At 45.0% G+C, this 71,106-nt stretch overlaps 2 protein-coding genes across 5 annotated transcripts in view; both read right to left on the bottom strand.

The window, feature by feature from the left end:
* Positions 1–4,340, bottom strand: part of LOC136558232 (inverted formin-2-like) — a 10,793-nt gene extending 6,453 nt beyond the window's left edge. Inside the window, exons 1-5 of the mRNA XM_066552555.1 lie at positions 4,295–4,340; positions 2,795–2,937; positions 2,259–2,320; positions 776–878; positions 46–131 (exon numbers count right to left, since the gene is read on the bottom strand). Of these exons, the coding sequence (XP_066408652.1) occupies positions 46–131; positions 776–878; positions 2,259–2,320; positions 2,795–2,937; positions 4,295–4,340 (440 nt within the window). The remainder of the gene's footprint in view (positions 1–45; positions 132–775; positions 879–2,258; positions 2,321–2,794; positions 2,938–4,294) is intronic.
* Positions 4,341–13,021: 8,681 nt separating this feature from the next.
* On the bottom strand, positions 13,022–55,568 carry INF2 (inverted formin 2). Of its 4 annotated transcripts, none has more exons than XM_066551730.1 (23): positions 55,455–55,568; positions 36,946–37,354; positions 35,492–35,607; positions 34,796–34,955; positions 33,981–34,014; positions 32,803–32,944; positions 32,560–32,701; positions 31,190–32,080; positions 29,843–29,988; positions 29,696–29,757; positions 28,964–29,066; positions 28,795–28,880; positions 28,170–28,270; positions 26,778–26,848; positions 26,557–26,664; positions 25,618–25,688; positions 24,875–24,995; positions 24,149–24,313; positions 23,361–23,463; positions 22,370–22,528; positions 20,655–21,368; positions 19,120–19,176; positions 13,022–16,010 (listed from the first exon to the last, which is right to left on the bottom strand). In XM_066551730.1, the coding sequence occupies exons 2-22, from the start codon at positions 37,337–37,339 to the stop codon at positions 19,121–19,123; spliced, it is 3,945 nt and encodes a 1,314-aa protein (XP_066407827.1). In that variant the 5' UTR covers positions 37,340–37,354; positions 55,455–55,568; the 3' UTR covers positions 13,022–16,010; position 19,120. The 4 variants fall into 4 exon arrangements, with proteins under 4 accessions (XP_066407827.1, XP_066407828.1, XP_066407829.1 ...); XM_066551731.1 differs by lacking the exon at positions 55,455–55,568 and adding an exon at positions 37,488–37,517; XM_066551732.1 differs by lacking the exon at positions 19,120–19,176.
* Positions 55,569–71,106: the final 15,538 nt, after the last annotated feature.

The following is a 71,106-nucleotide window of genomic DNA, read 5'->3' as shown; positions in this document are numbered from 1 at the left end:
GTAAGAGCCACACTCATGGAAAGAGATAAGGAAGATTTTGCTTACCTGGGAACTTCCAAAAGATGGAGATAAAACTGATCTGCATTTGCCAGCTGTGATTTTTCTTTTTTGCAAGATTTCAGGCTATTTATCTAAGAGAGAATAAAAGAGCAAAATAACCACACAATTTAATTTAACAGGGAAAATAACCACACAAAAATTTCTGGTGCCATTCTCTTCTTACAGGCATGAAACTTGCTTTTCTAAACTTGCTGTGTGCACAGGCAATGGGAATGAAGCAGATGAACAATAAATTCTACATATGAACTGGTTTGCAAGGGCAAACATGTAGGTTTTGTTTTGACTGGAAGGTACAGCATCTCCTAGGTTGAATTCCTGACCTGTAGGCAGAGATTCAGGAAGCTATAGTGCACAGGCACCCAGAAACCCTTTAAAAAGAGGGTCCTTTCCCTTCCTCCTTTTAAAACTTGCTCTGAAAGGCTCTCTGTTCACCTAAGTCTACAAATCCTACCGTGCTTCATCCACTTAATTAACATAATAGGATAGAGAGCAGCACTTTGTCTACACCTGTGTTGAGTCTCCCAACATGTTCTTGCTCAACCTTTGTGTGAAGAGGCCAGGATGCTGGGATGGACTTCCCACCACTCTGCCTTGGAATTTCATTGACCTAGATGCTGCAGAAGGATGTGGGATCCAGTCATAGCTTCTTGCTTTAGCACTGCAAGTATTTCAAGCTGAGCACTGAACTGCACCAGAATGACATGTTAATAGATACCTCCTGGTCTTCAGGGAGCAGTTTAAGTAGCTGTCTCAGTATCTCAGCATCCAGCTTGGATCTATCCCCTTTCTGAATCATGGCAGCAATCTCTTCATTGGAGCTGCGAGAAGGAGAGAAATGATGTGGAGCACTGGGGGAGTAACATGGTAAAAAAGACCTCAATCTCTCTGCTGGCACTCCAGGAGCAACTGAAGTAAATCATACTATACTTGCCTGCCATTATAATTTGGATCTTAGTCCTCAAAAGCACCGTGGAGATATGAAAATGTTTTTCTTTTAAGCCTAAAGTGCTATTCCTTATAATTTAGGTGTGCTTTTTGGCCTTTGTTCATATTTACACAACAAACCCCAAAGCTCTGCTTTTACTGTGGGTATCCACTGTCACTGAGAAGGTATTTACACTTGAATTCCTCCACCATTTGCAGCAAAGGCAAAGATAAAACCAATGGCTCACAGAAGGTTTTAACTCAAATCCTTGCCTGAAACTTTGGCAGGCAACAAGTGTTTGAAGTGCTTCCAGATTGCTGAGGTTTGGGCTCTGGAGAGCTGGGCTCCCTCAGCCACCAGTGCTAACAGAGGCAGCACCCAGCTCCAGAGCAGCCTCATCCCTCACAAGGACAGTGGGACTCAGCTCTTTGATCCCAGCTGCTCCCAGGAGAGCTCAACCACTGCCCAGGGAATCATACAGGAAGAGGAAATAGCATCTGCATTAGGCTATGTACCATTCTCCCCCACTGAGAAGCAGTTTGTCATGGAAAAAGAATAATAATAATTAAAAACATCCCTCTGACTGATTCTGATTTATTCTTAATGAAAAGGGATTTCTTAGCTGAGTTTCTTCTTGAAACCCTTTTAACATGGGCCATGACACAAGGGCAGAGAGAGAGCAGAACATCCATCATCATCCTCCCATAGTTTCAGGGAATCTAAGAGTAAAGATATTTTCCCAAAAACTAGTACAAATTCCTTTCCTCCCCCAGCCCTCCATGAGGGCTGTGACTTGGTAATTTTCCATTTGTTTAGTTATTCAAACAGCTTCCTATTTATAGAAAAACTGCACATAAAAACTGTGTATGATTTTGACTATGAATCCCTGGAAAAGCCTCTTTAAAAGCAATTAAGTGACTTGAAACTCCCATTCAACAATCTTCACTAACAGTTCCTGCCAAAATTTGATATTTATGACAATAATACTAAAGAAAAACATGTTTCTATATAACTGTACTGTTATTTATGAAAATTGTCTCTTTAGGAACCTGTAGTCCATTCTAGATTTAATACCAGCTTGAAAAATGATATTAATTGTCTGAAAAGAGACTGCCACCTATCATTATTAAAAAAAAAAGAGAAAAAAGTTGACTTCTTGTTAAAGGAAGATAGTACTTGCAAAGTATTTTTGCTAAATTAATTTCATTTAATATCTGAATAAACACATAGACACATCAAATCTGTAATTCAGATGTTATTCTCCAAATCTTACCACTTAAATTGCTTCAGAAATATACTCAGAAGGAGGCTTTTCTTTGGACCTATGAATGTGATCTGTAAAAAGGAAAAAATCAGTCAGCTAGAAATACATTTACTTTGGATTTAACAGGTTTTCTATAGGTTTTGTTTGTTTGTTGGTTGAGCTTTATTCTTTTTTGGTAATAATATAATCAATAACCTTCATTGATCAAATCCCAAAGACAACAATACAGGCTATTAGATATGTTTTAGAAAGAGGCAAAGGCATAAAGAAGGAAATTGATTTGCTTATTCCAGTTCATAAGAATTAATATTGAAATTCCCATGTCCTCCCTGCCTCAGATGAAGACCTATCCCTCGGCAGAGTTACTTCAACTTGTTTCATTCTAAACCTCCCCTGTGGTTTTTTTTTTAAGGCAGCCTCAGGCAGTGGATCTCAAAATATTTCAAACTTTCTTGTTATAAATGATTGACAACGACAAAGAATGAATAAGCTTTTCACTTCCAACAACTTTGCTATTTTCTACAAAAAGTGGGCTGTCCCAGTACCTCTTTTGTTTTCTTTATTTTTGGCCCTGTTTTCTCTGTAGGGATTCTTGATGGGACAGAGAAAAGGAGCTCCAAGCTTGCATAGTCAGGTTCCACAAGCTCCTTGCTGCTGCTTGGCATCACAGCCCATATGGAGTGGCTTTCTGGAAGAGAATAAAAGTTCAAGATGGACCACAGAGGTTGAGGAGCAGTTTCAAGGTAGTGTGATTTGTAAAAGGGAAAACACTTTTGAGGATGAATGAAATATGATGCTCATTAGCCCTGGAAAAATGTGAATTGTTTAAGAGCGACAGCTCCCACAGAAGGCATCCCAAAGGTTTGAAGCCTAATTAAACCTGGAAGATTACTGCCACATTCAATTCACTGAGCTGAAGGCAGCAGATGAACTTAATGGGCTGCTCCAAACTGACCAGCTAAACATTGATTGTGGTACCAAAACAGGGGATGCTGCATCCAATTAAGTAAACATCTCTTTTTGCAAGAGATAAAAGACTCCCAAGCCCAACATTATTACCAGAATCATTGGGACCTATCCAAAAACCAAACAGAACTTCCAAACATGATTTTGTACAACATGGGAACCTTTAAGACAGGATCTCACCTCCTTTTGGTTTAGGAGAGATTGCAACAGTAACACTGAATGCATTGGGGATGAATCTCAGTTTGTGTCTCTGCACAAGGAAAGTGGTCCATGGCTCAGGTTTTTTTATATCTGTGTTTATATATTTCATCATAGCAGCAAGTTCTTGCCCCTTATGACTCCCTGTCCTGGAGATAAGCAAGGAAGAACTGAGATCTGTGTTGTGTGAACTGAGTATTAAAAACTGCAGCAAAACTGGAGATGTGTTTCCAGCCTCTTTGCTGGAAGTCAAACAAGACCTTTGAGCCCCTTTGGCACACACTAATCACAGACTCAGGGTTATTTTGTGTGTGTGTGAAACACCACACAAATCACATCCCTGTAATGAAGTTGGGGGCTACTCTGAGGGTACACATTCTCCAGCCCAACTGACAAGAGTTTTCAGCCTCAGATCTTGGCTGATGCACCTTTTGGCTGTGCAAGAACATAAAAAGCAAAGTAAAACCATCAGCTGAGAGTTCACTCACTGGTGGTGCACCAGCAATTCATTAAGAAGAACCACAGAACATGACCATTCAAAGGATCTTTCCACTCCACACACTCAGAGCATTTTGCAAACCTTAATCAGTGCAGGCTCACAACATCCCATCAACAAATAACAGAGATTGAGAGGTTAAGAGAAGGTAACTTCAGCAGCCACAGAACCTCAGCCCAGAGCTTCTCCCAAACTACCATTTCCTCCACCAATTAGCAGAGAACTGCCTTTCCAAATTCATTTTGTGATTATGATTGAGAGCAAGTAATGGAACCACATGTGTGACCTGACTTGTGAGTGAAGGTTAATTCCCGCAACATCAGTGCTTTCCTCTAGCTGCAAAGTGCATGAACCCATCAGCCCAGTGCTACAAACAAGCACGTACGTCTCACCACGTCACAGGGCAGCTTCTGCCAGTGAAGCTCCTTCATCCTCAGTGTTGGTGTCTTCCTAGCCTGGGGCTGCTCCCCACAGCCACAGGGAGGATGGCTGCACCCAGGATTGCTGCATGGCTGAGGAGATGGGAGTGATGGGGCATTTATGCCAGGTGTGGAAACAGAGGGAAGGGGCACCTTGCACCCAGGAGGTAGGGGTGGAGGTGGGGGCAGCTGTGGTAGCAGAGCTGGCATGACAGACTGTTCTTGGGAAGAAGAGGAAATGTCTTTCTCGGAAGGTGATGTGCTCCCTGGACAATGCTCTGACTTCCTAGAAAGGCTCAGGTCTGCACTGGGCTTCTTCTCCTCCAAGTCCATGTTAACTTGAGTGCATTTGTTCACCTTTGGAACAGATCTTCTAGGCACTGTTTTGGGGTGATTTGAACCATGCATGCTTGATAGCAGGCTCTCCATGGTTTGCCCTGGTCCCATTTTCCTGCTCTACAAGACAACAAGGAGGTGCATGGGTTAGCAAAGTTCCTCATGACTGCTCTCCACTTGTAATTCTTACAGAGACACAGAAATAACAGTGGCCTTCACATTAAGGTAAGCAACAGGAATATTTCTAACTGCTTTACAAGTGGCAGTTTGTAGTAGTTTCAGGAGCAAGACAGTCCTTCTGGCAATAAGGCTCATTTTTGACTTCTCTTGATCCTTCTACATTCTTGTTATAACACATAAAAACAGAGCAAATGCTATCAGCATAGCAAACCCTTACCTAGTTGGTTTTTCCCCTGTTGACAGCTGTTTGGTGGGGTGAATGAAGGGCTGAAGAGATGCCCCCTGGAGAACTTAGTACAGTTGTTCTATAGAGGGGACATCTCAAAGAACAAGGACACAGTCAACTCTGCAAAACCACATTCCCACAACTTACCTTGAGTGCAGGAGGGTGCAGGGGATTTAAAGAGAAACTCTCAAAATAGCCTAATAAAGTAAACAAGCTGCAGCTGATGAGGAGGATTCAGAGCGAGCTGCTTAGGTACTTGTGACTACACATGGAAATGACTTGTAAGTATTTCAGTAAATAAGATTATCTTTCCTATTTTGCCCTTAAACCAAATTTTAATTTAGGAAAAATCTTTGTATATGTCTTTAGACTATACAGTTTCTCTCAGAGCTTCTTGCAAAAGACTGCAGAAGTCCCTATCTTGTATGTATGCCCCGTTTTAAACATGGAGACAGTCCTACCAAAGTTAGTAGAGCATTTTCTGGCTCAGGACTTTGCTTTGTTTGCTTGACTGAGCAAACCTTTGCAAAAAATTGCATTTCTTGTGGATGAGCTGTGTCCTGGGATAATTAATCTCAGCAGCTGGAGCTGCTGTGTGATTTCTCTATAACCTCTGCAGCAATGACCATCAAAAATGGCAGGAGCAGCAGGTGCTAAAAGGGGAGCAGTGAGAAAACTATCAGTGCTGCAGAAATGACACAGTAGGTGTAGTACTTTTAGGGACTATAAGTATGCAGAAACAAAGCCCCCTGTCATCCCATTCTTGAGCAAAACACATTAATAGCATCAACAGTTTTAACGAGGTGGGGACTTTCGTTTCCAGTGCAGCATGAGAGATTTTTCTGGTACATACAGCACATTTATGGTCTCAAAGAGCTAGGTTAATACCTATGAATGATGATATATTATGATGTATCATAATACTTGTGAACCATTTTCCTCTTGACATAGCAATTTTGGGGAGTTACCAACACAAAAAAACTCATTAAGGGAACTGCATTAAAACCTGCAATTCTGGATCTCTAGTCCATAGTATACCTGTAAAGCATCTCCTATAATTTGGAACAGTTTATCTGTGAAATCTAGCAGCTCATAGTGATGACAGTCTCCAGCTCCTACAGCCCCAGTAAAATGGTGAACTGATGCATCTAAGGCAAAAGAAAGCAATAAAATTTTGATATCTTTTTTCAGTCTTAATTTAGTAAGAATAGCTTACATTAGAAGCATTAAATGTTAAATCAGCCAGTAAATAACATTTGATTTACAAACTAAATGGTACCAGTTAAAATAACTAAGTCAGAGGCCTATAATAGAAAATTAATATTAACCACATTTGCAGTTTACTTGAATTAATTTGTTGTTGGTTTCCATATTTCTTTTTGCACAAATAAGTCATTTCCCCAAAGGTAAAGCAGGCTTACATTTAATTTAAGTAAACAACTTAATGTATCCCGTTTAGGACTTCACAATCTTTCTGGTAAACTTGTATATTTGTCTGTAATTACCCTAACAGGACAAGTGAAGGATTCAGGCCTTTGAAAAAGCCTAATGAGAAATAAGCCACTTTTTGCTAGAAGTATTAGGAGTAAAATGAGCTGATTAAAAAAAAAAACTTATTTAAAATGCTCATATTAAAATTCTGCTGCTTGTTTATTTTAATTAAGCTATAGGGAGAATCAGCAAGACTATTAATAAGGAAGCTCTTTCTCTTTAAATCAGAGTGCTCATCTAAATTGCTACAGGGTTAGTGTAAAGAAAAGACTGGTTTTTAAAAATCCTACTAACAAGTATCTCTGTATGAGAAACAGCTAATATGCTTTGAATGATAAATAGGCTTATAATATTGTCTCTCCAAAGATTATAGTTTAGAGCCTATGTAAAAAACACCACACTATAAAAAAATTAAAGATTTCGTTTAAGTTCAAGTCAGCCGTAATTATTTCCTTTCGGGAAGGAAACGGAATCTTGCGTATCCAAAAAGAAAGGCTTCCAAACACTCTGGAGAGGAGATAGGATCAAATGAAATGCAACTGAAAAAAACCCCAGAAAACCAGAAAATTGGGTGTTTTAGTATCTAAAGAAATGGTCTGTGAGGAAATAAGCTGCATTGCAAAGGACCAAAACATGCCAAAACTAAGCTCACAGACATTGCAAAAGCAGGGGAAAAAGTCAAGGAAGAAGACAAAGCTTGGAGGGGAAGATATAGTAGACATGGCATGGATGCTTAAAAAAAAAAATAAAAATCTTTCCCCTATGCTATCAAGTGCAGGCAGATGCAGCAAAGCTTGCCAAAATTGATCCCCGCTGAAGGCCAAAAGAGAAAAGAAGGACTTAGAAACACGCTGGAAAGGAGATAGCATCAAAGGAATTGCAATTGGAGGAGAAAAAAGAGAAAATTGGGAAATTTGGGCAATTTAGTGACTAGGAGAAAATGGACCGGGATTCTATCAGAGCAGTGCAAAAAACCAAAACATGCCAAAACTAAGCTCACAGACGTTGCAAAAGCAGGGGAAAAGGTCAAGGAGGAAGAGAAAACTTGGAGGGGAAGATATGAGGGACATGGTATGGACACTTGAACAAAACTAAAAAAAAAAAGGAAAAAATCTTTCCCAAAGTTCAAGCCATCAAAAGGCATGGCATGTGATTCAGTGCAGGGACATGCACCAAAGATTCCTCTCTTGGTGCCCATTGAAATCGCAAGATTCCGTTTCCCTTCCCGAAAGGAAATTTCATTTCCTTTCGGGAAGGGAAACGGAATCTTGCGAATCCAAAAAGAAAGGCTTCCAAACACTCTGGAGAGGAGATAGGATCAAATGAAATGCAACTGAAAAAACCCCAGAAAACTAGAAAATTGGCTGTTTTAGTATCTTCAAGAAATGGTCTGTGAGGAAATAAGCTGCATTGCAAAGGACCAAAACATGCCAAATCTAAACTCGCAGACGTTACAAAAGCAAGGGAAAAAGTCAAGGAGGAAGACAAAGCTTGGAGGGGAAGATATAATAGACATGGCATGGATGCTTAAAAAAAAAAAAAAATCTTTCCCCTATGCTATCAAGTGCAGGCAGATGCAGCAAAGCTTGCCAAAATTGATCCCCGCTGAAGGCCAAAAGAGAAAAGAAGGACTTAGAAACACGCTGGAAAGGAGATAGCATCAAAGGAATTGCAATTGGAGGAGAAAAAAAGAGAAAATTGGGAAATTTGGGCAATTTAGTGACTAGGAGAAAATGGACCGGGATTCTATCAGAGCAGTGCAAAAAACCAAAACATGCCAAAACTAAGCTCACAGACGTTGCAAAGGAAGGGGAAACAGTTACGGAGGAAGAGAAAACTTGGAGGGGAAGATATGAGGGACATGGTATGGACACTTGAACAAAACTAAAAAAAAAAAAAGGAAAAAATCTTTCCTAAAGTTCAAGCCATCAAAAGGCATGGCATGTCATTCAGTGCAGGGACATGCACCAAAGATTCCTCTCTTGGTGCCCATTGAAATCGCAAGATTCCGTTTCTCTTGCCATTGCTGATAATGTTCAGAGGAGCTTGTGGTTATATATTTAAAAGGAATCTCTGTGTGAAATTTCCCTTTAGAAAGTTCAGCCTCCTCTTAACTGGTGAATAGATTCATAAATAAACTCACATTTCAGTGCAGCCAGGCAAGCCCTTGCACTGGCACCACTTATCCATGGCAGGGGACGCAATTTGACTGAATACATCAGCCCAGTTCTGCTGATCCTGTCGAATCAGTTAACTTGCAATTCACTGTGAAGCTGCTTTCAGTGCTCTACTACTTCACCTTTTGTTTTATGGGGAAACTGGTGCTTGAGGACCACAACAATACAGGCTTTCCTTTCCACTTTTTTATGTGACTACTGACATGCTAAAAATAGGCACACATCTCATTAGCCTTGAAAGATAAGCTGTATTTTGACAATATAGGGTTTAGAATTTTAAGTCAGATTAAAAAAATATCTTAACTCCGCAATTTGGATCATGTAAGCAGTCCCAATTTTTCACTGCTTGTGTTGCTAATGGACTGATATGGGGCTACCTTGTTTTGTAAAACCTGATTTTCTTTGTAATGGGAATTACATTAATTGGCCACTGTTATACTATAAACAGAGGTGTCAATGAATATTTCAGAAGATCTGATATTTCCCCTTGTGTGCTATAAATACCTAAAAGGTTTCTCTTGAGGGGGAAGCTGTTTAAAAACTGTACCCCACACACATTCAAGGTAACCACCAATAGTGTAAGCACAGAGTCAACACCTGCAGTTTGAGATAGCTTTGAGGATATGAAGATATTACCAAATGGCTGGAGTTGAGCAGCAGGAGGCACAACCCAACTGGGGACAGGGTTAGTCACTTGTTTATGCAGACAGCTGCTCCCTAACTAAAACAAAGCTGTTGTTCATTAGCTCCCAATGGGCTCCACTTGCTCTGCTTTGGATTCAGGCACTGACTTGCATTAAGATGCTCCTGGTGTAATATTCCTCACTGTTGACTTTGCAACTTCATAATCATCACTTTATTTGTGATGATTATGATTCTTACAAGGATAAAAATAAGAAGTAGGAGAAAATAGAAATCTTAATCCTTTCTTGCACAGGCACTCTTCTCACTGTAAGATTCACTCTTTTCCTTTCAGATAAATTCCTAGAGAGTTTCAAGTTTTTTCTGCAACCTAGGGTCAGAGAGGCCTTTGGGGAATAGTAATTCCTTGCAGGTTCCTCTGTTCCTTTTGTTTTGATTCTAGTATGGCTGCAAACAGTAAAGAGAAAAAGGGAATTTTCTTTTTCTTCTTGCTAACAGTATTTCTGTTGTGGTATTTTTCATCAATGTTTGTCAAAGTGTTTCAAATGAAGCCCTTACCCACATTTTAGAGATGGGGAAACTGAGGCACAGGTTCTCTGCTTGCCCACAGCTCTTAGGGAGCCAGTGGCAAAAAATGAGTAATGCTGGCATTTCATTTCAGTGCTCTGTCTGTCAAAACCCTCTTTAGTCTTTGCAATCCATCTCTCATTAAGATCCAGCTGTGCCTCTATTGTCTCTTATCAAAAAGCTGGAAGCTGTTGGAAACCGGAAGCAGTTGGAAAAAACTGGAAACAAAGTGAAAGCATTCACTTTTCACTCTGTAACTGCCCCTGCTGCTGGCAGGAATGTGGCTGTGAAGTATGTGTGCTTAAAGCCTGTGGACTCTACCCTAGGGATGGAGTTAATGGAAAACTCCTCTAAGGGAGCTGGCTCCACTTTTTGGCAGCTGGAGGTAAGGCAGGAACCTCGGGATGTGATGCAGAAGGAGCCTGGGCCAGCAGCAGCAGCTGTGGGTGGCAGATGTTTGGAGGCACTGCTGCTAAGACCACTTTGCTGCTCTCTGGGCCCTGCAGCAGTGATGAGGCAGTCCAAGGAACCATGGAAAGGTGTCTGTAGAGTATGGGGACAGACTCTGAGAAGCAGGAGGCTGGAGAAGATGTGTTGTAGGATCAGCAGAAGAATTTGTAGAGAATAGGGATGAAGTCTTCAAAATTGAAAGAAATGTCAACAGTTACTTCAATTGGGCCTTGTATAGCTAAAGGGATTAAAGACAGGACGTAATAGCTTTAATCTTTGGGTATTTGCTAGGTTTGAGATAGGCCATGGTTTGAAGAGCTCTCATTTGATCTACACACATTTGTTCTATGGCTTGCACCCAGATCTCTGCAGGCAGCTGAGTGTCGTCACAGAACATGCCTTATCAGTCTTATCAGGGTCTCTTCTCTGTCCTCCAGGAGTCTTGCAAAGTAGAGTTGAAAATATTTAGAGGGAGAAAACCTCCTTCTTGTGCTGTTCTCCCTGTGCTCTCTCTCCAATTCAGGATGTGTTTTAGAAAAACAAACCATTGTCTGTGATTTAGGATGAGTTGTAGACTTGTTGGTATGGTGAATACAGCCACTACCCCTGGGGCATATTCTTCTGTGTATAACACTGGTTCATCAAAGAGGATTAACACACAGACCTGAAAGTGTTTCTGGACTCATTACTCCTACCTTTTCTACTTCTCTTGTCTCTTCTTGCTGAACAAAGAATCATAAAAGCATTGATTGGAAAAGACCCTGTAAATGGTTTTGTCCAAGTTCCCTTTCAGAGGATATTCATCCCTGCTGTGGTTTTGTCTAACTGAGCTGTGAAAATCAGAACAAAGGGAGGTACAAAACATGGCAGAGTGTGTAGAAAAACCTGTTGGTCTCAAAGGATGAGTCCTGGGAATTGTGTGCTCCTGAGGTTTCATTTAGATTACAAAATCAAGTTGTGGGTTTCAAAGGATTACAGGACCAGATTCATAGACTTGCTACCCTTTTTGCCTGTGCTGATTCTGCTTCTCCTCTTTCTCCACCTATTCTGACTGATGGATTTGGTGATTAATTGTCACTAATTCATGACTAAACTTACAGCAGATTATGCTGTATGAAGGCACATAAGTGCCAGACAAACACATCACGTTCTGCATGCCCTGAGCAGGGCAAACCAACCATGACCATAATAATGCAGGTATCATCAGCAAAGACTGCTGATCTTAGAAAAAACCTACTTTGACAGGCTTGGGAGTGCATCTAAACTGATTGATAGGAGCTGACTGCCACAGGGTGATTCTTGTCTTCTGACTTTGAGTAATACAAGCTGAGCCTGCCTAAAATCTCCATTAGGGGATGCACAGGGCTCCTGCTAATTCCTACAGACACCTGGCTCTGTGTGGATTGTCACACACAGCTCTTGCAGGAGTTGTTTATGCTGCAGCAAAGAGAGCATTAGAGAGTTCCTAATGTGAATTAAGTGCTAGCACAGCATGGATGAAGGGGTGAGTTATTCACAGAGCTGACTGAATATGTTGATTAACTTGCAGTGATCAAATTCTCCCCTGGTATTTAAGATCTAGTACCTGCTCTGTACTAAGGAATTGGAAACATTTTTCTTTACTATGGACCTCATTTCTGTTGCAAATCCTGCAAATCCTGTGGTTATTTTGCAAGATTGACAACACGCAGTAATTGCAAACATCTAGAGAGGTACTGTCATTACCACTACCCCATTTTTAACCCTCTCTAGTCACACTTCTAGTAACGGGAAAGCTGTTTATCATATCCTGCCCACTTTTGATTGTAAGATGACCAAACAAAATGTGGTTTCTGATGGAGTTGGTTTATAATTGTATTTGCTTTCAGCCATATTATGGGGACATAACCTCATGACTAACATGTTCACCCATATTTAATGGCCATGACTATTACCACACAGACAGAATGAGCCAGGGTTCCTACAGTGCTGATGTTTATCATTGGTAGGCTTGCATGTGGTACTTGTTTGATCACTGTGTACCAGAAATATGAAGCCCTGGATCCAGGCTTTACATTTAGATGGAATGGAAACTGGTTAATTTTCCTAAAACAGGCTTATGCATTTTTCTTTTATTTTAATTTATCCTGCCTCTTTCTAATTGGAACAGAAGGTATTTCTCAGCCCCCATGGCTGTATGGAATGTAGGAGAGGACCAAATAATACACCCAAGAGATCCAGGTATAGCTTTGAGATTTCAGCCTTGCTCCAAGGAGAGTGCAAAGCTGTGGTGGTGCTCATGAACTAGATATAGTTCCATTTATATCTCTCCCTCTTTTCATAGAATCATTAACATTGGAGAGGGACCTCCAAGATCATCAGGTCCAACCTTTGACCAAACACCACTGTGCCAACTAAACCACAGCACTAAGTGTCACATCAAGTAGTTTCTTGAACATTTATAGGGATGGTGAGATGTCGTGCAGAGAGAAAATTAGGAAGGCAGAAGTTCAGCTAGAATTCAATCTGGCCACTGCTATTAAAGATGAGAAAAAAGTGTTTTTATAAATATACTCCCAGCAAAAGAGGGACAAGGAAAATCTCCATCCTTTTGGGGATGTGGAAGGGAACATTGTCACCACAGATGAGGAAAAGGCCGCTTTATTTGCCTCAGTCTTTAAGAATAATTATCCTCAGGGCAACCAGCCTCCTGAGCTGGCAGACAGGGACAGAGAGCAGCATAGGTCCCCCACAGTCCAGGAGGAAATAGTCAGTGACCTGCTGTGCCATTTAGGCACTCACAAATCCATGGGGCTGGATGGGACCCACCCAAGGGTACTGAGGGAACTGGAAGAAGAGCAAAACAATTGGTAATTATTACTAAGCATGTATGACAATTATTGGCATGTGTGACAATTATTGGCATATATGACAATTATGCTTAGGTGCTTTATATCCTATATAAAGTGGAAAATATAGGACTTTGATGGATAAATTCTCATGAATTATAGGTCTTCCCCAGCCCCACCAGAGAAAGGAAACTCACCAAGTATTTATTTTTATTCTAAACTTTGAAATATTTTCAATACTGGGAAAAAAACCCAAAAACCAACAACCAAAACTCCCCAAAAAACTAACCCTGAAAATCCATCTCATTAAACATACCTAATTTTTGATGTGAAATATTTGGAAAAGACTTCAGCTGATTTCTCCTGTACTTTCATTTTATCATATAGCCAATGCTTAATTACACAATATGCATTTATTTGGCAGCAAGAAGCTTGTGGTGGTCACAGCCTGGTTTACATACCAGACTCCATGTGCAGTTGCTGTAATACACCACAAGAATTCTATTTTGAGGTCTGTACTCATGGTTGACTTAAAAGACCAAAGCTCTGTTGAATTGGCCATTATATTCTTTTCACCAACAATTAATTTGGTCTTGCAACCACTGAAAAATCTTCAGGGTCATGAGCTTTATTTCAAGCTCATAAATGGAACAAAACTCCACATCCCAGCTGAATTTCAGTCTTTGACCTGCTCTGATTCTTTTCTTCTGTTCTTCTGAAATAATCACTGTAATGGAAACAGAGCTGCTCTGGAGCAATAAATTATAAATGTTGTGCTTGAGGCTGCTTATTGGGATGTGATTGAATAGATAATTTACAGATGACTATTGAACAAAGAGCCTCTGGTGGCTCAAAATAACCCATTTCTTTGTAAACTCTTGAAAGCAGGGGAAAGATAATGCCAAAAACCCTCTCTTTAAATGCCAAGGTAAGCACACAGAGTAATAAAAACTCTGGAAATGAGGGAAGCTGAAAGACTCAGATGGAGAAATGGACACATGCTGTAGCATCTGAAGTGAGCAGCCAGTGGGGCATCAGCAGGAAAGGTTCCCCAGGTAACACCCAGAGAACCTGTTTGCTCCCCACTCCTTCATCTCCAAATGATGATGTTCCTATTGATCAAACAGTGGGGTGGAGAGGAGGAGGCTGGCTGTGCACAGCTAGCCTGGGCTGTAGAGAGCTGGAAATAATGTGTTTAATACTCAGGTTTTTGCAGCTTGGAGTCTAATCTGAGAGCAGCAGAGCTAGATTGAGGAGTAAAAATATGGTGCTTGGGTGATGTGCTCTGAGACTGGAAAAGAGGGGAAAAAAGGGGAGATACCTGTAGATGTGATAGAGACAGCCCTGCAAATCAAACCTGGGTGCATGGTTCTCCAGGGAATGCTGGGGGTATCCCTGCTTCTGCCAGCAGGAATCAGTTTTCTGTTGCAACAGGGCTGTGCTACTCGGCAGTGTCTCCGGCACTGATCCTGCCCACGAGTCTGTTCTCAACATCTCTGCCTCTGTTGACCAGTTTTCAATATGCTCATAGTGATGCCTTGGTTAAAGCAAACCAGTGATTTAATTCTTGGTTTCACTTCTAAGTTTTCAGTATTACAAGGACATTACAAGTCCTATTAAGCAGAGCAAAATAAGCTTTAGCCTGCACATTAGTTTAGCCACAGTGAGTTACCATATAAATGAACAGTTCTGAAATGTACCCAGCTCTTCCACTGGATTTATGTTTCAGCACATATCACACCATAGATTCAACAAACATAGATCATTTTAAATGGACAGCTATGTACAAAATTATTATACAGTGTTATTACAAAACTTGAGAAATAAAGCTCTGAATTTTGAAAGCACAGTACTGCACAGTCCCAGTTTTAAAGCCAAAGTAACATGATTCCACACGTTCTGCAGCTTGGACACAGACTCTCAAGTACAAGCAGCTGACAATGGAAGTCAAACCCAGAGATTTACTACAGGATAAGCTTAAAATGTGTCCAATAGAACACTCTGGAAAACCTCTTCCTTTGCTTTAGTAAGAGAAACCAGAGCCCTGGCTCTCCAAAGGTTGATGGATGCATCAGCATGTGTGACAAGACTACTTAAGACTACTGATGCACTTCAACTTAATTGCACATAAGCATCATGTAGGAACCAGACACTGTTTATATGGCCATATGCTTAGTAAAATACATACTTTTACTTGCTTTTTTCCCCTGCAACCAATTTCCTTTGCTTTAAGTGATTGAGAGTAAGAACACATTTGTCTAATCTGAGTCTTGGACCTGGTCCAATATAAGTCATCAGTGGGCAATGAGAAGAGGGATTTAACACACCTCCACCTGTGATGGTACAGCCACTGCTTAATTTATACCCTTAATTTAGTTGAGGCACTGATGTTTTTAACACTTCTTCAAGGGCTAACCACTGCAGTCTGTTCTTGGGCCACACTCAGCTGTCATTTCAAGAGAAGTTTGGCCTAAGAGCAGGTTGAAAGCCTTGGCTTCCAGGACAGTGGGTGACAGGTCTGACCCTTTCACCACCACTATGCAGAGCCATCCCCTGTCCCCACAGGTGCCCAGTGCACAGGCTGAGGGGTCCAGAGTCTCTGGGGAGGCTCTTTAGGTCCTGGGGAGGGGAGTGAAAGGCTCCATGAGGAGAGGCTCTGGGTCTTCATGGGGCAGAAGTTGTCCATGGTGGCATTTCATTGATGCAGAACTTGGAGTCTCAGAAGGTGGCAGCACTCCAGGGACACATGAGAGGTTCTCTCATACCTTCTGCCTTGCCATGACACCTGCAGGAAGAGGGGGAAATGCAAATTATTTGCAACTATGAACAAAAGTGGTGTGTTTTTGCATGCATGTGTATCTAATGGTTGAGGTGCTACTAGGGAAATCAGTTTCATCTGTTCCTCAGATAACCTAAAACCAGGTGGTTTGATGTACTTAATAAAAACCTCCTGTTTCCAGAACCAATCTTGATGCTCCAGAGTTTGGGCAACTTTGCTTTTAAGTTTAGTCCAATAACATATATCCTTCTAGGTACTAAATTGCTGAACTAACTAAATCTAGAGGATTTAGCAGGACTGTCAGAAGGATGGGGCAGCACACTGTAGATTGTCTCACTCCATAACTGAATAAAATACCATTTCTGAAGGCAGACATGAAGGCAAAGGGCTAGCAGGGAGATTAGATTGATGACATTCTCACAGTCTATTTAAAAACTGCCCACAGACAATACTGGGTCTGCAGAAGGGGAAGTGAAGCATCTGTCCCTCAAGAATGAAAGGAAAACCTGGAATCTCAATCCCTTCTGTGTCTTTGCAGGGGAAGGTTGCAAGTTGATGTGCCACTGTGCCATGTGCATGTCATAGCTGCCCTTCTGCCCTTGCCCTCCCTCCTCACCAGGCTGTGGTCTCTGAGCTGGTCTGTACTCCTGGTTTGGTTTTCCTTTTATTTTCTAGGGAATAAATCAAGCAGATTTGTGAGCAGGGAAATTGCTGAAGCCCAATTGCTCATGGACTTGTGCTTTCAAGGCTTTTCTCTCCCCTAACCATTCCAAGTGACACACAGAGGGGAGGAAAAGGAGAGCTGCACAGACAGATGTGAACATTTGTCTCTAGGAATCCTCTAGAGTTTAAGGCAGGCACTATCAAAGAGCAGCTCTCTTGAGTTCAGGTGTTTGTACAGTCTCTCCTCTCTTTTACTGTCACCTTTATAAAATGATTCTTTAGGCTCTTTCTGGACTTGGCTGGAAATGAGTTGAGATGTTACCAGGGTGCACACAGTGTGACCACCAGTGCCTTGATTCCAGAGGAAAAACTAAACCATTTCTTTCAAGAACATGAAGATAATGTGGAATACCACTCTTTAGATGTGAGAGCTGACATTTAAAGACATTATTACAGAAATTGCTGCATAACAAGATATGGTCAAAGTGAGGCAAGAATTCAGTAGCTGATTACAGTCTTTTACTGCTCTGAAGTATTATCACAGAGTCTCAGGCTGTTCCTGCCCTCTGCTGCTGTCAGGGAAGCTGTAAAAACTCATAAGGGGTTTGAGTCTTGATCCCTGCAGCTGGATCTGCACAAGAAGGAAGAAAATTTCTGTGGCTTCACTGAGACCCATTAACTTCCACATCAGCAAATCCACCAGAGAAAGAAATATCCTGTACCAAAAGAGAACTACTGGGGACCTGAACAGACCATGTATGCTTGGGACAAAACATAAAATAAACAAAAAAAAAATCCTAGGAAAGATCCTAGGAAAAAATATTGATTTCTAACACTCCAGGCTTGCTGAATCTGTTTTATCAAAAAGTTCTCTCATATCTGTCTCATCAAGACGGGAGCTGCATGTGGGAGAGGAAGCTTTCTGGCAGGAGACTAGGACAAGCAAATGGGCTTTTGATTCTGCTGCCCTTGCTGTGTGACATACAGGAGAAGAAGAGGAAAAAGAGAAGTGCAGGTTTTAAGGTGCAGCTCATTGATGCCCTCCTGGCATCAAAGCCCAGGTAGGCTCTGCTGGTGCAATGCCAGGCAATGCATTCCAAGGATGCAGTGAAACTCCTGCCTGACTTCATAAAGGTACTGTATGCCCATGTATTTGTCTGTGCTGCATTTCCATGTCTTCCCAGGACAAAGCAAAACTGTGTTTCATATATTTTTTTCAAATATGACTTTTTTTAAGCCTGTATGCTTAAGGAAAATTTTGAGTTAAGCTTAACTCATGGTTCCCGCTGCCCTTTCAATGCAGCATGTCCTCTGGTTCTGGTGTACTTCTCACCTATGCTCCATTGCTAACATTTTCTGTTCCTGCAGGAACTCTTCCTTAGGATTTTTAAACCAATAGAGCTACTTCCACTTCATGTACTCCTATGGTACTGCAAGAAAAGAGCCAAAAGGAGGGCAGGAGTAGTGAGGACTGTAACTACCCAATGCATATCCCATTTTCTCTTGCTAGCAGTCATGCTCCAGGTGCAGGAACAAAAGCAATCCTGTGGGGAAATCCTGCACAGACTCCTCCTGTCTCTGTGCAGGAGCAGGGCTCCCAGCTGGGCTCCCAGCCCCAGGGAGCTGGGCATGCTGGACAATAAATACATTCCTTTCAGGAAACAAGACAAAGAGATTTGATGATATTGATTTAGTTCATAAGAGATGCTCATCAGCATGGAAAGGACAATGTGTAACTATGCAATTTCAGTACAGTGGGGGTTTCACTCATTTATTTTTCTTGCTTTTCTTTCCACTTGCTGTAAAAACAGGGGAAGTTTTGCAAATGGAAGCCTCACCCTAGAACTCCTTTTGAGGGGCAATTGCATGTTGCCAGCATCAGTGAAGGATGCAGGGAACTTGTGTGCAACTCTGGAGTTGAATTTAGCTTTGAGTGGGAGCTGGGATCTTGCCCGAGCTAGAATTTGCCCCTAGGTCCAGTGTTTTATTCCCTTCTCCAGATACCCACATTTAAACAGTGCTATAGAAAGTGGTTACCCACAAGCAAACCAAATGTTCTTTGCTGGAGGTAGGTACTGAAATTGCATTTTTACAGTTTTGAGATAATAATGTGATCAAAGCAAGGACTTTGTTCATCACATGAAGTCTGATTGTTTGGTTAGAATAATGGCTTTTAATTATCTGCAGGGAAAAGCAGTTTGGCTGCTGCTGACACAGAGGACAAACATGTGGGCTGTGACCCTGTGTCGAGTGGAGATCAGCACTGACTCCACTCAACACAAGATCAACACCCTGGCGAGTAAAAATCAGAGTAACAAATTTATTTCACATGTGTTTGTGATTAGACACAAAGACAAAAAGCTCAGGTGATATGCTGAATACTGATTAGGTCTGTGAAGTCCCAGTGCTGTGGTTAGTTCACAAAAAAAAAAATCTTTGTGAGTTTACATACCTCATTGTGCCACACAATCTTTTTTTGTTTTATTATCTCCAGTATCAGTCTCAACCTCTGCTTTTGAACAAAAGAGAGACACCAAATATATCTGATCATGGCAAGGCCAAGGTAACAACAGGGAACTTTTTTATGATGAAAATACTGTCTAGTAGCAGAGAGGTCCCTAAGAACATAGAATCTTGGAATGGTTTGGGTTGGAAGGGACCTTAAAGATCATCTAGTTCCAGCCCTCTTGATGCCATCCCTGGATGTCCAGGGAACTCTGTGGCTTTTGCAGGCTGGGGTCAGTTCTTAAGCCAGAAGTCCTAATTTCAGGTGTCAGGAAAGCATTGCCAGGGCTGGGAGCACGGGATGCTCCCATTGCTGCAGCTTCTGCTCCTCAGATGAAGCAAGTTCAGGAACCAACATTACAGGAAATAACTTCTCATTTGTGGCTTGTTTTTAACCAGGGGAAAGTAGCATGTTTAGAAATGTAAATAACTACAACCCTGGGGCATGCTGCATTCAAAGGGTAAGTCCCTCTGTGGCAGCTGCTCAACCTATGCTCTCTTTCTCAGCAATGGGTATTCAAACCCTCCTTTCCTTTCTCCTTGAAAGGGAAAAATCAAGCATTGGTAGAAAGAGACTTTCCCATTTGCCTGCCCATTTGTTTGACCTCAGATCTTGCAGAAAATAGGCTTTGGAAAAGAGACTGTAAGTTCTAAAGGCTGACAGACCCATCTGTCTTCCCTACGAGGCATCTCCAATTTGGGATTAAGGTACCCACCCAAGGGTGGTAGGATCTAAAGGACTTGGACACTCTTCCCAGGTTTGGGACTGGCTGAGGATTTTGGTAAGAAGAGGGGGGCCTGTGTGGCTCCAGGAGATGAGCTCCCTCCCAGCCCCAGCAGGGCAGCCCAGCTGGAGGACGGATCCTTGGTGGAAGCATCAGCAAGATGCTCTTTTTCAGTGACTGACCTTTCCCCCTCCCTCTGCACAGATGGTTTGAGGGCCTGATGTTTAGAAGCACCTAAAGCACCCCTGGGGCAGGTTGTCAGGCAAAAGTGCTGCTGCAATGAGGGGAAAAATCAAACAAGCCCAAGGCAGCATTGATGCTGCTGCTTTTATGTGTTTATAAGTAGTTCAGAGGGGTGATTGCTGATTAAGTACCGAGTATTAACTGCTCTTAATCACTGCTCTGGAGCCTAATGGAGCTCTTGTTTGCACATAACCGTGCCTCGTAGCTGTCTTTAGCACACTTGACAGATGTGCTTATTGCCATCTTTACTGCATTTGTGTAATGGGCTTTTGAATTATTGATTCATCATTACTCCTTTATAAATTACTTATGTGTCACCAGAATGAACTATGCTTGTGTTTTTCTTTTTAAAGCTCTTTCAGGTTTGAAAAATATAATAACTGCATGAAACAGTGTGACTCTAGGGGCAGGGGGCACTGGGCCTTGAAGTGGAAAGGAAGAGGTGTATACAAATATATCAGGAAGGTTCCCACATTTAAGTCAGTCCCCAAGGACTATTTATAAAATAGGCTACCTGAGTAGCTTTTGCTGTGCCTCTTCTTCTTCTTCCTTTTCCCTGATGGCCTCTGCTTTTCCCTGTCACTGTGAGTTTGCTCTGGGGGAAGTGTTGCTGAGCAAGAGGAGTCGGTGGCTGGCTCCTCTGAGAAGGACTTGTCTTGAGAGGTGTCCAACAGTGAGTCTGTACCAGGGTCTTCACTCTCCTTTGTAATTTCTTTTGACTCTGGCTGCTGAGCCTCATGGCAGGGAGCAGGCTGAGCACTCTCTGAGCCATCAGCTGGGCATTCCTTGTCCTGGCCTCCTGACATGGACTCATTAGTCCAGCTGAGTTGGTCTCTCAGAGCAGGGGCTGAACTGCTGCTCACAAAGCTTATCCTTGTGCCTATGTCAGCCACAGAGAAGCCAAGGGAGCCGCTCTTTGTGCTGGGCTGGAGGCTTTCCATGTTGTTTGCCTGCTCCATCCCGAGGCCCAGTGTGGTTTGACTGGCTCCATCAGCTTCCACCACACTCTCTGAGGGGCTTTTGGTCTGGGACTCCAGTGGCAGACTTCCTCCAGCACTGTTTCTAGATAATACTGGGCCTGAAGCTGAAGCATTTGTAACACCTCCACCTGTCTCCATCGGGGCAGTGGTTGAGGGAGGAGTGCTTTCTGAGGGACGATCATCCTTGTTTTGCTCAGCCTTGTCATCAATCTGCTTCCCTGCTGCTTGTGGATCCTTCATGCTCTGTCCTTTAAACAGAAAACACACAATCAGCCACAGCTGCAGTTTCATCAGGAATCAGCCAAGATGCACCTACCCTGCAGAGGTTACAGGTCAGCCTGTCGAGGGAGCACTGACCCTAAAGCATCTCCAATGCAGCTCTCCAATGCAGAGGCAGCACCAGTTTATCCTCCCTGTACCTCCCCTCATTATACCCATGTGGTCACCCTGGCTGGACTCCAGGCTCCAGCTCAGCAAAGCCCCTGATTTGTTTCCAGCAGGTGTTAATGTGTCTTTTCTACAAAATGGCTGATTTCTATGGAGGCTCCAGGACATGCAAGGAAATCTTAAAGTCTACAGCAGAAGAGAGTACCTGCCTGTGAGGTCCTGGACCAGGCTGGACTGCTGGCTTGGTGTGGGAGGACTTCAAGGCTGCCCATTAGCCAGCCTTAACCTGCCCTGCAGAGCAGGCCTAGGACAGACCAATGTCCTTGGATTTGCCTAACTGCACTGACACTGAGGTCAAGAGACCAAAGAAAACCTAAACCCATGAGGCTGTCTCCTCACAAGCACCTAAAGGACTCAGGTACTTCTGCAAATAGGGTTTCTTATCTTTTTTAAAGGGTTTCTTCAGTCTCCCAAGTGTAGACTAAGATGGGATGCAGCAGTCTCCAAGACAGGAACACACTGTGCTACTGAGACTTGAGAGCATGCAGGGGACTTGTGTGGGGATAACAGCAGTGCCTCATCAGCATGGTGCCATGGCTGACACGTGGGTTAAGCACCTCAGAGGGTTTATCAACACAGATGCAGGGCCACGCTGCTCCAAATTCCTGCTAATTTTGGGACAGACCTGGCTAGCAACAGCTCAAGGCTCTCTGCTCCTCTTCTCCTTGGCACTGGCTGCAAAACCTCCTTAAATAAAATGCCCCAAATGCAAACACAAAGGCTTCTCACTGGTGTGTGCTTGGCTCAGGCTCAGAGGCAGATGGGAATGAAGAGCTGCAGGTAGTCAGGTGTGTGTTCCTACCAGACTGGCTTTCCTCCAGGCACTCTGCAGACAAGGCTTTAGGAGCTGCCTCTGACTCGTGTCTGTTCTTTGTCTTCCTCAGTGTGAAGCCTTTCCTGATGTCGGCGAGCAGGGCGTCGATGACACACACCTCCTCCTGCTTCATCAGCCCCTTCTTGACTGGGGAGAGAGGGATGGGAGTTACACCTGCCCCTGAGACAGGCCAGCAGGAGATGCAGTGATGCCACTGCTGGAGGTGCCTCCTGCTGCCCCAGCACAAGCAGCCACTGGGCAGGAGCAAGGCACCTACAGCAGATGTGGGAGCAGCTCTGTGATCCCACAGCAGTGCTCCATGATCCCACAGCAGCCCATCCTGGCTGAACACAAGGAATTTGCTCCCAAGTCTTGGTGCTACAGCCTGGCACAAGTGGCACCAGCTCTGCCTGGACACATCCCTGGTTGTCCCATGACCGTGAAATATTCCCTGTTTGTTATCAATGTTGGTGGGAACGCTTTTTCTTTTTTTGAGGAAAAATAATTTTGATTTTTCTTTCCTTTCTGCTTCTTCCAATTGCATTTTTTAGTCTTTCCTTTTCATCCAGCAGAAGGCATATTTAAGCAATATGCAAGATTTTTGGGACAACTGTGATGAAGAGAGACTATTCAAGTGTATATGAAGACCTTGGATGGTGGATAAGTCAAATGTTTCTTTTTAGATTTGGGATTCAAAAGTTATGTTTAGAAACTGGAAAAGTTAACTGAAATATTTAATTTGTGGTGATTTTCTTTCTTCTTTGATGTTCAGTCAGCAAACCTAAAATTAACTTCTCTGCCCAGCTGCAACTGTGGAAAGTCAATTCTTAGCTAGGGCTGTAAGACACCTAAAAGCCTTTAGACAGCCAGCACCTAGAAACCCACAAAATAAATTACCACTACTAGTCCATTAAAGCAGGACCACCAAAGAGCTCCTATGGCTCCATCTCTATTTTTTGAAGCCATTTCAGATACTCACTGACTTTTCCATTTTCTCCCTTCTGTCTCTTGCCCTCTTCCTCTTCTAGCTGTTTTTTCCTCTTCTCTGCTTTGGCAGCTTGCTCCTTTCTGTCCTTGTTTTCCTGCAGGGAGGTAACAGTAGCATGAGAAGGTTGGGTAAATGTCTGCTAAAGAAGATGATGAAGGAAGAGAAATTCTGGCTTTGTTCTGTGCAATAAATATAATGGGCATTGGGAATAAGGGCTGTCTTACCAAAATGGTGAGAGGGGACTGCTGACTTAGCCAGGATTTTGCCACGTCCCAGCTGGAGGTGGCAGTGGTGCTATGTCTCACACAGCCACCTGCAGTGTGCTCACCTGCCTGACCTCGAGCTAAGGTGACAGTGGGAGACACTGAAGCCACAGTTTTTTCCAAACAGGTGGCTTTTTGACTACGTATCCTCCTTCTGAGCCGGTTTGCTCAGGCTGGAGCAAAGGGTTTTGTAAGCCCCTTTCTCTACAACTTGCACACTTGGCTCAAAGGCATCTTTGTGATTGACTCTGCAGCTAAAGTTGAAATAAAATCACAAATCCCTGGTGTTTGGGCCAGGCCTGGCAGCACCAGAACCTCCATCCATGAGGATGCAGTGGAGGAGGGATCAGACACCACTTCACTGGGAGACCTCATGCCAAGTGCCAAAAGGAGGAGACTGTAACCAGTGTAACCAGATTCCCCCCTGAACTGGGGTGCCCATCCCACCCCTGTCCATTGGAGTGGAGGCAGCTTCCAGCACTAGGGGTGCTCAGCATCCTGTGTGCAGCTGCCAACCTTCAGGGCTCGGATAAAGAGATCTCTGAAGGTCTTCATGATGCTGAATATATCCTCTAAGGACAACTTGCTTGGATCTTCACAGAGATAATTTGCAAGTTCTTCTCTCTTCTTTTCAATGGTTTCAAATTCTTCTTCCAGCTTTCTGGAGGCATCAATGCTGTCCTGAAACACATTAAATGCACACTGTAAAACACCATCCAGAGGACAACGAGTGAAGTGCACTCAGAGAGAAAGGATTAGAGCTTAGAGCAGGACTCTGGGTCCTGGCTTTTAACTGCAGCTTTTGGAAAGCAGGTGGGAAGAAATTAAGATCTGCAGATGATCTTCACTCTTTGCAACTGTGCTGTGCCAACTTACAGGGCAGTCTGGCTTGAGCAAGACATGGAAAGCTCCATGCAAAGCTTAATTCCAAGCAAAGGGCTTCACTCTGGTGATCCACAGAGAAGGTGACCATCTTCTCTTAAAGTGAGGAGTCACACAGGAGCATGGACAGAGCAGTTGGGGCAGCATCCTAAGAAATGGCCTCCCCAAAGGTATCTAAGTTTGGGGTGCAGCTGGCCACTGCATATTTGGGTTGTACAGCATTGCATCTTATTTCCAAATCTGAGAGCATGTCTTGTGGCAATATTTTCTTCCCTCTCATGAGGCTCCTGAGCTGCAGATGTACCATGCAGCACCTCTCTGTGTGTAATGGGGGAGATCTAAGGCAGCTCTGTTACTGACCTGGATGGGTTTCTCATACTGTTGTTTCACATCCTCATTTGATGATAAGACTTTCCGCTGAAGCTCCAGCAACTTCTTTAAATTGGTACCGGACTCCGTGCGTATAATATCAAGATTAATTCTGAAATCACACAGAACCCTGCCATTAGCTGACACTCCAGCATCTTGAGCTGACCAAGGAGTGGACAAGTGTGAACTGGTGGTTTGGTCACCCCTTTGTTTCCCACCACTCCACTGAACTGAACCCTGTGCTCTGAACTCTCTATACAGTCCAAGCTCAGGGAAAACAGCTTCCCCTCACAGTACTTATGGAAAGGCTGCCAGGCCTATCTACAATTCTGTGCATTAGGTAGATGAGTGCCAAAAAAAGCCCACCTGTTCAAAAGGCTGTTCTCCACCCATGCTCACTTCCCCTGCCTGGAGGGACTTCAGAAATGTCTGGGTAGCTGACCCTCACCAGCTCCTGCCACCACAAAGGCAGTACACATTTCAGAAGGGTCTGGGAGGCAGTTTTAACTGACTGCTCTGCAAATTTCAGTCCTAAGTGTTGCCAGCTGTAGTAGAATTATTATATATTAAAGGGCTTTCAACATTCATCAACCAAATCTTTCAGTTAAAACTATGTAAGATGCCATCTTGTTAATCTCTATACCAGCTGTGTGTTTCCTAATTTCTGGTACATTGTTGATGTGCATGGGATTTATTTTTGTTTTTAATTCAAAGGAAGTAACACACAATTTTACCCTGCTGCTTTTGAAACATATTCAAGATCCTTTGGCAGTTCCAGTAGGTCCTTGTGGCTGTTTTCTACTTCCTGAAGAGGAAGAGAGAAAGAAGTGTTATTTGGTGTGTGGCAGGAGCCAAGGGGAAGCTGGGGGGCAGACACATGGACAGAAGTTCTGCTATTGCCCCCCTGTCTGTAGTTTGCACATTCAGAGGAAAGGCGTTTTCCCTGGCTATAAAAACACAGAAGAGAACTGACCCTCAGAAATACTCATAGTTCAAAGCAAAGCAGAGCTCTTCTTGAGCATAGAGGGAGGCAGGACTGTGGTTTGATGCAATCTGACACTTCCCACAGTCCCAGAAGGGTACTAAAAGGCCTTGAGTCTTGCATTCTTTACTTTCACAGCTGTCCTTGCTGAAGCCACTGCCAGCTAAAGCGGGGCTTGAACATGTGTAACTGAAACCAAGGGACAGTGATGAATGAAGGTGGCAGAGCAGAGCATGGAGAAAAAAAGATAAAAACAGCATTGCAGGGAATTGGAGAGCCATGGGGGCCGGGAGAGAAGCATGAAAAGCCTAAGCACAGTCTGGAGGAAAAGGGAAAGTCCATGGAAAGGCAGAAAGGCTGAATGGGTACAGATGAGCCAGGACAGATTTGTGCTCTGTGGTTTGCAGCTGCTGATGTGCAGATTGCACAAATATGAAAGGAAGTTGCAGACACTGGGAAAAGAGGCTGGAGGGAAGCAGAGCAAGTCTTAAAATAAGGAGTAGTGCCCACAAGCAGTCTCCACCGGAGTCACCAAAGTGATTCAAATTCTCCTGACTTGTGACACTCTGGGGTTTGCCAGGGAGGATGTGGGTATGAGCATGTGGCATTAGCCAACAGCAGAGTAGGAGAAATGTTTCATCTGTGATAAAACCCTCCCTCTTCCCTACTGTGCAGAACTTGGCAGTGGTACCTCCAGAATATGGTGGAGCAGTGTAATGCGGGTCTGGTTGGCTTTGGTTTCTGTTAGTTTGAGTAAAGTGCTGATTTTAAACCCATCAGCATCGCCTGTGTGACTTCCCTACAAGAGAGAAAAAAAGCAGATGTAACTCCTGTGTCCATCCAAATTACAACCCTAAAGGAGATCATTCACAGACTGTTATGGGGGGAGGAGAAGACAAAAAAAGTCCTTACGTAGTTCAGGAAGTTTCCAACTTTGAGAATCAGTTGACAAAAGACTGGCAGGCGATGACTGGTCAGAAGATCTGAAAAACATAAGGGATTTTTAAGCAAAAGCTTCTGTTACACCAGAACATTTTCTAAACTGCATTGAAATTGGGATTCTGAATTCCACTAAATCAAATCTGGTATTTTGGCTTTGCAGCCCAATGCCCAACAAGCAGAGAAACTGATTCCATGCAGATTCAGTTCCATGGGCTGTCAAAGTCTTTGTTGACTTATGTTTCTTTCTTTACATCTGGTCTCATTTCCTAATGGCAAATAACCTGCAGTGGGACCCTCCTCACTAACAGCAGTCAAGGTCCTGCCTTCCTTGCAAGTTTCCCAGTGTGGGCAAGGGTAACTGAACTGCAAATTGAATCTTGCCAACTTCATTTAGCTGTGCTGTGAAACCAGTTCTGACTGCACTATGATCACCTGCCAGCTGTTAAAACCAGACATGCTCACCCTGTTCCTGGTCCCTCATGGTAGAGACCAGGCATGAAGAGTGCAGTCCCTGTCCTTGCTCTTACAACAGGGTGCTGCAGTGCTGTGCTTTCTGAAGCACTCAGCTTTGAGACAGGAACAGGTCCAAAAGAACAAATGGGCTGCTGGAAGTCACTTCGGGGGAAGCTTCAATTTATCCCAGCAAACAGCTGTAATGCCAGCTGGAGAAACCCCCAGCAGGAGTTGGGGCAACTGGCCCTGTAGGACAGGTGACACTTGACAGTGCCAAGAAGAGCATACTGCTCTCAGAGGAGTGGGACCAAAGGTTTCTGCCACAGGAAGCCAAAATCTATTGCATAAACTTTCTGTGTACTCACCATTTTGGAGCATCAGCAATTTATAACCCAAAATAACAACCTTTTTCTTCTGGTTCCATTTCTAGGCAGGGAAATACTAAAGCAGAGCTGCTTTTGGGGAAGTTTTCTGGCAGTAGAGAAAATTACTGTATTATGAAGTTCTTAATTTGGGAAATAACGCTGGATGGATGAATTAGCTGCAGCAGGGCCAGCTCTGCTGTCTAAATTCAGCTCCTTTGGAAGGGCTGATGAACTTCCAGCACTTCACCATTCAAAGTGTTTCAGGGGAATACATCTGCTGCATGAAAAAAGGGATGAGGATGAGAGAAAATAATCTTTGGTCCTGTTATGGGCTTTGACCATCAGTGGAGATACCTAAAGTTGCATCCCATTTGCAGCAAATCCATGAATGGACCACACAGGAGTTCTTTGGGGTTTGGGTAGTAATACTGCAGAGCTCCAGGGGAGTTTTGGGGGTAACACTGCAGAGCTCCAGGGGAGTTTTCTGGGGGTTAAAATTTCCTGTCCTAAATCAGACCCAGGAATAAGCTCAGGTCATCCATACCTTCACAGGCTCTCCGGATGGCTTCAGCTTTGGGCTGAATCATGTCAAGCACGACGGTGGTCTCTTCACAGATCAGCATACACTCAATGCGCAGCTGGTAGCTGAGGGTGGAGATGGATTCTCAGCATAAAGGCACTGGGATCTCAGCCAGTACAGCAGCCCCTTTCCCACATCACCAGCAAGCCCATGGCACCCCACAACATGCCAACCACATCCGCAACAAACCACTGGTGTGGCCTGTGTAGGAAGGAGAGGGGCTGCTGCTGGCCCTGAGGACCAGCAGGGATGTGGGTTCTGCTGGTGCATTGTGATCATCAAACAGAAGAGTTTCCCCTTCTTAGCACTGCATTTTGCACTGCCCTTCACTAAGTTATGGAGCCTCCTTGGGCATATCTGACCCTGAGTCTGAGCCAGCTTCAGCTGGTTCAGAGGGAGAAGGCATGCTGGATCAGGAAGAGCCCTTCACCTAAGGGTAACAGGGAAAGGGATAGCTCCAAGGTGGAAGGGGGAATCCACCAGTTATATCCATCAGTGTTGGTCTGTGAGGCTCCTATAAAGAAACTTCAACTTCCCAGAGGTAAATCAAGAAACAGATCCGGCTGAAGTTTATGACTAACAACCTTACCTGGGAATCTGAAGGAGGAGAAGATAGAACTGATCTGCATTTGCTAGCTTTGATTTCTCTTCTTTGAAGGCCTTCAGGTTTTCTATCTAATGAGAAACAGAGAATCAAGACTGCAGGGCTGCTCAATGTGCTCAGCTCTGTGAACCAAGGGTGGTGTTTTCTTCCTGACCTCATGCTTTTCAGGCAGCAGCTTCAGCAACTGCTTCAGAACCTCAACATCAAACTTGGTCCGGTCCCCATTCTGGATCATGGCAGTCACCTCTTCATTGGAGCTGCAGGGAGGAGGAGCAGAGCCAGCCATCAACCAAAGACCACTTTCCAACTATCACACACTACCAAGAGATTTATCTGTGCAAGCACTCCGTGCTTTCCCTAGTAAAGAACCACAATAATCCAAAAGGAAAGGGATCCCCCCACAATTAACTTGGAATCAGGACCCGGATCCCTGCTATGACCCAAATCTTGTTTCTGGCCCTGATCAAATGTTTCAAGGACAGAGATGAATCCTACAACTAAGACCCTGTCTCTGAGCACTTTTAACTTAACAGAAAGCTGAACTCTTCATTTGTCCATTGGCCCTGATTTGAGGAGGGATTTGACCTCCAGGTGTGTCTCACAGTCTATGTTGCCCTAAGAGTCTGTGCCATGACTTTATCTGTAAAATGGAGATCTAACTCCTTTGCCAACATATGGGGAAGTTGTATAAAACTTAAAAACATAATTAAACTCCTAAACTCAGTATATTAAAGACAGTGTAGGACAAGATGGGGAATGTTCAGATGATTTAGTAGCATGGACCACCAAAGCACATTGGCTAGAAGAGATTTCGTGAGGACCTTCCAGATACTGCAAAACCTGCTCAAAGTTTTGTCAACTGTCACAAAAACTGGCCATATCTTACCATTTAAATTGCTTCAAAAATATGTTCAAATTGAGACTTTTCTTGGAGTCCAAAAATGTGATCTTCATTAAAGAAAAAGAAGATATCTCATATTAGATGAGCTGTCTGCAGGGATCTTTACTCGAAAAAACGAGGGGGTCTCCTCACCTCCTTCGGCTCTGCCTTCACTGGTGCTGCTGTCTTCTCCTTGGGGGTTGGCTGTGGGAAGCAGAACAGCTGCTCAATGCTGCTGTAGTTGGGCTCTATCATCTCCTCGCTGCTGCTGCTCACAGAAGCCCACATTGAGTGGCTCTCTGAAAGAAAGAAAAAGTGTTCAGACTGGCTGCAGGGAGAGCTGAAAGCTCCTGGTGCTTGGGACAAGGTGAGCTGCTAGCAAGGGGCACTCTTCAGGACATGAATGAAATAAGAAGAGACATATTAGTCTCTTAATATGACATATTCATCCATATTAGTGGACAAATGGTCATTACTGAGGAGGGGCAAGTGCTACAGGTGGGATCCAAAGGGGCTGAAGGGCAATGAAACCTGCTAGGGGGAGGCAGCACTGGGCACACAGAGGCTGCACAGCCCCATCCCTCCCTGTACAACTCTGTTCTCCTCCATGCTGGGCAAGCTGGATCAGCATGACAAGGACCTCAGACATGTTGTTTCTAGTTCCCTGGTTGATATTATTTTTGCTTCCTTGCATCCTAACAGAGGGACTGGGCACAACTTGAACATTTTCTGACTGTGTCCTTCTCCATTTTTCATTTTATACTCAAGTCTCCTTGTATAATGCTGGCTACAAGACTGCTTGAAATAATTTCTACTGCAATTTCTTGTATCTTAAAAAAAAATCATCACCCTAACATGCCTGTAGAAGCCTCTACTGCAATAATCCAAACATTTTACTGCTCTTGTGATTGAAGACATGCCATATTTAGATTTCACTTCTGCCTACTTTCATGCAGTGGATGCCTTGCTTGTCTAGGACAAAGCTGACACAGCTTGTCCAAGCTTCTTCTCACATTTCATGCTCCACTTTGAATCCACTAGTAGAGGGAAATGTAACCCAAAAATCAAGAGATATGTGATGTGATCCTCACATGCACTCCTACTCACGACTTTAATATACCAAGCACAGAAACAAGCACAGATGAGCTGGGCAATAAAAGTCTGGGGAACTCAGATCAGAGCCTGATCTAAGGCACATCATAGTGATTAGGAAAATATTTCCATCCCTTTCTCTTCTTCGAAGTTCAAAGTATTTTAGTTATAAACAAGCTATTCCAAAGCACTAATTCAGTTGGAATAGTTACTATTACATTAGTAGTTTCATGTTACTTTTATATCAGCTCTGTAGGTCAAAAGTAAAGGAAATCAGGGAAGTTCTGTATCTAAACAGAGTCAACCACATCTGACAAACTTTAAGACAGTATTTCTTCCCCTGGGAAGCAAAAGCAGCAGTGTAAAGCACCCTTAAAGCAGCAGTGATTTTATGCCAGAAGCACCCACCTCTCACCACGTTGGAGGGCAGCTTCTGCCAGTTCAGCTTCTTCATTCTCAGCGTTGGTGTCTTCACTGTCTTGTGGGGAGGCCTGCCCAAGCCCAGGGGGCAGCTGTACTGGGAGGCCACCACGGCTTCTATGTGATCTCCTGTCATGCCAGGAAGGAGGGGTGGAGGGGGAGGGATGCCACCCATGCCAGGTAATGGAGGTGGAGGAGGAGGGATGCCACCCATGCCAGGCAACGGGGGTGGAGGGGGTGGGATACCAACCATGCCAGGTAATGGAGGTGGAGGAGGGATACCACCCATGCCAGGCAGTGGGGGTGGAGGAGGAGGAATGCCCCCCATGCCAGGCAGAGGGGGTGGAGGGGGTGGGATACCACTCATGCCAGGTAATGGGGGTGGAGGAGGAGGAATGCCCCCCATGCCAGGCAGTGGTGGTGGAGGAGGAGGAGGGGGGGGAATAGCCCCCATGCCAGGCAGTGGGGGTGGAGGGGGAGGGATGCCAGGGAGTGGAGGGGCTGGGGGTGTATTTGTCATGGGGGATGTGGGGGTCATGGCTGCTGTGCCAGAGGGCAGAGGTGGTGGGGCTGGAGGTGCCGGGTTGGGAGCAGTGTTGGAGGGAGGGTTGGATTTCTCTGGCAGGGCACAGCAGGCTGTGAACTGGCAGGATGAGATCTTCTTTTCATTGTCCAGTGGCCCTGAGGGTGTTGCTGGTGCCCTGGTGGGGTTTGATGACCCCACTGGACACCGAGCTGCACGTGCACATGGCTCTGGCTCAGCCTGGGCAGCTCCAGCTGCGCTCCCAGACAGGCGGTGTTCAGCTCGCTTCTGCTTGCTTGGATGCTTTTTGATAGACAGCAGCCTCTCAATGACTTCTTCAACTGTGTTCCCTTGGACTAGAGAAATGAGTCAGGATCAGGGAAGGGAACAAGGCCCACAGGTCTCTTCAACCCTCACCAAGCAGTAAATCTGGAGCCATGGAGAGTCCATTTCCTGGTGTCACTTTATACAACTACACTTTTGGCTTCTAGGCAATTTCCTTCCCATGTGCCCAGCCCATAAACACTTCATAGCATGCCTGCTAGCAAGACAGGCCAGCACCAGTGGCAGGATGCCAGTGAGGACAGATTCCCACTGATTCCCATGAGCCAAAGCTCAGGGATTAACCATTAAAACAAGACTGGGAATCCCAAGCCCACTGCTAAATGCGGTCACCCACAGGGATGAAGCTTACACAGAAGCTATAGCTTTGTCTCACTTCTGTTCAGCTCTCACCAAGTCCCACAGATAATTTCCTGCACACTGGGGAAAGGCTTTTATGGCACAAGGGAAAACAAGAGGAGTGTGCAAGGCTGGATGGATGTGTCACTCTTACTGTCATTGGCGAGTAAAAGGGCTCTGTTCACTACAGCATCCAAGGACTCCCAGAGCAGGAGGCTGGAGTGATGAGAGGGTTCCAGGTGCAGCAGGCTCTGCAGGATGGACAGCAGCTGCACAGAGACTGGAGAGCGGCTCACCTGGAAGACAGAGCAGCTTCTGTCACAGCAAGGCTGCCTCCCAGCAAAGTGGATTAACTTGGCCATTGTGTGAGGGGCACCCCATGTGAGGGGCAACTTACTTTATTGAAGAGAGATGAAAAGACCTCATGATGATCATTCATGTTTATGCCATCACATATCCTTAATAACTCCTCATCATCCTCTATTTTGAACTCCTCAAATGTGTCACACTGGATAAGCAGATCCTCCTCCTCGATGTCTCTGCAATATTACAGCATTTGCTTTCAGTGGAGAGCCCTTCACTAATTTTCAGATGACTGTTTTTTTAAATGGCTTTTATCTCTTTGCCTCTCAGACTCAGCTAGTTGGTGTTGAAAGTACCCAACTCTGCCTGATTTATAAAGGAGGAGATGCCATCAGTGCATCCTTTCTTGAACTGAATGTACCTCTTCCTACAATCAACAAATACAAAGGAATGGGACTTCTCATGGCATAACCTGGCACAGCACAGGCTTGCTATGGAATTCTCCTTGGAGCTGTAATAACAGAGTAGCATTCTGACCTTTGTGAAACAAGGCCACCACCTTCATTTTTTTAAAGTCAAGACTAATTAAAAATATTCCAGTGATGTTTCTATTTGAAAAACCTCCTTCTCTGTTATTCAAAACTGGATTTAAAAAAAACCACACACTCTAAAGCTGACTTTTCAGCACTCTCAAGACCACTCAGTGTTAGAATTTTAGAGTATTAGAACAGCAAGCTCTAATAAAAGATCTTCTCTTCCCTATTTTTTTATGGTATTGGATGGAGCAATTTCATTTACATGGATAACTGCAACTCACATAAACTGCATTCTAGAATTTATCACAGATGTTTCTGATCAAACATAATTTTTAAATTACATTTAGATATGTATTAGTATATTGTTTTAGCTGGATGCTTCTGGGATCAACAGCAGCAGTGAAGGGCTGTTGAACACAGTGAGCTGCTCAGTGAGCCCACGGCACTGCTTCAGATTCAGTCTGAAACAGCCTCAATGAGGACACTGCCACTCCATCTGTGCCCAGAGCCTCTGTGCATGCCATCTGTGCCAACAGCTGTCCCCCTGACACTGTGGTTGGCAAGAGCATCTTAACACTGGCCAAGTACCTCTAGCTCCCATGGAATGGGTGCACAAGCATGGTCCACTCCACCCAAGCACACTGCACTTCACACAACAGAAGGTTGGCTAAGTATTAAGTTTCCAAAGCTACTTCACTGTGAATCTCATTAAAAAAAAATAAGTAGAGATCCTTACCTTAGCTTGTCTAAAACATCCAACAGCTGAAGCCCTGCCAGGTGAAAAAAATAGATACAATCGCATTATGACCCACTTAGTACTTATTTGTTATGATCTTCATACATGTTATGTTCATAAACACTTTTTGTAGAGAGAGAAAAAGTGAAATTATCTTCAGATGGATATATCAAAGTGGGTAGAGTAATCTGGTAAATGATGAGACACCACAGCACACATCTGCAGCACCTGTGTGAGCCACTGCACAATCCCCTTGGGGTTATTGAGTGACACAGGCACTTTTGAGGCACAAGGGACCTCTGTCCAAGTCAGATGTCTAAAATCAGACTGATACAGTGGAATGCTCCTTGATCTCCATGGAGAGAAATGGAGCCCAAGCTCACCAACTCAGATGCACCCAGCACGTGAGGTGAATCCCAACAATGGTACCTAGGAGCCTGGGATTCTAGCAGTTGGAAACTGCTGAACCATGGGAACTCTGTAGTTCAACTGAGTAGATACAGAGTGAAGGAAATTTATCAACTCTTACAAGTAGTTGCAATATATGGAAATGTGGCCACATAAGATGGTTGGTTATAGAAATGCTCTGAAGAAGCTCAAGTGCTGCTGGGATTACAGAAAAAGCTATGGGAAAGCAGCAAAGTAAAAAAAATCTGTTGACAGAAAGGCTGTTGAGAATAAAGGACAAAAGAAAGAAGAAAATTAATATTTGCAGTTTTGCTCCCCAGCCTCCTCAGGCACCTTATGGACACATCTGAAAAAAACCCATTTGGTAACTGACTTTCTCCAGGGAAAGGTGTAACAAACATCCTTACCTATGAACTCGTTTCTGATTTGTGTCCTTGTTCTTAGCTCTTCTTTGCCCAGGATGATGGCATTGATGGCACTCAGCAGTGTCACCATGTAGGGCACGTTGTCTGTGTTGGACAGCTCGTTCATGATGATGCTGAACCGGTACTGCTGGTTCTTCACACTCTGTGGGTAACACAACTGATATTATGACAAGGATGGTCTATACAGACAGAAATGCCCATGAGTGTGGTGGAGGTTCTCAGATGGAATTAGCATCTGAAATCCTCAGTTTACTCCACTGTGCACAGGACAGGAAGACAGGAGTAAAAGCAGCACTCCTCCATTATGGAGCAGGGGCTGGTTGGCACAGAAAGTCATTGAAAACAGCTCCTGGATCCCTTTGTGCTTTCTGGTAAATGTACCTGAGCTTGTGGGCAGTGAAACCTGTGGATGTGGCACCATTAATTCTGATCTGGTGGTGCTTTTGCTGCCAGAAAGCACCTTGTGGTTGGCAGTCATCTGTCCACACAAGTCACAGAACAGCACCACAGACCTACACTGACCACAAAAAACTTCCTACAGCTTTCACTTCACAAACCCCTACTTCTCTTACCAAAACAAGGCAAAATAAACTTTATTCCCACCCTTTTCTGTGGTATATGGATCTGTCTGCATGGATCAAAGCTGAGCCATTCCTGCTGCTCCAACTAAACACTTGCCTTGTAATGGTCCAGAGCATCCAGAGCCAAAGAGTGGCCATCTGATGAGTAAATGCACAGTGCAGCCAGGAGCTCAAATATTTGCTTTTTGACCATGACATTAGTTGTGTCAAGTGCTGTAGGAAAAACAGAACAAAACAAAGAAGAATTTAAAATTACATTAATGTTCTGAATCTCAGTGTCTTCTGCTACACGAATTATGAGCAGTAGTAGAAAAGAGACAGAAGGAGGGGACCCAGTACAATGGGAGATGGGAAGAGAAATATCTTAATGTACAGATATCCCATCCCAGTAGCATTATGTGATGGTAACTTCTAGTGGGAACAGCAAATGCTACAGGTATCCCTTTGGCATTTTGGTGCAGCTTGTGGTTATTCCTCATTTCCATGTCCCAGTGACATGCTGCAATAGCAGCCAAGATTTTTCAGCTTTCATGAAATTTATTTCCCATTTTCACATATGGGTACTTTCTAGAACAGCAGATGAACAATTTTCTTTGATTAATGACACTTATTTTTTGTGCAGAAAAACTCAATATGCATATGAGTTAGAGCAATTGTTCCAATGGGTCCCATGAATTCCCTTTTTGCACTATTCTTTTTCTGCAGGCCCTGGGAGCTGGATGGAATGCATTAGGCTCTCTTATTTTTCCTATATTAGAACACAAAGAAGGTCCAACACTGAAAATCCAGGATACCCCCCTGTTTTCACAATACAAAAATGTCAGGTCCATATTTTATTTAGACTAAGAAAACACAGGGTGAAAAGGAAAGAAGGGGACTTCAAAACAGAAGAGGGAAGCAAGTCAGCTTTCAGATTAAATACATTTTAAAAAGCTATTACTAAGGTTTTCTGGGAACAGAAGTTATCCTTCCAGCACCAGCACCATTAAGTGGTGTACAGTAAGTCCTACAAGATGCCCTGATGAATTTCAAAGCTAATGATGAGCCAAGTGAATGGCAGGAGAATGTAAGCAGTGTTTATCCATCATCTTCCAGGAGGAGCAGAGTGAGCAGCACACAGAGCAGGCTCTTCTGAGTCCAAACATGCCACTTTCCCTACTCTTTACAGGCTACAAGACTCCAAGCCCTTTCAGTTCCTCTCCTCTGCCCTTGGGGCTCTCAAAGACTGAACAGCAAATGTCTGCTGACAACCAAAGGGTTGAAGATTCCTCATGCCTGTATACAGATTGGGTTTATCCCAATCTGGTATACAGGCTGGGTTTATCCCCAGCTTCTCAGCAAACTATGACAATATTTGTGTGGAAATAGCACTGGGTGGCAAAGGAAATGTGACTTCATAGCAGTTTTATTTTAAAGAAAAAAACAATCTTATTAATCAGCTGTGACCAACAATTTCCAACTAGCCTGGTGCAGGGCAGGAGGATAAGCAACAGGAACGTGCCCCCCACCAGTGCTGCCTGTGATGGATGAAGCAGGAAGGTGTCCTCTCACCTTGGAAGAGTTTTCTGACGTAGCCCTCGTTGCTCACAATGTATTCTATGCCTTTGTGGGAGTTCATGACTGCTCTTACACAGCTGATGCAGGTGAGCTGAAGCAAGGCATCGGATATCCTGGCCACTCCTCGCCCTGACAGCCTGTCCAGGGCTTCCAGGAGCAGATCCAGCCCAGACAGCTCCAGGAACTGGACCATCCAGGCATCATCACTGTTCTCCAGCCTCTTCCTCAGCCCAGAGTAGTTCACCACTGAGGGCATTTGCAGGAGACGGATGCACAGCTCTGGCTCTGCATTTTCCAGGTTGGCCTCTGACTGGTCAGTCTCCTGGGGCCCGAGCTTCTCCTTCAGGGCAGCCCACTTCTTGTGGGCACCTTCCTTTTTGATTGACATGGTGAACAGTTTGTTCTGAAAGAAAAAGAAAAGAAAAAGTGAGAAGTTTGTCTGGACTGACCAAAAATGATCCAGTAGCCTGCTTTTTAATTAGTAAATTAATTAGTAATTTAATTGGTATTTAATCAGTAATTGGGATGTAAATTACAGCAGCTAATTTACTACAGCAGGTCCGAGCTCTCCAGCATGTAGCACATACACTGGAACCAGTCCTCTGTTGAAGAAACTCAATATATCCCCACCTTACCCACACACATTACATTCAGGCTCTGAAGACTCTGTGGAGAGACTTTTAGCACATCCAAACCAGCAAACACAGCTTTAAAAGTAGCCAATTTGCACCAGTCAATTGCCACTACCTGTTTTCATGCAGTGAAAGGAAAAGGTTGGAAGCAGCATTATCAGCTCTGAGCTCCTTATGCCCATTAAACCACTTCAAAATCTCACTGTGCTGGAGAGGCTGTGCAGTTTCTAAGCATTTACAATGGGATGGAGAAATAATTTTGAGCATATCCTGCTCATAAGAGCTCTGATTACCCTGTTCCTTTTTCGCTTTTATTTCTTTTGACTGATGTTGAGGTTAATTTTATAGCACTCACTTAATCTCTTCCTGTCTGCTGTAATAGCAAATATGTTTGTACACATGGTGTTTATGCCTGATAATGTCAGAGCCTGACAGGCTGAGAGTGCAGGTACAGCAGCAGGAGGCTGGCTACAAAAACAGCAGAGCACTTTTTTGGAGATGGGGAGCAATGGCCTGTCCCCCCTGGAGGACATGGCCTTTCCAGCCAGGCCATCAAGGCTAGCAGCAAGGAAGGTCAGGAACTGATTCAGCACACACAAACTGCAAAGCCAAGTGTAACTCTTGGTGCCAGATTTTATGGTTTTAGGCAGGATTATTATTTTTCAGACTCACAGGGATCAAGCCACACAATGCAGGTCCTTTTCAAGGCTGCATGCAATGGTTTTGGCTGCTGAGATTAGCTCAGTTGGTCAAAGCACCATGCTAATAATGCCAAGGCTGGCATTATTTGGATTTGATCCCCAAATGGGCCTTTCACTTAAGAGTTGGATTTGATGATCCTTGTTGGCCCCTTTCAACTCCGAATATTCTGTGACTCTGTGATTCTGTTTTAAAGCTGAATTACTCCCATAGATGAGTTTTCCCCTGTCTGATGTTACCTCCCTGTCCTGCCACACCACCAGTACCTCTGTTCCCCTGAGCTGTTGAGCCTCAAAATAACCTGGGGCCAGCTGGCCCCAAAACTCAGCATTTAGGGGACTGAGGGGATTATGGCAGATTCTTATTTTCCCTTCCCAGCTCAAGCACAAGGCTTTCTAGCCCAGCAGTGACTAAAAAAAATGCTTGAAAAATCTAAACTAAGTAATCGCTGGAAGGTTTTGTTTCCAGAAAGCCAACACAAAGGATGGACCCTTTACACTAGTTGGAAAAAAATCTCATTTTAAAGCCTGCCTTGTGATTTTTTCCTGTGGACTGTGCCATTGAGAAAAGTCCTGGCTCCTTCCCTGCAGCAGAGCTGCATGGCTTCTGTTTTACCCAAAGAGTCATTTTGGCAATCTCCCCTTGGCAAACATACAGCCAAAAGATTTGCTCACTGATTAATGACAGGCACGATATTATAGGCCTAAATATGCCTCTTGGAAAGATTCAAAGTGTGATGGGGTAGGGCACTTGAAAAGTTTCCCTGAGAAAATATGATGGTGGGACTTTCTGGCAGCTCACAGCATCAAAATCTGCATTGAGAGGTCAGAGGGGTGGGAGAGTTAGCAGGATTTGGTGACAGAAGATCCATTTAGAGAGCTCTGGAGAAGCCCTCTGGCAGAGTTTCTTTGGTTCAGTGGGAAAGAAGCTGGCCAAGCACCCAGTTGCTCCCTGTTCTGTTAGCTGAAAAAATGATGGTCACGATCCAAAAACATGAAGTGGCAAATATACCATCTGAGAACACACTGTACAGCTGAAAAGTGATAAAAAGGACCATAAAAAAACCAACCCAACCAATCCCCAAACAAACCTCCCTGCCAAAGCACAGGCTTGAGTTTCCAAGATTTGTCATCACTCCCTGCAGTCCAGAGCCCTTACTCACTCTTGGTAAAATTCTTTTTGGGATTAGTCAACCCCAGTCCCTCCCCTGTATTCAAGCCCAGGAATTTGGGTTAGGCTTGATGCAAAGGAGAAGAGAAATCCTTCCTCACTGCAGGGAGAGAAGCAAAAGTTTCACAGCCCTGGGGATGGGGCAGCATCCTACACCTCTCACCAGTCATGGTGATGGCAAATCTACAGCCATGGGGCTGGAGAGTCCACCTACAGTCAAATTCTCCTCCACTCTGTGCATGGAGCCCAGACATCTCTTTCCAGTGCTGGTTCAAGCTGGACCTTCAGTGTAGGGCAGTACTGAGAACCATCTGACCTGGGTGCTGGTCAGCCCCTGGGGCTGCAGAAGTGGCTGCCAACTGCAAGCTCCTCTTCTCTTGTGTGACTTCATTTATACTCAGCAAATCACTTTTTTTTTTGAACATAAATAAACATTTCTTATCCAGCCAGATAACAAAACAGGCTGACTTTTTGCTCCCAGATGTATGAATGCCTCATTATATTGTATTTGTACTATATTGTATTTGTACTATATTGTATCAGCTACAGCAAGTCAGAGAAATTACAACAGCATTATTGACCTCAGGCTTAGCTGATTCCTGAAAATTAAGCTCCACCAGTGCAACAGGAGGCAGGAAATACCGAGAGAGCATCCTGTTTACCAGCAGATTTGTTCTGAATTATCCTTCCCTCCCACCTGCTCCGCACGGATGTGAAGAGATGAGAAACAGAAGCGGGCAGCACCTCTCCAAACAGCCCTGGCTTGTGTTTTCATGCACTAAAATGAACAAATTGGACTGATTCAATATTCTTCCCCACAGAGAGTGCACCCTTTTTGCAGGAAAGGATAAAGGTAGCTAATGTATCCAATTGTAAAAAGGGAATAAAATAAACAGGAGCTGTACTATATAAATGGGAAGGAAATGAATATGGAGGAGATGGCAATACAACTTTGCAGATGGTGTGATAAATCTGTTTACAAACACAGATAAGAGTGATATATTGTGAATGCAACATCTTTCCATATTTTCCATGAAGGAAAAGATTGCAAAGATTTTTGGATACATCCTTAAAGGGCTGCTGGTTTTGCCTTTTATCTCTGACCACAGGAGCTTGTTAGCAGGTAAATGATCTCAGCAGAGTGAGGACAGACAAGGACTGAAATGGAACACATCTATCTGGCTGGCTCACAGAGGCTATTTAAACTTCCCTTCAAGGGAAGGAAAGTGCCCTGTCAAAACCAGACAGGACAGCTGAATACACCTCACCTTTTCCCAGCAGAAGGCCACAGGGAGCTTTGCCTTTTGTTTCCCAGGGCAGAGAGGGGGCTGTGATGGTGGAAGCAATGTCCCCAATGTCCCCTGTGTCTGACCATGCCTGCAGCCCCCACGTTCTGCCTCCCCAGCTGCCTGCTCAGCCCTGGGGGTGGGTGCTGCTTCCCTGGGCACAACCTGAGAGTGTGTCTGTGCTTGCTGCTGTAGGGACACTCACAGCCACAACAAAGAACCACAGAATCCTCTGGCTTATGTTAAAGACCTTCAAGATCATCGAGTCCAACCATTAACCCAGCACCACCAAGCCCACCACTAAACCATGTCCCCAAGTGCCACATCTACATGCATTAAAATGCAATCCTCTCCTCATCTTGTCACCCTCAGGAGCTGGTTAGCCCTGATGGGGAATCACAGAATGTTAAGGTGTTAGAATGGACCCTAAAGATCATCTAGTCCCATCCCCCTACCATGGGCAGGGACATCTCCCACCAGACCAGGCTGCTCAAAGCTCCATCCAGCCTGGCCTGGATGCCAGGGTTGTAACATCCACAACCTCCCTGTGACAGTGTCTAGCTACCCTCACCATAAAAAATTTCCCCCTCTTTCAATTGGTACCCATTACTCCTTGTCCTGTCACTACAGTTCCTGATGGAGAGTCTCTCCCTGGCTTCCCTCTAGGCCCCTTTCAGGTATTGGAAGGTTGTTATAAAGTCTAAAGCAGCATCAATGTAAAAGTACTCTTAATTTTAGGAGATTCCTTTGGGAAACATAAAGGTATCCTGAGAGCTTGTGTTCTTGCACGTGGCAACAGCAACATCACAATTCATGGTGCCAACTCCTTGGATCACTGGGTTTGCAAAGTTATAATGTTCCCTGCATCCATCCAACCTGGCCTGTAAAATTTTCTCCTCCTTTCTTTCTAAATCGGGTACTTCCCAGATTCAGTTTTCTGTGCCTCTCTGTCCTTCAAGTCCACTCCTAGGGAGATGACATCTGTGGGAGATAAATCAGGGCACATCAATACTTCCTCCATCCTGTGAAGCTGCAGAGCACAGAGCTGCAGAGCACAGCTTTCAGTCTAAATTATTACATGCCTCCAGGATGACACGGATCACAGCAAGGACTGGGGAGGACATGTGAGAAGAGATTTCTCAGGGCAGCTAAGTATAATTGAGTGAAAACAAAAGGGAGAAAAACTGCAGGTCAAAACTACTCTGATTTCTTGGGGAGCAGACCCACTGCCTATGGAGAAGAACAGGACTTTGAGGCTGCTGTGTGTGAGGGGGAACAGCAGCTCCTTGCTGCCCTTTGAAGAATTCTGGGAGCATCCCAATCCCACATGCTGCCCTCACAGCCTTCTGCTCCCCTGCACAAGACTGCCAGGGTGAGGAAAGCTCCTTTATACTGCTCAGTCCCCCTCCCTTCCATGCCTGTTCCTGGCACTCAGGAGCTGTTCTGCCTGGCTGACTGCTAATGACAGGTTTCACTTCTGAGGAGCTCCAGTTTTCCCTCTGCTGCTGGGAATACGCCAAGCCTTTGTATTTTGCAACATGTCAGACTTCTCAGTTCCCCAAAAAGGAACAACATCCTGGCTTTGTGCTCTCCAAAGTCACTTCTGGAAGTGTGATGTGTTTCCTTCACCTCTCGTTTTGCTTTCATTTGTGCTGCTGTTTTCCTGTGCAGTGTTGGAAGAGCTCACCCACAGAAAGGCCAACAAACCATCCTTCCATGCACCAAGAAGAGCTGGGGGAAAGCACAGATCTCTATTTTAGACATCAACCTGACCCCTTGGTGTGGGCCCATGAGTGTCTGTAGGAGCCAGTAGCATTTTCAGTCTCCCAGGGCAGCTGGGATAAGGGCATGGTGGGAAATTCAGGCAAGCAAACCAAAGGCATGGTTTGCACAACAGACCTTGCCCCAGCAAGTGCTGCTCCATCCTTCTGCTGCCATGGCCAGCAGCCTCAGCAGTCTTTAGATCTACATATTCTCTAGATCACCTGTATCAGAAGCCAGAATGTGTGATTTACGATCAAAAAAATGAAAAGTTTTGGAATGAGTGCCCACTCTTGCTCTTCAGTACTGAAAAAGGTCTCTGGCACACTGTGCTTTGCTTTGGCACAGCCTACAGGAGCTCTCACAACATAGCCAGGTCAGCTGTGGCCTCAGCAGTGCTGCAAACCATTATGGGGAATATTTTGTCTTTAGGAAATGAGGGAACATGGACACACACCCTGCTGCAGCTGTGGGCAGGAACTGTGCCATCCACACTCTGACTGGGCCTGGCACAGGGCTGGCAACGGCTTCTGCAAATTCCCAGAAAAGGATTTCAATGCACAGACAAAGAGTGGCCATACTGGTATAAATTGGTATGTATTTTGCCAGTATTTCCTTTATTTCTTTCACAAATAAAGGAAAAACATGTTGTTCTGATTCAGTCCCATTCACCACCATCAGGATGCTGTGTGCCAGCACAGCTTTTCTCTCCTGGGCAACTACAGACTACACTATTGTGTGATGCCTCACAAAATGGCTAAATGTGTCCATTCAATATGTACTGCTAGCAGTGGAGTTACACCAGGTTTAACCAAAGAAAAAAAGATTGCCAATGACTTCTTCCTCAGTAAATAAACACATTTCTCACTGGGCTGCTACAGGTCCACAAACAAATCAAACTCAAGGACACTTATGTCAGGATCTTCAGTGGCCTCTAAACCCTTATTTATGTAAGAGGTTCCACGAGCTTAGCTTCAAATGGGTTGGAAACCACTCTTTGTTACTCTAAGTGTAAAGACACAATAATCACTTCCCTTAAGGCGGTGAGCCAGGTTTAAACCAGACTGATGCAGCTGTCAGATTTGGTTTCTGTAATGGCCACTGCCACTGGAGGGGGGAAAGTGGCTTATCTGTGTGAGTCAGACAAACCAGTATCAGAGGCTTTTCATGGTGGGTACAAACCCAGGGCACCCTCAGGTGCTACCACAGCCCCTGGCAGGCACACAGGTTCCACCCTGGAGGGATGTGAGGTGGTGGCCAGCTCTGGCCCCATGCAGAGGGTGCCAGCCCCCAGTTCTGCACCAAATGGGGCCACCGGTGGCTCACTCCAGTCCTTCCCCACTGCTGCTGTAGCAGGCCCATGGGAGCCCGAGGGGGATCCTGGCTCCAGCCAGAAAGGAATGGGACTCGGGTCCAGGTCCCATGAAAACTCTGATGGGAACAAGGAGGGTCTGGAGATTCCCCTGCTCCAGCGCCCACACACTCAAGCAGGGGCAGCAGCTCCATCTGCCAGCGATTTCAGCACCATTCAGCATTCTGGGATGCAACTTATTATTATCCTTTGGGGTCATGTGAGGAGCAGAAACTGTTACCCAGCAACATGGACAGTGCAGTGGTAACTTTCTAAGACTCCTGGCTTCTGCTCTGTGGGAAGCTGTCACACAAGCAGATATGACAGCCAAAACCCTTTTATAGCCTTTTTTTTGTTGTTGTTGATGTATTTAAAAACCTCCCCAGGATGCCAAGAGGACAGAGAAAACTGTCAGAGGGAAGAATTCCTACCTCAGAGCTGAAGCCAAATTATTCCATTGTCTCTCCCACACGGAAGGATACTTCTCAACCAGTTGTGTGATCCCTCCCTTCCCCAGCCAGCTCCTTTTCTCCTTCTCTCATCAAGCAACCTTCAGTCAACACACTGTAAATCCCCAAAGAGTATTTTTATAATTCACACACTCTAAGAAAGTTCAACAGGATGTCAGTGTCTGATAGGATGCAAATATCACTCTCCAGAAAGGTGCAAGGAAGTGACTTTTCTGTATCCTCCAGGGAAGGCATTTGCATGTCATTTGTCACCCTCATTCACCCTGTGCTGGTGGCTGGCTGCGGTCACTCCCCGTGGGCTGGGAAGGTGGGAGCCTTGCCCCCACTCCATGTCTGTGTCCCAATATGAGAAAGCACTCCTGGCATGGGGTGACTCAAAGCAAGGAAATGACCAAAGCAGGGCAATGATCTGTCAAAGAAAAGGAAGAACAATGAGAAGGAAAAAGAGGATGCAGGGTGGTCAGGGGGTGGGATGGAGAGCACAGCTGTGGGTGGGGACAGCCCCTTGCCTCTTGCATAAGCTGAGCTGGGTTTTCTGCCTTTGTGGCACCAGAGCTTTAAACAGTGCAAGACCTCAGGGGTGTTTGCAATGCTGGAAGAACCAGGACAGCTTAAAATATTGAGGATGTCTCTGACCCTAGGAGAGGGGCCACACAGCAAAGGCTGGGAGCTCAGGCAGTGTCCCCTGGAAAGGGGCTCAGTGACAAGAATTCTGCTCCCATTGGGCACCACTAAGGTCCTGCTGAGCTTCAGCCCAGCTTTTACGGGCTGAGCAGGCTCTGAAGACATTAAAAGCTTTTTTTTACAGAAAACATCTCTGTGCCTTTCTGGCTGATATTTAATGTGAAAGCTAGTTTGTGAGCCACAGCTGCAAAATGCATCCACTCAGCCTCTTGGGAGGTGTTAACTGAAACCCAGTCATTATTAAATTGTGAATATTTCAACATGGCCCATTTCAGCATAAGCCTCCTGCCTGGCTCAGGGGTAGCAGTTAGGCTTCTGTGAGGTTCTACCCTGAACTGAACCTCCCAGATCAAAAGTTGGAACCCACATCAAGAGTCTTCCTGCCTTAGGTGGGAAACTCAAGCCTTGTGTACATGAGCACGACTCCACCAGTATCAGAAATACACTGATCTGTCTGCCCCTTGGTCCAAATTCAGTTGGCCTTTAAGAACCCTAACTGCCCAGTTGCTTTTTAACTAAAACAGTTTCACCATAACAATGCAATGTCCAAGGAAATGACCCTGCACAATTCCCCATCCTGCCATAGGAAACACTCTGGGGGTGTGGCCATACAATCCGAGACTATTGTTAATTCAGGATGGGTTTTACAGCAGCAAATGAATGTCCCTTTACATTTCATGCAGTCCTGAAGTGTAATCCCCAAGGCCTCAAAAGATTAGTCACTAATCTGGTTCTTGGGAGCAGGACCAGGCTCACAGCCGGTTTTAGGGGAAAAAATAAAATTTAAGAGAAAAAATAATCCTGCAAAGAAAGGATTGTGATGGTGCAAATTCCTGTCCTTGAAAGCCATGGAAGCAATGTAAAAGGTTATCAATCAGGGTCCATCGGGTTTCATCTGAAGCCTGGATCCAAGAAATTACAGAAATGTTTCTCCTTTGAGAAAGGTTCCATCACTTCCGACACAAAAAAACCCCACCCAACAAAACCCCACAAAAAAACCCCAAAAAACCCAAAAGCAAAGAAAGCAGAAGTGGAGAAATTGGGCTGAAAAGCAGGAAAACCACTCTGAGGCTGCACTGTTCCTCTGCAGGCCACATGGACATGAACTTCCAAGTTTCTCAGAGAGAGGGCCAAATGGTTTTCCCCCAGCCAATCAGCCCAATTTTACCCCAATTTTCTAGCAGATGATTTGGTGGTCCTCTGAATAGTAACTACACCAAAATCAAACAGATTACATCAAGAACTAAGAGTTTAGTTCCATACTAGGTCAAGTAGAGCAGAGACCCTTTACTTTTTGAGTATCACTCTGCTGCCTCAGAATCACAGAGCAATGGCTTGACTGCCCACATGGCCTGCCCACAAAATGCAGGAATCCAATTAAACAGACATAAATACAACCCATTTGCCTTTAGGAATTAGATTATTCCTAATTACAGCAATCAGTGTCTTCTCACTGCTCTACGTTTCTGTGACTAATTTATTCCTATGCCAGTGTCTTTTCAAGGAAGTCATGTCAAGGGTTTTGGAAAGGGAACGCCCAGCTCATTTTGGGCTGGCAGGGAGACCTGTGCCAGCCAGAGGTCTGCTGCAATGGCTGTTTCTAGGTGATCCTGCCTAAAATACCTTGTATCACTCCCTTCTAATCACTAAACATCAGCACAGATGTTATTCAAGAATCCAAGGTGCAATATTCACCTCTGCATCTCTGCGACGGGTTTGTTGGGTACTCTAGCACCCATGGGGCCAGTCATAACAACTACATGTCTACAGGGGCAAAATTAGAGAAATAAACTTGGATAATTCAATTTCTCTGTTCATCTGAGAACTGAACTCTGAGTTAGCTAAGCAGAAGGACCACTGCTGAAATGGCACTCAAGGGGAATTAAGCATAGATGAAGACATACAAATTTAGGGAGAGAGCAAAGTAAAATTTGAGGGAGGAGGCAAATCCTCCCCCTGCCCCCAAGGTTTCTGGCCTCAGCAACATGACCTTATACACTGGGGGCAGCAGGAGATGCCAGAAGAGCTACTGGGATGTAAATGGGGTGAACTAATGATGACCTTCCCAGGTATTGGGACAGCACAGTGACAGCAGCCAGTTTGCTCCCTTGTGGGGAGCAGAGACATCTGAGCATCCTCAGGAAACCACAGGAGCAAGACAGGACTGCAGAGCTGACTGCTGCTGGCTCTTACTGAATTTCTCTACTCTCCTTGAAGACTGACATCCCTCCAGCTCTCTTGCCACAGACCAGCTCTCTGATTGCTTTGTGGCTGAATGCATTCACTTTGGAGGATGTTAAAAGGAGGGGAAAAAAAAAAGCCTTCTGAAGTAGTCTATATCTGATGAATACTTCAGATAACAAAAATAAAAGATTCTGCTACTGCCAGTAGCATATTTCCGGGAACTTTGTATCTAATAGGGTTGATCTGCTTAAAACATCCTTAACATTTGCTCTGCAGTTCTTTTGGTAGAAAGTTTCTGCAAGAAGGAAACATGGGGAGGGTGTTTGGGGAGGGTGCTTCCACCTGAGGAGATTTAACCATGAACTGTCAGGAAGCTGGAGTTTAATTTGGAAAGGTGTTGACAAAAATCTCTGCCAAAACCCCAAACTGCACCAGCAGTTCTGCCCAGAGCACAGAACCATGTACAGGTTTCTAAAGGATGTATGTGCTGCTAAGCACAGCTAAGAAGGCTAATATTTATTGTTTATTTTTCCTGCATACATATAGTGCACCTGTGCCAAGGCTGCAGGGGAACTGCTTAGGCACTGCCAGGATGAAGGGTGCCACGGCAGCTGGACTCTGCTCCCTGGTACACATGCTGGTGCTGCAGCAGCAAAAAGATGTAATTACAGAAAAAAGACCTTCTGAGCCCTGCCCCAGAGGGAGAGAGGCAGCAGATCCTGCCCAGGGTTTAGCTGTATCCTTCCAGCACAAGCACAAACCCTGCACAAGGCTGAAGATCTTCAGGCAGGCAGTAGCTCCTCCCTAAAAACCAGTTTGATGCTGGAGGTCCACAGAGGAAAGGGTTGAGGGCATCACTAAGCCAAAGAGCTACCCAGATCCATATTTACAGATATCCCTTCTGAACAGAGGTACGAAGACACCAGAATGGTGCAGAAGGGGGAAGTGTTTTTCCAGCTGTTCTCCAAACAGGTTGCAAATGTGATTCCCTTCTACCGAGATCAGCTTTTCCATTCAGCTGCTGCTGAATCACAGGGGCTGGTATCTCATCTGCTGAACAGCCCAAATGCAAACATCCTGAGTGTTTTTGTTCAGATAAGGCTGACCACAGCCAGGATTCCTAATGCACGTATTGCACACATTAAAGAGACCAGCCCCAGATACTGCCAGGTACCTTCCTGCTCGCTCGTGTGAATGTGAACATTACCAAGCCTAATGAGAGAACCTGCTCAGCTGCTAATTCAAGAAGTTAAGCATTTGAGCTGTTTAAAATAAATGCTTGAAGAAGGCTGGCTTAGCATGATTTCAACATTAATCCACTCCAAAGATGCCTTTAGAGTATTTTCTCTACTGCTGGGTAAAAAAGTTTGAGGAGCATATTTTGTAACACAGTAATCCTAAAACATTAATGGGTTTAACCTTTCATTTTGCTACAGTACTCTTTCCAGCTGTTTTGAGAGGACCTAAAATTGTCCCCCTAGATACTGACTTTCCAGTTCCAACCCAGTCTTTGTATTAATGTGAAAAGATTTTAGTATGGCCCAGCCAACTGGGGATCATGGGAAAGGTCTCATGCTTGGTCAAAATGACCTTGCTATACTAGCAGGATATCTAATGATTATAATTTTTACCTTTTTCAGTTGTTCCTTATCACTTTAGATACTGTTTTGTTCTTTGCAAAGCAATCAGTTGTTCAATCATATCCTCAGGTTTGCATAGTCCAAAGAGTTCCAGTGCTTTATGCCAGCTGAACATGTGGCTGTCATTAATCTTCAAGAGGAAAATCACTATACTTGTCTGATAAGTTAATATTCAGTGAATATTAGGATATAATTTTATAAGTGATTCATCTCTTCACATATGGCTTGCTTTCTTACATGTGTTATCAGAACAGGGGTTTGGGAATTACAGGCTTGTAAATCAATTTAGCTTTGTGTTAGTCCTTTCCCTTCCTTTTTAGATAAATAGAGGCCTTATTTAAGGCTTGGTAATGTTTGCAGAGGTTCAGTCCATTTCCAGTAATGGAAACAACAAAACCCAAAATTTATCCCCAGGCTTATAAAAGAAGCTTCAGGACTGGGTAAATATAAAATAACTCATGAATATTGGACAGCTTGTTCTGAAATGGGAAACTACAGCCCATCAGTGCATAAACAAGTGAGCACAGCCAGGCAGGCTTGGAAAGCAGCCTTCCAAGGGAGAAATGGAGCAGCTCAGCCAGTTTTCAGATGAGAGCTACTCAGGGAGCCTGCTGCCACACAGGCATGACACAAACCAGAAAGGAAGCAAGTTATAAAATGTATCAGGGAATAAAAACATTTGTTCCCCAGTTCACTTTCATGGCAGGCTCACATTTGCACCATTTGTCATATAAGTCAAGAAGAAGACACATTCATAAATACTTTCTAAATAGCAGAGCCCACCGCTGACATGACAGGCAAATATTGCATTCTTACAATTTCTTACTGTAAGAAGTGTGAACTTTTCTGCTCTGCCTCAGAGCAGATTTGCTTCACTGCATTGTGCACACAGTTGAAAGTTAAGCCGACCAATTCTAAAGGATTTATCTTTTTTTTTTCCTCTTTTCTAAATAGCAGAAGTAATTAATCTGCTTCAGAGAATGAATCAGCCTTTTCTGAGCTAGAAACACACAGAGGAGATTGTGGCTGTTTCTGGGGCAGGAGGGAGGCTTACTCACACAGCTGATGCAGCCACCCAGGGCGTACAGCTGTGGGCTGCGAGGGGGGCAAAACCCCAGAGCTGCACCCCAGAACCCCCCAGAGCCACCCTGTGCCCCCAGGGGACCTGGTGGGACAGAGGGAACGGGCTCAGCACTGCAGTGCTGATGGAAGAGAGGAGCCAGTGCACAAGGAATGGCCCAGGGAGGGCTCTGTGGCTCTGCCTCTCCTCCTGCAGCCCTGGGTGGCACATCCAGCCCCTGAGGGCTGCACCCACTCCTGGGAGTAAATCCTTTGGCAGCAGGGGCCATCCTCTTATTTAGGTGAAGTACCTTGATCTGGGCCAGATGGTGGGATGAGTTGATTTGCACAGTCTGACTTGGTAGGCTGTGGGAAGAAAAGCACTGCTCACAAAAAGCTGCTGCCCTGTACTATGGGAACTTCTGTTTCCAACTGGGGCCTCTGTCAGAAAATAAAGCTAATGCTTAGCTCACTGCTTCCAGCCCATGCTCAGCAATGACTTAACAGAAAAGCAGGACAAGTAAAGAGCAGACAGCTCCCAGAAAGGGGAAGCCAGCAGAACAGAAGCAGCATGGAGATAGCTGCCTCATTAAAAATAATGCAACTTAACCCACAGAGCCAGTGTAACAGTTATGCCTTTGCTGCATTGGCAAAAGCAGAGCCGCTCACCAAAATTATAAATAAATAAATCAATCAAGATGATGCCAACCTTATTCATTGATCTGGAGAGAGGAAGGGGCTCTGCTGTTGCTGCTTGCCTCCCTTCATCCCCTCTGGCTGTGCCTCCTGCAAGTGAAGGGCTGGCCTTGCAGTCCCCAGTGGGGCTGGAATGTCCCTCCCTCTGGGGGTCACAGGGAAGGGGTAGGACAGGTGGCCATGGCTCCCTGAGCAGAGCAAACAGGAGTGGAGCTCATTGGACCTCTGCAATGCCAAAATCACCAATATTTTCCATTTTAAAGTACAACTAAATATAGAGGTTTTATGGTTGCAGGATGCCTCCTTTCCCACACTTTCCTGGAGTGATCTCCAAATTCCTCTGCTGTCCTTGCTTGTTAAAATGTGACTCAGCTTTCCCATCTGGAAAAGTGGAGACCCACATAGTTCCAAGGTGGCCAGCTGCCACCAGTGATGTCCTGTGTTAGCATTAGCCATCAGCTTGGGAGCAGCAGAGCCAACAAAGGCTTTGCAAGCTGGGTTTGGGGTGAAACCAGTGTCAGAGAGTCTGTAGGTACCCTGTGAGCAGCAATGCAAACCATCAGCTGAAACTCTCAGCACCAAGGAGTGACTGAGGACACCTGCTCACAGACTCCAATGGAACAGCAGTGCAAAGAGCAAACCCCTTCTCTGGCCTCTAACAGTCCACAAAATTAATACTGTTCACACCTCAGCTGAATAATGGTCCTGGTAAAAATAACAAGTGGAAGTCATTTCCAAGTAGCACCACCTGGTGATAATTACTCCAACCATGCCAAGTTCAACATCAGGCCTTACCAACTACATACAGCATTTGGCAGCTCTGCATTTGTCTGTTCTTGTGATATTGGACAAAGTGCTGGAGCAATGTCCCTTCTGAAGTGAGCTGCTTCTTTTGTGGTCATTAAACATTTTGGAATCAGCTGAGTGACTCCAGTGATGGAATGAGGACTTCATCCATTGTCTCAGTCTTTTCTGGCTTTATCTGGTGTCCTTTATCAGCTCAGATGTTTTTTCAGAGACCTTGAAATACACTATTAAATGCTACAGAGCTTTTTGCAAACACTACTGTTTGCTTAAGAGTCTCATTGATCTGTGGCTCCAGCATTCCCAGCACTTTGAAATGTCAGCTCAGGTATTAAAATAGTAGAAATAGCTGAATCCATGAACAACATGTGTTCATTACATCAAACAGAAAACCCACCATGCTGTTAGATGTTCTCCTGATGCTTCCTGCAGATGTGAAAGGCTGGCTGACAAAGCAGCAACAAATGTTCATCTGCCACATTACACAATCACTAACTTTTAATTTTGGGCACTCCTGTAGATGCCAGGCAATGACTCAGGGCCTCATGCTTGAACCCCACACCCTATTTTCTTCTGTATTCAGTTTCATAAAATCACCTCATCTACCACTGACATTATCTGGTAGCAATCATAAAGCTTGGCTGTTGCTCATTATTATTCTTTTCCTAGGAAAAAGGAGCCAGAGGATACCTGCCCTTGACAAGGAATCTGAGAGGCACTGAAAAGTCACCCAAATGCTTTCTTTAAGCATTTCCAATTTCTGCTTCACTCCAGTCCTTAAAGCATACCTGCAGAACTGGAACCTCTGGAATGGTCTGACAACCCCACACCAGACCTGTGAGCAAGAAGCTGCCCTTCTTTAGAAGGTGACAGTCAAAACTCAGGATTTGATGTGACTTGTTGCCTTCCCTAAATTTGTTCTTAGCATTTTGGTTGGCAGCACTGGACTGGAGAAATCTCAGTAAAATTAAAATACAGATTGTTTGCTCACTTGGTGCTCTCAGTGCTTTTTCTGGCCATTGGGAGATGAAGGCAGCCTGTGCAAGACCAAGCTCATGAACACTGCATGATAAACTGCTCACAGGCAATGCTGAGAAACACTGGAATAAACTTCAGCTTGGTGGATAATGCCAAAGGGATTATAATATTTTAGTAGTCATGCACTGAACACGAGGGGTATCATGCTGCAGTCTACCTTCTGCAAAATATTTAGGTATTTTTCACCTGATTATATAAAAAGCAATGTACAATGTTAATGAACGGAGCAGGGATAACTCCTAATGTTTATCTGCACCTACCAATTGCAGCATTTTGGACTGAGCAGAGCTGGATTTGTTCAGTGTCACTGTGTGACCCCATGACCTGACTTTGTTGGTTCAGTGGTATTTTCTCTGAATCATTATTGATAGACCTTACTGCAAATATTAAGAGCAAGGATATTCAAGTGGGAGCTTAACCTGAGCTCAGATATGAGCACTGAGCTTGTCTGAAGTTCCTTCAGCTGTTTCAGCTCGATGAATGTTGTTCACTGCCCAACCTGCAGCATTGTGCTGCTCTTCACTGCTGAATTTCACCCATCTTCTACTCACATCTGGCTGCAGCTACAATGGTGGGATTAAATATCCTCATCAACAGAATAATCACTGCAGAAAAACCCCACATCTAATAACTGATGTCATGGAAGTAAATCGGGTGGAAAGAAGGACAAAATGCAATTTAGCTTGCTTTGGTAAGAAAAATTTTCTGCTCAGCTACTCTGGGAAAACTATTCAGCATACCTGGCACACAAGACAGGGATAAAGTTCAGCTTACAACACATTTGAAGCCATTTGCTGTGCAGTCCAGTGAAATCAGAAGTTTGCAAATGAAAGATAAAAATTTGTAATAAACAGGGTACAGACCTGGAAGGATCAGACAGAAAATGAAATGGAAGGGGTCAGTCTGAGTCTAGCAGGGGTCACTACTGCAAGTGAGGGAGACTCCATCCTACTTAACTTCTCCCTTCATCACAGAGCAAGTGGGAGAAAGCTGAGGGAACTTTCTGAACTAGCACAGAACATGGGGATATGCAATAAAAATGGGATTAACAGAATGACTGGAATACGATGAGAGCTGACAGCAGAAAACAAGTCAGATGGACACCTGGAGAGGAAAATCCCAGCTTCCCACCCCCCACCACAGGACAGGAGGAACCTGAGGAGGAGGTTAATTGCAGCACCTACCTGGTGAGGGATTTATTTCTAGGTAAGGTGTCAAAACATGAGAGGCACAGGACAGACCTCTGAGCCCTGCAGCTCTGCTCATCCACAGGGAACTCGGAGATTAGGAAGCCCAGCTCACAACTGCCAGGGATCAGCAGACGCTGGAGCCTGCTTCATGAAAGCAGACAGCGAGTTGGAGCTTGTTTGGCATTGCACAGTAAAGAGTGCAACTCCTATTTCTGCACTGATAAGAGAAAAGCACCAGGCAGGGAGAACGAAGCAGTCACAGTGCAAATACAAAGTAAGAGAAAGCCATATATTGGAGAAAGGGTTATAATATCAGTTCTATTAAGGTGTGAAATTTCCTTTTCCCAGAAGGCTGGCAATAAATGAATTACAGTCATGTGCAATACAGCATAATATCATTCTGTGTTTAGATTTGCTGACCTGCCAGGTCTCTTCCTGTCCTACATTTAGATTATCTTTTATACAATGGGTCTTGTACACTGCTTGCATTTTTTCAGCAATATTTTTGGATGACAGCCTAGAATGGGATTATTAACTTATAACAGGACAAAAAAAAAATCTCATATCCTCACAGATTCTTGCAATCCCTTCCCCCCAGCCCTCTGGTTTTGGCAGCCTCTGTTTAGTGGAAAAATAAGCTTAAGTGGATGGAAGAGAAACGAGATTAGTGGCCAGACAGCCCAAATTCTGAGCAAGTTCAGTAGGACGATGGCAACCTTACTGTAACTCTGCTGACTCCAACTTTCCTTTTCAACTAACTCAAGCCAGAAGTTTCCTTGCAGTCTACCAGGGAGCCTGAGGTGTTTTGCACTGTGTTTACCCGGAGAAATTCTTCAGTCTTAAGAATCCAAAAAAAGAATGTACAGTTCACAGTGCTGATCTGGTACAGAGAGGGACAACCGCGAGCACCGTTTTGGGGTATTTTTTCTAAAATCAGTATGTCTGAGCACTCCTTCCCCGCCCACGAGCTCTGGAATTCAGCTCTGTATACCGATGTTGCAAGAAGCCATTTAATCACTGCAGAGTTATTGAGCAAAAGGGAGGATGAGGCTGGAGAGAACTATGTGGGAAAACCGGGCAGGACTTGGGAGACCTTGTCTGAAAACCACTGGATAACAGAACAGAATCCGTCAAAATAAAAGCCTGAAAGTGGCCCAGCGCAGACGCAGGCACGCCATCCATCCACTCTGTGCTGGGAGATGCTCTGCCAGCCCCAGGCACAGCAGGACCACATCCCGCTGCCATCACGCCTGCAACCCCGCACCACGTTGCACCTACACGTGCAATCGGGACCACATCGCACCCGTACCCCGTGTGTCTGCACCCGCCATCCGAAGGACATCCAGCAGCGACAATACCAACACCCGAGCCCTCGCACGGTGTGTCTGCGGCTGCAGTGGGACCCGCTCCCACCTGTGTGCTCCACTCTCGCACCTGCAATCCGGACTCCATCCCGCCTATGAATACCCCGCGCTGTTGCATCCGCAGCCCGGACCGGCTCCCGCCTCTCCCGTGTACCCTCAGAGCGGCAGCGGGGCCCGTCCCAGCGATGCTGCCGCACCTGCAGCCCGAACTGGGTCCCACCTACACCTCCCTGCCGCTGTCGCGCCTCCATCCCCCTGCGCTCAGCATCCCTCCGGTGCATCCCTCACCCGGTGTGAGAGTGCAGCTCCGGCCCGCTGAGCTCCTTGCTCCGCGGACACCGGCCGGTCCCAGCGGCCGGCAGCGGGGCACGGGGGATGCCCAGCCCCGGGAGGGGGTTTAGCCCAACTTCTCCCGACCCAGAGGACCCCGCTCCCGCGGAGCTCCCGCGGAGCCCCCGGCGGAGCTCGGCCTTACCGCGGCGGCTTTCCTGCGGCGGGGACGCACCGACCCTGCTGCGGGCAGCGCCCCTCACGGCCCCCGGCCCTGCTGCGGGCAGCGCCCCTCACGGCAGCCCCTCACGGCAGCCCCTCCGCCCGCAGCCGCCGGGCTCTGCCCGCCCGCGGGAGCCGCGCCCGGTTCCGGGGCGGGGCGCGGGCGGGGCGGGGGGTCCGGACCGGGCCCGCCGGGGAAGTTTGTCGCCTGCCGGGCGGGGGTTCCGCCGCGCCGCCCCAGAGCTCTGTTCTGCTGCGTGGATTCCCTCAGCAGCCCCGCTGCCTGTCCTGGTCTCGCCCTGGCGGATCATCCCCGGGGGAAGAGCTCCCCGCGGAGCCAATGCTGCGTCCCGCTCGCCGCAGAAGGTGCTGCCCGTCCCGGGGGCTCCCCAGTGTGTGTCCGTTCCTCCCGTGTCCCGTGGGCATCCTGGAGCCGAGCGCTGCCCCGCAGCCGTCCGGCAGCCTGAGCGGCCCCGGTGTGAGGGTGCAGCCCCCGCCCGGCCCGGGGACCCTCGCAGTCCGGCCCTGGGGTTTGGATCCGCGGCCCGGGGCTGGGAGATCAGAGGGGAATCACGAAAGCTGGGGACAGGCTGCCCAGGCGGTCAGAGAGCCAAGGGATCCGGCACCCTCCTCTAGGGACCCGGCACCCTGGTCTCTGCAATGTTAGCGCTTCACTTTTAACACAGAAGCATGGCATCAATCGGGTTGGAAATTACCTTTAAGATCATCGAGTCCAAGCGTTAACCTATCATTGCCAAGCCCACCACTAAACCACATCCCCGAGTGCCACATCGACATGTCTTTTAAATACCTCCAGGGACAGTGACTCAACCGGTTCCCGGGATAGCCTATTACAACGTGTGAATCTTGTACTTTGCGCTGGGCTAGGAAAGCTAGTATTTGAGCATTTTGCACAGATTTTTAGTGTATCACCATGTAAACACCCAGTCAGATACAGCCTAAAACTAAAGTCAGTACAAGTTTAACATCTCCTGGTGCTTCAGATGGGCACAGTGGGCCACCCAATTCAGCAGAAGAGAAGGAATGCCTTTTCCATTAGTAAAACACATCAGCTCCAGAGATAAGCAATGAAACAATGGAGTTAAGCTAAATATTGACAACCAAGTGGAGAGAATTTGGTGGAAAAGTGACCCCCTTCGTGGGTCAGAAGTGCTGTGTCCTATAGGCATGAGTCAGTTCTGATTTCAGACAAAGCCACTCAGCTTTGCCATCCAGAGAAAACCTGGCAGGGAAAATCATGGAGGGGGGAAATAACTGATGAAATGTTTTGCAAAGGGCTGCTGCAAGCTGCTGAGAGCCAAGCTGAGACCACTGAGTATGATTACAGGTGACTGGAGGATAGTTACAGGGTGAGAACACAGGGCTGAGTACTTCTGAGACTTCAAATTGGAAAACGAGACCTGAGCTTTCACTGTTTGCTCATAAAACACTCTGTTTTTAGTGGAAGAGCAGACAAATGGAAAAAGACTGCCTCTCTCAGAGATGGCAGTTAACCAGAGTGGCTCATTGCTTCTTCTTTTGCCCAAAACAAATGTTTCTAATTGGTATCTTATGCAATACATACTTAGCTTTACAAATCTACGCAGTGGGAAAAATGGATGTGTCCGCTGCAGTCTTTCTCTAAAGGGTATAAAACTGGTTTTGAAAGAACTATTTGTTTTTTAGAAAGTAGTAATTGTCTTTGCCTGCTGCTGCTGTTCTTGCTTTAGCCCTTTTTCCATTCTCTGAAAGTTTTTGCTGCTTTGCTGCTTTGCTATATGAAGAAGAACAGGGAACCCAAATCTTTCCTGCTTGAGAGCATTTTTCTTCTTCTTTGTGTTTGTCTGCTGCCTTTGTATTCTGGAGTAGCCCTGCCATATGGAAGTCAGACAGGTAGGACACCTTGATATGTCCCGTGGGGCTTCCCCTCCTGCTGCCTCATTCATATGCTCATTTCAGGCATTTTCAGCATCAGGTTTGTGGCCTCTGTCACTCATGGTGACTGTGAGTGTTGGGGAAGTTGGGCTGTAGATCCTTTAATCCACTTTCCTCTTATGTCTACAGGAGCATGGGGCAGCAGGGAGTGTGACCATGGGGCAGCTGGGTCACACACAGGAGACCTGCAGCTCACAGAGACCTTGTGCTCAGGGCAGATGAGAGACAGGGAGAGGAGCAAGGGAACTCTTCCTCCTCCATGTTTCACTGCTTTATTCCTTCTTACTCTAGTGCTTGGTACTTGTCTGTCCTGCTTGGATGTAGAAGGACAGTATACACTGCTGTAAAAATTGCTTATGGAGGATGAATTATAACTGCTGGGCCATAAGGGCTCTCATCATGTAGGAATGAGGGGCAAAGCTCAGAAAAGACAAGGCAAAGAGGAAAAATGAAACTCTGTGTAAATGCCCCTCATTTTCACCCAGATCCCTTTTGACCAAAGCAGATATGACTGCGGGGGTGAGCAGTGAACACACAAGTGCTCCTTTGTTGGGATACAGCCACGCTGTGCATCCATGTCCAGAGCTGGGTGCACACGTGCTGTGGCTGAGGGGGTGCAGTAGATGGTTTGCTTCCCCAGACCTATATCTGCAGAGTGCTTTGCACTTTGGAACCTTGCACCCACAAAAATCAGGCTGAATTCTCCCTGGGCTCTCCATCTGCCTGCCTGGAAGGGCTGTGATCACTGAATTTGTTGATGGTCTGAATTGCCATTTCTATTTGGTGCAATCACTGCCAATTATGTCAGAAATGTATACATAGAACTCTACCACATGGACCAAATTCTTCTTTGGTTACACCATGAGCCACTATTTGCTCTTTTAACCTCCAGCTGGCCATTTTTTTTCTTTGGTTTGGGCAAAAGAGCTGATAGCAAATTCATTTTTATTCAACAGCATCCCCATGCTTGGCTGCTCAGTCCCACAGTGAAAGGGCTGGAAAGAAATACAACAGCAGCTGGAAGATGGGACTTTGAAGCTCAGGGGAATTGTTGCCCTGGCTGGATTGAGGTCCTAAAAAGCAACTTTTTCAGTGGAGCAAGCTACTTCCAAATCATTCTTACCTTGTATTGCTTTGTGTTCTCACTACCTACACTAATATTAAATAGAATAGAAGAGAATAGGAAAATTTCAGTTTGAAGGGACCTACAATGACCATCTAATCTAAATGCCAAAAACATGAATCAAAGTTTTTTTTCTTCTGATCTCTTTTTTTTTTTCTTGCTGTCCACAGACCTCTGTCAGGTTCCTGATATTTTACCTGCAGTTGTGCCCTGCTCTTCAGAAGGGCTGAAACATTTATTTGGTGTTTTTGACATGAAGGCAGGGCTACAGTAGAGCTCAGGAATGTAGAGACGTGAGTGTTTGTGCAGACATTCCTTTTCCTTCTTAGCAGCAGGGTTTTAGACAGAGATCTGCCATGCTGAGAATGTAATTTCTGCACAGCTGCAGGAATTGTTGTCCCAAGGTCTGATGACGAGAGTTGGTTTTGTGTTTGTCCCTGTTCAGATTAAAGTGGGACTCATTTCCAGTGGTGGTGAAGGTTAAGAGCATGTACCGCACAGAAGGATTCCTGATCTTTTGTTTCTTTACTTAAGCCCTTTGCAATGCTTACAGCGAAGGTCAGAGCACAGAAGAAAAGTGCTTTTTTGGTTTTGAGTCGCAAAGCAGTTGTCAAAGAGTTGAATTTTCCTGAGGGAGAGGCCCCAAGAGAGTTGAGAACCTTAAAGATAAAGATATTATCTATAATACCAAGTGCAAAATAATCTTTGTGTTTCAGTGTTCCCTGAACCACAGGAGATTGAGTAACAATGCTGAGCAGCAATGTGGTATTTGTAAGTCAGTAATGGTGCATACACACACGAGGATTTAGACACACGTTTGCAGTTGTAATGGGAGGAAGATAAACCTCCCCTCTCATTTAAGAAGCCTAGAGACACTGAGTGGATGAAATGCCTCAGATTGTGTAATTTAGATAAAGACTCAGAGATGTCCTACTAGATAACGCACCTAAGCACAGTCAATTTTTCTAAGATGTTTTCAGTCACTCTGCCTCATGTTTTGTTTTGTTAGAGGCTACACTTGGAGAGTGAGAGTCCTTTGTTTCATCAGGGCTCATCTACTACTCTTGCCTCCTCCCCACTTCACAGTGTTTTTTTTATTTCGTGTGCCATCATGTTTATTTCCCCAGCAACAGCAACTGCATCTCAAACATTACTTCATAGAGATTAAAGGCTTTTAGAACGAGAGTCCACAGCAGAGACTGAAGTCTTCTTCCCTTCATTGCAATTTAGGATTAATGGCTGTATTTCCCACGTAATGGATTTTTAAAGCACTGTGATTTTGGCACTGATTATTCAGGCACACTCAAGGTACAGACTAACTGGATGTAATTTTGTACTGATTCAGTGCTCTGGTTTTCTTATAAATCTTTTGCTCCTTGCTCTTCCTGGTATTCTTCCAGGTACACAGCAAAGCCATGCTTGTTGTCACTTGCTGTGGGTGAGGGAATTGGTTACAAACCAGGGAGACAGGATTTATCCAGGTATCCCATTCACTGGTGGGATACACATCTGTCAGCCAGACCGGGTGGACAGGAGATGTGTGGTTCCCTGCTCCTACCTCTTATCCAGATGATGTAAAAATTTTTAAGTCTTCCAGAGCTTGGAAATGTTTCCAATTCTGTCAGGAAAGCATTCTGCTTTTATGCCCAAGTTGCTGGAGTTCAGGTTCCCATTGCTAATAACTCACCTAGGAGCATCCTTTGAAATCCTGTGTGTAATTCTCGATAATTCCCAGAATGGTGAATTTTAAGTGGGACAGATGCTGAGAAAGGGGATGCTAGTGGGGTTTTACAGCATGAGATTAAAAGACTTTTGGCTGATAAAACATAACAAAATGAGGGTTGAGAGGGCATGTGATCATCTCTGGATATCTCAGGAAAGGTGTCAGTGCCATGCAGGAGCAAAATACCCCCTGGTTATTCAAGTGTGTGAACTGTGCTAGCACAAGAACAAATGGGTATTAATGAGAAATAAACCCATTTACACTGGGGAAGAGAAAAAGGGTTTTAATGGTCAGAAAATTGTTATCTCTGTCAGGAGATGAAAGGCCAAAATTCTAGGCTGAGTTAAAAGGGAGCTTCATTTCTTTATGAAAAGTGATTGAAGAGGGATTTGTCTGCAACAGCAGATGCCAATTTCAGTGACCACAAAGGGGTTTGATCCTAAATTCTCCTTTCCTTTTACTTAAGCATCTGTTTATAGCTTGAAGGGATGAAGAAAGGCTGTGGTACATAGTTTGCCCTCTCATTTTGGCTAGTTATCTAGGACAGCTGCTCTCACAACATGGGGGTGCTTTGAGATAGGTCACCCCTCCTTTGGCTCTCTCCTTGTTCCTAACATACTCATGTCAGGCTCAGCCTACATCTCTTGCCTTGGTTGTGGTTCACTTTTGGCTTCCCTTTTCCTTTTGCACCCTGGATGCCTGCAGTGTTTTATACACTTTGAGGCAGGAGTTTCTGTGTAGGTGTGCCTGTATCTTGCAATGGAAACTCCCTCCATCAGCTTTTGGATGACCAATCCACTGCCACAAAAAGAAGGACCAAGCAGCTTAAGATATGTGTAACTGGTTATAACGAAATTACTTCATTAATGGCACAGCTTCTGCCTCTTTACCCTTTCCAGAATATTGGACATGCAGATATGGCAGAAAAATGATGCTACATTTCTGGGAAAGGATTTTTGCAAGCACTTGGGCCCTGTGATTTGATCCAGCAGAACAGAATCCAGCTATTTTGTGCCTTGTCCAGTAAAAATTTAGAACTTCAGAAAAAAAAAATCTCATCCAACTAGCAGAAGACAAGTTTGAGGCAAATAACAAGAGATGATTCCTCACACCAGGTGACATAAGTTGAGAAACTCCCAGCTGCAGGATGTTATCGACAGTAAAAATCAGTGGAGACCAATTTGTGGAAGAAAAATAGACTGAGGGCTATGGAGATAATATTTTTGGCTCTGGAAGTTCCTAAGGTGCAAAATGTTGGAGATGGAGGAGGAGTTATGGGTGGATATTACTATATGCTATAATTAATTATAGCATAATTATTTGTTATTAGCTTGGTATTATTAATTGTTAGACTGGACTAGCAACTATGAAGCATCTTGTTTGGCCACTTACAGACAATCAATGTGGGTCTAGTTGGATGGAAGCTTTGGTGTGGCCCAGTAGAGCTTGTCTTATATTTTGGGCTTTCTTCCAACCTGCTCCTCATAGGAAGAGGTAGCTCTCCACCACCTGCAGAGCCTGGTTCACTGCCCACTCTTTGATGCAATGCCTGTGAAAGTTTTAGCTAAGTGACTTAGAAATAAACTGATTAAAAGTATGATAGCTGCAAAAAGCTGTCAGATGTTCCCCAGAAGGTCTTTGTTCTGGTTTTGAGCAGGGCATGGGGTTTTGTTTCCAGAGACAGCTTAGTGCTAGCAGTGATTCGGTCTGAGATGGTGGACAGATGGAATTACCATGGCAGGACAAGGCATGGTTCCTTCTCCTCCAAGATCCCTGTTTTCACTGCCCTTGCTTCCAGAGAAGCAGCATGTTCTGCATGTTAAGTATCAACATGGCTCCAAGTTTCATGCCCATTTTTGATAAATAAAATCTGTGTTCCAAGCAAAGGCACCCAGACAAAGCCCCTTTGTGAGAGCAAGACTTAGGCCTAGTGTATGTCTTTGGGAGAAATGCAGAATTCATTTTAGGGAGGGAAACTGATATGAACAGCAGGCCATTTTCTTCCACAAAGGCTCTCTTTCAATGCTGGTACATGCAGCAGAACAAAGGCTGACCCCATAATCTCTGCTCAACAATAGCTTGGGATATTTGATTTGATTGTACATGCATACATCATGCTTGGATGTAAATAAATAGAGCCATGTTTTGATGCATTGTGAGGATAAAGTCAGCCTGTTCCCCTTACCACTCTGAAACACAGGTTTCAAGGAAATGCTTATTTTGTATCTCTGCCTTCTCTTGGCTGAGGGATGTCCATCCTGCCACCAAGGCCAAAGGGTCTCAGTTTAAAGCCCAGTAACAAAGACACAAAGGTTTTGCCACCATTTTATTGGTGCCAAATTGGGTCATCACTTCTTTCTCTAATCTCTGTAACTTCTGAGTTTTTTTAAGGACCTTTTCTTGGCTGAATTCATGGCCAACAAACAAGTAGGCCAGGGAGAACTTGGGTTTTCCAGGTAACTTGAGGCCCATGCTGTGGTAAATTATATTTAGACTAACTCTCCACTTCTGTTCCTCATATGTAAAAAGGAGGAAGATACAACTCTCAAAGCCTATCCTTGGATGCCTGAGGTACTCCTACAACAGAACAATGTCTCCTGCTCAAGCACATAAAGCAGTGGTAGTATGCAGATTAGTGGTAGTTTTTTATAAATTGTCCACAAAGTTTGTTGGGAATGAAACATATTTGCCCAGCACATTTTGTGGTTGTATTCATAATGCAAGGAAAATTTGAGTTGTTGCTCTGGAAACATAGCAAACCACTGGCCTAAGACACAGTGTGTTTGCAATGTAAATATTTGGGCCCATGTTTGTATAATTGTCTGTAACTGGAAAACAAAGCAACCATAGTGAGAGTCATGCCTAATCACCAGTTGTATTACTGGATGAAACAATTTTTACTTGGACATTTTTATTCCATTTGGTTCATTGATTAGCATTAGGCAAAAGTTTGTGCAGCAACAGTTGTCAGAGCCTGGCATGAATGGCCCCTATGGCATAACATCACAGGTAACAACACACAACAATAATTTTCTAATAACGTCAAAGTCTTTGCATATGCTTTAATATTTAGTACAGGAACACAGAGATCTGTTTCAGCAGAAGAGCTGATGAAATGTATGACTCAGTACATGGAATTGCCTCTAAATACTAAAGCACTTGATTATCATCAGCAATTACCCTGACAATTTGTGACATTCCTATAAACTGACCTGTTTTTCGTAGCATTTGTTATTTCCATTCATCAAATATTTTTAGACACATAGTGATGAAGGGGCAGATTTTCTGGAGATCTTAACGTCAGAAGAGTACAGGAAGACTATGTGAGGAAACTTCAGATTGTCCTTGGAAAACTGGTAGAAAAGGAAAAACAAAGGATTAAACTCGTAGTCAAAGGGGTAAATATGAAGCCAATTCCATGGATTAATGACTGGTTAAGACATATGTAGCAAAAAAGAAATTTCACAGCTGAGGAGGAATGGACTTAAATCTGGTTCAGCCTGGAGAAGAGGTGACGGAGGGGAGACCTCAAGAAGAATTTGGACAATGCTCTCAGGCATATGGTGTGATTTTTGGGGTGTCTGTGCAGGGCCAAGAGTTGGACTTGATGATCCTTGTGAGTCCCTTCTAGCTTAGGATATTCTGGGTTTCTAGCAGACTGCTAGAGATTTATCTTGTGTTGCTTTTCTTTCATATTCACAAGTGATCTACAAGAGCAGTGAATAAAGAAGTGACAGCAGCTCTGGATGATACAGGGTTGACTGAGGATAAGAAAAATGAAAACTGACAGTAAAGACTTACAGAAGGATCTCACAAAGGTTATTGGATGAATGGGAGAATAGCAGATGCTATTAATTTACTTAAGGAAAACAAGACAATCCTAGCCATGCACAGCAGTAAGGTCTAAAATTAGCTATTGCCACTCAGGAAGAAGAACTTTAGCTCATCATGTGTAACACCATGAAAATGTCAATTCAATGCTCAGCAATTAGAAAATGGTAAACCAGATGTTAGGTATTGTTCAAAAAGGAAAAATGCACAAAAAAGGAGAAACATAACAAGCTACTATAGAAATGTTTTGCACTCACAGCTGGGAGGCTGCACACCCAGAGCTGTTCTTAACTTTCTTGCTGAAAAAAAACCCAAAATAAAGTAGATAAAATATGGGGAAAGAAACAGGAATAGTAATAGGAACAGGACCTCTTCTCATAAGAAGACTTTACTGAGTAGGAATAGGGGTGATTGAAAGGGTCTGTGGTAGAAGTTGCAATGCCATAAGTGCAATAGAGAAGGTGCAATAGTGAACAAAATTATCCACCTTTGTCCTTGTCAAATGAGAGCTTGGGGTCCTAAGATTAACTGTTTTCTTCAGTAACAGTTTTTAAACTAAACCCCTATTCTTTACCAGGTCAGGCTTTAAACTCCAGAGTTCACTGTACATGCTCAAGAATAAAGTTCTTCAAAAAATGGTTAGAGAAATTCAAGGGAGAAAAGTCCATTGAGGCCATTAATCACAAAGGTCTAGTGTGGATCAGCAAGTCCAAAAGATGCACATGGATTAGAAGAGTATTTGGATTGAATGCCATGTCCCTATTGCCCAAGTGCTCACTGCTATCCAAGACCACTGCTGCGGTCCCATACATGGGACACAGGTCCCACAGCAAGAGTTCCTGCCTTCTCCCCCAGAGCTGTAAAGAGCTCAGCAAATTTGGTGCCAAACTTCTCTTAAAAACTGACCTTCAGACTGGTGCTAGACTTTGAAGCTCTGATTTTCCCAAGGTTACAGAGGAAGATGGCAACAGAGTCTGCAAGAGCACTCAAATCTGTGTTCCCATGGGATCTTGCACCATGGGACAAGGCAGCCTGCCTATGAATGTGCAGTTCTGCTTCTGTTTTTTGCAATTAAGGCACCATTTAATCATTTGCTAACATTTTCAAAACATTTATCCCCTGACACTGACAGGTTTTGAGCTAACTGTGGTACAGAGAAGTTGCTTTTTTGGAAACATCTGAAGGCACTCACAAAGCTGATGTGACAGAGTTTCCATAGCTTGCTCTTGCTGCACAAAGGTTTGCTTCCTTATGACTCAGCCACTAATGTGCCTTGGTTACTCATCAGAAAACTGCTTGAAGACTAATTTTGAGCTGAATTTGATTAATACCTGTACAGTGGAGCTGGGGCAGAGACTCGGAGCTGGGGTTAGCAATAGCATGGGGTAAGGACTGACAGCTTTCTACACTTCACTGGTGGAAGCTTCACCTTTCATAATAAACCCTTTCTCCTTCCAGCCCCACCAGAGCTGCACTGAGCCCCAGGGGTTTAGGTTAGCCCCAGAAGCAGTGTTTTTAGCCCTGTAGCCTGCTCAAGGGACCTGCCTGTGTGTAGTTCCTGGATGCACATGGGCTGACGTGTGCCCTCCTGCAGCAGGTGAGCTGTGTGGGGAACACATTACTTCCCCACCCTGTGCCTCTGGGGCCAGGCAGCTGAGCCAGCATGAGAAAGGCTGTTATTTAACACTGCCATGGGCCAGCAGAAAATGCTTCTTTCAGTTGCAGGAGGAAAACAAAAAGGAAGTGGTGATTCTCGGTGAATCTGAGTCATCAGGCTTGAAAGGGTTATATTAGGGTAGGGCAGGAAATACCCCTTACTTGATGGAGACCTTCAAATCACTGCCTGGTTCTTGTTCTCTTGCTATTACCAGCCTGTGCTGCCTCGTGCTGGTTTCATTTGCACTATATTGCCTTGCCCTTGGACTGACTGTTTTGATAAAGAGTGAAAATCATGTTCCTCCCCTTGGTATTGTGCAGTGAATTGCTTAAGGCTGGACAAATCTGTTCTCTCCCTCAAGGCCAGGCTTGGAATGAAGGATGGGTCATTGCAGGGGGCTTTTGTCAGCAGCTGCAAAGCCAAAGCAGTGTGGGTGATTGTGTGCACTGAGAAATTAATCTGTGTCTGGTCCTCTCTACCTCTTCTTTGCAAAATTTTAACTGCTCCCTGTCCCCTACATGTCTGCAGAGAGAGACCAGAGGGGACCTGAGCAAACACAGGAGGGAGAAGCTTGGCTGCAGAGGTTGGTCCTTGCCTCACAGGCAGCAGAAGCTGGCATGAGAGGGAAAGCTGGAAGGGCATTTCCAGTGTTGTCTTTCTACACTGGGACTCACACAGGTTTCAGAGGAATCACTGGGGGATTGCAGGTGGCTTCACAGCACTGGAACCTGCTTTCAGGGTTTCATGTGGCTGAAGCCAGCAAGTAAAGATGGTTCATTCCAGGCTGCCAGAGCTGAAGGATGAGTAGTCCATGTCGTGTCTCCCAGCTGCACAGATCCTGAAAAGCACAGCACTGCTGGCTGCACTTGGCTGCAGATCTGTAAATCTTTTCCAGAGCAGAGGAAGACCTGAATTCCAAAGGCCATGCTGTAGGAAGTCAGACCAAATTCTGTAGGTGCTGCTGAAAGTTGTTGAGAACCCTTGAATATTCATGTAGCCAAGAATTGCCTGTTGCTGTGACACTCCGAGGATGTAATCCACATGAGACATGCAGGGAGAGGGATCTTTTGTTATACTGACTCCAGTTTTCTTTTATTTATTAAGAAATCTGTGCAGGGCTTAGGAAAACTGGTCTTTAAAGCTGTCATCAGCTTTTAAAAGACAAGCACAAAAGCTTCAGCTCACCATTATCTGACGAGCTTGTAAAATAAAAGCTGTAGAGGTGTGTGGGCGCTGAGCTCTGTTTTCCAACTCCATGAATGAAGCTGTAAATGAATGGGGAATGGATAGCTCATGTCTCACACATGCATCACCACCTCTGCAGGAAGGGGCCAGTTTCTCCACTGAGCTCACCTTACTAGAGGTAATTAAACTGGTGCAGGACAATGCCAAGTCAGAACAGCAGATTTGTTCCATCTCACACATTGGGCATAGGATTAAATCATTTGACTTCTTTCCATTCCCTCCCTGTGGAGGCAGTGTGTTCACAGGCACTGTTGTAGTGTGGTAGTTTCCCTGTGTTGGGATCCCATGTGTCTGGAGCAGTTGCTTTGCTTGGTCTGTGAATTCCTCATCAAACACATAGAGTCAATCTCAGATGGGAGCATGCAGGCAGGGTCCCTAAAGCACCTTGCACTCATTTTCCCTCCAGAAACTCCAATGAATTAACATCAGCCATGGAATGGTTTCTTATAAAAACAGCATGTTGTCTTCCCTGAAAATGAAGAGCCTTTTCCCATTTACAGAAGCAGCATGATAAATATTTTGATTTCAGTATGTCTTTTGTTGGGAATCATTTCCATTTAGTTTCTTACCACAGTGACTTGGGGGCTAAGAATAACTAGAGTCTAGCAGTTCCTAGCTGGTGAGACATGTATTTTGAGAGCTAGGTTCAAACTTGCATTACTCATAAGATGTAGAATCTGCTCCTGCACCGTGCTCAGCAACATGCAGCTACTCCAGTCTCTTTGCACTGAAGGAGCTTGATAACAAGCAGGGCAGGGATAGCTGCCTCTAGCCCTCTGGCTGGGAAGAGCTGATGTTTCCCAGATAGCCACAGCTGGACATACCCACACAGAGCTCATTAGTGCAGCACTTCTGCTCTGGAGGGCTGGAAGATGCTCTGTACACACAGCTGAGTGCAGCCCGGGGCAGAGCAGCCTCTGGCAGCCAGCAGGTTTGCACTTCACTGGGGACATGCTCTGATCCTCTGCTCAGTGGGGCAGCTGGAGCCTTCCCCCAGCCAGGGAACTGCCTTGGATCCTGGGAGAGCTGCCCTGGATGCAGCATTGTGCAAATATCCTGTGTGCACTGGCTGCCCCTTATCACTGAGCAGTGTGATAAGGTCTAATGAGTGGTGAGGGCACAGGGGGCTGCTCTCCACAGAGCACAAGCCAGGTGAAAGATGTGATCTGGTGAGTGAGCTGCTTCCTCAAACAGCTGGGTTAAAGCTGTCACAGCTCTCTGGACTGGTGTCTCACCTCTGTTTTACAGTGATGAACTCCAATTAGGTTCTTCTTTTTTGCTTTATCTTCTGAAGGTCAGAGGAGGGAGAAGGGAGAAAAAGCAAATGCTTTTCAGTTAGAGATGCTCAGCAGGGCTGTGTGCTCTGGATGCTCTGAGTGCCCAGCACCAACTTTCAACCAGGCAGTGTCATTTGTGCCCTGCAGCTCCACAGCTTGGGCATTTGCAGTCCCTTGGGACTGAAGGGAGCAAATGAGGACAGCATGGAAAGGTCTGGGTCGCCTGTAATGTGGGAGGGGAGCAGAAATGCCAGAGGAGTCAGGCACTTGGAATGGGAGGGGGCAGATAAAGCCTGAGGGACTGCCTGGGAGGGGCAGGAGGGAGTGTAGGAGGCTTCACTGCCATGTCAGGGGCAGGGGAATTGTAGAGTGTTCCAATTTTCAGCTTGGAGGTGGGATTGAGAGCCTCAATCCTTCTTGCCTTCTTCAGACCAAAAAAAAAAGTTCATTTACATTTTTTTTTTCTGGTTGAAATGCAGGTTTTATGTGAAAAGAACATAGAGGAAGTAATTTGGGTCAAATGAGAAAAGGAAGCAGAAGCAAAGATATGTGCTGAAGTGTCTGAAATGTGGTGTGAAATGAGTGGCCAGTTGTGGAGTTGCAGCTGGCCAAAGGCAGTGTGATTGCACTGAGGTGAATGAAGTTTATTAGATTTCTCTGCTGTGCATGAGATTACACCCCCAAGAAGTCAAAAAGGAAGCTGTGAATGTTGGCCACTTTTAGAATCACAAATCAGAATAGCAGAGAGGAGATTTGGGATCTGATTAAAGACAGAGAATCACAGAGTCTCTGTGGGCAAAGACTGATGCAAAGGAAGGCTCAGCTATACAGTGCAGCTGGACCACAGCCAGTCAGCTCTGGTGCTCTCTGGGAGGGTGCAGGAGGATGCTGTATTGATAAGAACCAGAGAAGTTTTCAGCTTGCATGAAGGAAGCCCTGTCACACTCCCTTGCTGTAGCAGGTATTGGTGTGGTGCAGTCACTGGGGAAATGATGGGGGCAGCCAGGAGGGCCAACATCTGGCCAAACTTCTGGAGAGGGGTGTGACTCTATTTTCAGAACACATTAAGTGTCCAGAGGCTTTGGAGATGTTTATCTTTGTCCCTGTGTCCCTTGGACAGATACACCTGACTTGCCTGTGTTAAGGGCTTTGAAATCTGCTGAGCTGGTAAGTTTAGTGTTGTGATCCTTGCCAGGGTCTCTGTGGGACGTGCAAGGGGCCTGTGCACAGACTGTGCTCACTCTGCTCCAGCCATCACCAGCCCTGGCAGGATCTGGACATCCATACCTGCCAAACTGGGCAATCCATGCCTGCCAAACTGGGCACTGATGTAAACATAGAGAGGGTGATGGACTTTGGACAAGTGACTGACTGTTCTTTGAAGGAAGACATAAAAGGGCTGCTGGCAGCTACAAAATGAACATCTATGAGTTCTGGTATCAGGAGGCCTGAGAGGATGCCTACACAAGCTATTTATCTTTTTTTTGGAGTTGCTCACATTTAGTAAATACTGGCTGAGGAGAGCTTAAGCCATGCCTTCAGCTTCTGCTCTGTGCAGGTCAGATATGGAGTTGGTGGAATCAGCAGATTACACTAAATCTTTCTCTGAGGATCAGCCTAAAAGTGGCAGTAACTCCAGCCATACTGGCACAAATCAGGTGGAAATTTCATGCCACAAATGGAAAAGTGAGCTTGGAAAGACCTGGGCCATTGTTTCTTGTTGGAACCCAGGACATTCCTCTGACTGCCCTGGGTGATTTGAGACCCTGGCAAGGGGCTCAGAGACCTTGGCATGGACTCAAAGACACCTGTGCCTTCGATTTTAGTCCATGGAAAAAAATTACCAACTTTGTGTGAAGATTTACAAGCCACAAGAGTTTGAATAGAATGATAGTGACTTTATCACTGGGTGAAAATGTAGAATTTTGGGGTTTTTAGAATGGGGGTTCAAGAGGCAAGATGGAGAAATCTGGGCGTGTTCTGTCTTTCTCCTTCTTCTTAGCCTCCATCTTCTGCTGGGATGGTGACACTTTTTGATTTATTTAGAAACAGACTGTCTAACATAGGTGATAAGTATTGGAAAATTATTGTTAATAAAGTATATGTAGTTCTTAGTATAAAAAGGGTGGTCAGTGTGCCTCAACCTGACCTGCTGGACAGATCTCAGGAGGTCAGAGAAAGAAAATGTATTAGATGAGAGCAAATAAACAACCTTGAGAACGAGAGCTAAGGAATTCTGTCTTCTTCTTTGGTCTTGGGGCTGGGAAAAAAGAGATTTTCTAACACCTCGGGATCATCTCAACACCAGAGACCTCGTCAGCTTCTAGCCAAGACTCAAGCACATGTGCTTTTTGTGTCTGTAACTGGATGTGAACTACCTTTTTGAATTTGTGCTGATTTAGAGGGAAAAAGCCCCCTTTCTAGCTGTTCTCCTCAATGAACACAGTAAAATGATTTTGTTCTCTCCTGGCACATTCATATGTCTTTTTTGGGTCTGGATCTAAATGGGGCTGAGCTGGAGGTAAGGTCCCTCAGTTGTTTGTGTAGGCTGGCATAGCACTCTCAGGGCTCTTGTTCAGCACAGTAAACCTGGTTCCAGGTTCAGAAACCTCCAGGCAGAGATGTGCAGGTGCTCATTCCCCACTCTCATCCCCATCTGCTCTGCAGTGACCACAGACTGAGGGCTTTCTCTCTACTTCCCATTTTTGCAGCTCTGGTTTGATTTCTCAGCGGGGCTGCCCTTGCTGGGGGCTGTGGCTGCTCTAACAAGCTCCAGCTGCTGTTCAGGAAGGGCACCTGGAGCCAGGGCTGCAGGAGGAGGCTGTGCTTATGCAGGTGCTGAGA

This window comes from Molothrus aeneus, chromosome 6 (genome assembly GCF_037042795.1).
Source record: "Molothrus aeneus isolate 106 chromosome 6, BPBGC_Maene_1.0, whole genome shotgun sequence".
Classification (NCBI taxonomy): Eukaryota; Metazoa; Chordata; class Aves; order Passeriformes; family Icteridae; genus Molothrus; species Molothrus aeneus.
The sequence above is the reverse complement of the archived record's forward strand: the minus strand, read 5'-3'. Positions and strand labels throughout refer to the sequence as shown.

What these genes read in the sequence shown, in the direction of transcription:
- INF2 (XM_066551730.1), bottom strand. Translation starts at nt 37,339, where the DNA reads ATGTCAATCAAAAAGGAAGGTGCCCACAAGAAGTGGGCTGCCCTGAAG. An exon ending in CATCCGGAGAGCCTGTGAAG is followed by an intron (nt 26,849 to 28,169) that starts GTATGGATGACC and finishes TATGTTTTTCAG; the next exon opens with ATCTTCTGACCAGTCATCGC. An exon ending in TGCTCCACCATATTCTGGAG is followed by an intron (nt 25,689 to 26,556) that starts GTACCACTGCCA and finishes CTTCCTCTTCAG; the next exon opens with GAAGTAGAAAACAGCCACAA.